This window comes from Saccopteryx leptura, chromosome 1 (genome assembly GCF_036850995.1).
Source record: "Saccopteryx leptura isolate mSacLep1 chromosome 1, mSacLep1_pri_phased_curated, whole genome shotgun sequence".
NCBI lineage: Eukaryota > Metazoa > Chordata > Mammalia > Chiroptera > Emballonuridae > Saccopteryx > Saccopteryx leptura.
The window spans coordinates 311,008,452-311,079,692 of record NC_089503.1 but is presented as its reverse complement, the minus strand read 5'-3'; the positions used below and the strand labels follow the sequence as shown (position 1 = coordinate 311,079,692).

At 44.9% G+C, this 71,241-nt stretch overlaps 2 protein-coding genes across 6 annotated transcripts; one reads left to right on the top strand and one right to left on the bottom strand.

The window, feature by feature from the left end:
* Positions 1 to 1,311: 1,311 nt before the first annotated feature.
* Positions 1,312 to 17,328, bottom strand: LOC136388400 (DNA dC->dU-editing enzyme APOBEC-3F-like). The gene is made up of 8 exons (XM_066360275.1): positions 17,192 to 17,328; positions 15,797 to 15,953; positions 13,695 to 13,974; positions 13,162 to 13,277; positions 12,876 to 12,884; positions 6,333 to 6,491; positions 3,051 to 3,324; positions 1,312 to 2,826 (listed from the first exon to the last, which is right to left on the bottom strand). Exons 1-8 carry the CDS (start codon positions 17,215 to 17,217, stop codon positions 2,708 to 2,710), a joined length of 1,140 nt encoding a protein of 379 aa, XP_066216372.1. The 5' UTR covers positions 17,218 to 17,328; the 3' UTR covers positions 1,312 to 2,707.
* A 12,585-nt stretch (positions 17,329 to 29,913) lies between these two features.
* LOC136389446 (DNA dC->dU-editing enzyme APOBEC-3H-like) lies at positions 29,914 to 36,710 on the top strand. 5 transcript variants are annotated; one of them, XR_010748306.1, is made up of 6 exons: positions 32,319 to 32,438; positions 34,191 to 34,347; positions 35,062 to 35,329; positions 35,598 to 35,712; positions 36,055 to 36,202; positions 36,661 to 36,710. XR_010748306.1 is itself a non-coding variant. In XM_066361270.1 (5 exons), exons 2-5 carry the CDS (start codon positions 34,150 to 34,152, stop codon positions 36,146 to 36,148), a joined length of 675 nt encoding a protein of 224 aa, XP_066217367.1. In that variant the 5' UTR covers positions 29,914 to 30,001; positions 34,039 to 34,149; the 3' UTR covers positions 36,149 to 36,348. The 5 variants fall into 5 exon arrangements, 4 of the variants coding, with proteins under 4 accessions (XP_066217367.1, XP_066217365.1, XP_066217364.1 ...); XM_066361270.1 differs by lacking the exons at positions 32,319 to 32,438; positions 36,661 to 36,710 and adding an exon at positions 29,914 to 30,001 and having other exon boundaries at positions 34,039 to 34,347; positions 36,055 to 36,348; XM_066361268.1 differs by lacking the exon at positions 36,661 to 36,710 and having other exon boundaries at positions 32,312 to 32,438; positions 34,039 to 34,347; positions 36,055 to 36,348.
* Positions 36,711 to 71,241: the final 34,531 nt, after the last annotated feature.

Here is a 71,241-nt window from a genome sequence, read left to right as displayed (position 1 = left end):
CTGCGCTGTGCACCTGGCCTGTGCCACCCATGAGACACGTCCTGTCCGCTGCCTGCGTGTCCCCACAGAACACGCTTTCTTCGCCGCCCACGCGAGTGGCCACTTGCATGTCCAAGAGGGGACCATGGCTGGGCCGCACTGGTGGCCGCTCGGACTCAAGTCGGTGGCTGCCACGGCTTCTCGCGCTTGCGCTACTGGAAACTTGGCGAAGCGCTACCGGAAACATGGCGGCGTCCGGAACCTTGTATTTGGGGCGCGCCTTCCCCGCTGCACACCATTTGTATGCAGATTCCAAGCACTGGCCAGAGCTCTTTCCCGCCCCATTTGTGTCTTTTTCGCCCCACTGACCTGAGAAAGCACCACTTCTGCCTCCACTGTCGCCTGCTCCCTTCACCTCGCGGCACAGGGCAGGGCAAGCTGCAAGGCCAGTGTGAACCCTAGTCCACGGGCGGCCTTGTCCCTGCCGCTTTACCGGCTCTCGGCTCATCGCCCCTGCCTGGGGAGGCCAGCCTTCTGCTCTTTGGAGCCGAGATTTCCAAGGGCCTGAGACAAAGGCTTTGGGAGCAGAGGGCTGCAGAGCCGCCAAGTTTAAAATGGCCACAGCCGTGATATTCCCGTCTTCCGAGTTACTCTCAGACTCCAAGCATTTACATTCCTCTGTTTCTACCTCATTTTGATCAAACAACTTATCCTCAAATAAAAACATTTGTACAAAAAGAAAAAGGTCCCTCACTTTTGAACCTAGTACTCCCATAGTAATTTACTCCCAAATTATTACTATACTCTCCCCCCATACTGTACTTAAAAGCTTCACTCTCTAAAAGCTTTAACTTACTTCGTGTGCTCACTTTTGGGGGAGTTCCATTACCTCTCCACTTTCCCTTCTGCCACCCATGTCTGGCTGTGGGGAGAATAGGACCAAGATGAATGTAATGACAAAAACAGATAGACAAACAGCAAAAACAGATAGACAAACAGGCGCCACTCTTCCCTTGAGCTCGGAATATCTAAACTCAAACGGGGTTCCCTAAAAGCGGGCTGCTCTCCCAAATCTCCTAACCTCGCATCCGAGGGGAGACGGCCACCAGCTCCTTCCCGGCTCGTCAGCCAGGGCTCGCGTGGCAATCAAACGGTCGCAACCTTGTTTTACTTACCTGGGGTTGAACAAGAAAGCTCCGGTGTGCAGACTGACGGCGGTACCTCAATCCCGGACGAGCCCCCAAAATGTTAAGCGTAATCCAGAGGGACTCAAAACATTGAAGACACAAACAAAATCCATCGATTCCACACCAAAGCTTTACTGTCTAGCTTGGCCAAGCAGCGGCAACTCTGACAGAAATCTGAAGGAGAGCACGCCGGCCCTTTGTTTTACCTAGTTTTTATAGTTTTGCAAGCGGGAAGTACAGAAGCAAAAATTGTAGTTAGGTGTCCTTTACCACTATTGGTTATAGTCATATGTCCTTTAACATGATAGGACCATGTTCAACTTGCAAGCCATACATCATTTTGGAGAAAACAAAATTTACAAGTCAACACAATGATAGAAAGATGTCTCTTTACATATTAAGAGACATTCCTATATTTTCTAATGTTTATCCGCCATCTCTTTGTCCAGAGTCACACACATTAACTACATGCATTCACATGGGAGAGGTAGTTTCCGTGGGGACAAATGCCTGCAAATAACTCATTACTATAAGAAAAGGTTTATTTTGGCTTTTCTCTTCCTGCACCTGGCTAGCCATTCACCCCTTTCCCCACAGGTGTGGTGGAATGTCAGGAAATCCATGTTTTCCTTTCCTTTGCATTTACAATACAATGTCAAGGGCCATCCTGGTTTTATGCAAATCACACAGTACTGAGATTATTCACAAAATTTCTCTGCACACCTTAACCCAAATTAATAAAATGTTCTTTAAGCCTCCTAAAATATTAATATCGATTCTGTAGCTTTTAGTACTTTACACCTGCGGGTGAAGTGGCGCAGTGGCTCCTCAGGGCTCCTCACAGATGGGTGCTTCTGTGTGCTCTGACCACGAATCAAAACCCAGAACTACCACAGGCCAGGTCAGTGCTTTCCCACTGTGCCAACCAGCCAGGGCCCTGATGAGTTTGTTAAGAAATATATTTATGCATCTGCGAACAGATGGGCTGAGTCCAAAATGGTGTCAGCCCCAGTGTCTGGGGATTTAAGTTTTTATAGGGTTAGTGAACAAGGCTGGCTAGGAGGTTATTTTTGGCAAGGACTTTTGAGGCAGGGTAAGGGAATTTGCTCAAGTGGGAGGTTGAGTGAGGGCATCTGCTTACTGAGGAAGTTGTCCCAGCAGGAGGTTGGGTGAGAGAATGCCAGATGTCAATCAGGTTTGCTCAGGTAGGGAGTTAAAGAACAATCTATCTCTTAAACTTTAACCTGAGGTTTTTTGGTAAGGGGCCCTGGACCCGAACATAGCACACACTTACACACATTCATGACCATTTATGTTCAGTTTAATAACAGATTTGGTTAATGTGGGGCGATGGGAGGACCCAAGTATGGGAAAGAGCTCCCTCCCTGCGGGAGAGGGAGACCTTGAGGGGTGGGGGGAGGATGTGTGGGTGGGCAGACCCCTGAGGGAGCAGAGAGGCCCAGAACTCAGATGAAGGTGGTGGGAGGTGAGGAGGAGGAGCAGGAGTGAGAGGGGAGGGGGAGGGGAGGCTGAGGAAACCCTCACCAGAGAATTCTATTAAGTTTATCTTGCAGAAAATAATAATGTCGACGCACATTCTTCCAATACCGGAAGTCCATTCCCTGGTTGTCCACAAAGTGATCCCAACAATATTCAAAATCTGAGGTAAAGAGGGAAGAAAGCAGTCAGGACCTGCCTGGGAGCCTTTCTGTCCTGACCCTCCTCTGGCCTCCACCCTCAGGGCCTGCTCTTGTCCTTGCCAGAGGCCATCGTTCTGCCTCAGTTTCCCAATTTCTCCTTCCACTCACTGTCCCTGGGGATTCAGGCCCCCTACCATGGTCTAGTCCCTCCGACAGCCCTGCCCCAGCCCCCATTTGCTCTCACCACATGGACACATCATGGCCACCTGGGCCCCTGCTTCAGCCAGATCTTGAAGTCCCTGCTCATCTTCATCATCCCACAAATAGAGGCGGGCGGCGAAGATGCTCAGGCTCACGTTCTCGTGGTCCCGCAGGAAGTCAGCCACTTGTGCTGCACAGTGGGAGCAGGGGCTCCAGGATATGTACCAGGACACCTGGTATCTCCCACCAAGAAGCAGAATTATGCTACGGAACCAATCAAGGAAGCAGAGTTCCGCGTGGAGAGTCTCCGGATAGAACTGGGAGAGATGGAGAAAGAAAGGAGACGCTCTGGGCTGGCAGAGCAGGCATGTGGCAGGGCCGGGGGTGGGGAGCAGGGGACAGGAAGCCATAGTCTCAGAGACAGGTTATTGCCTGGTTTGTCTCTTTTTAAACTTATTCCTTCCCCTCTGTTTTTATTCAGTCACCCCTTCCCACACTCATCCATTAACTCCAACATCCGTTCTCCCGTTCACTCATTCTACAGGGCGCTGGCTCCCGGCCGGGCCCTGGGTTACAGGCTTGTTTCCTGAGTGCTGTTTGCTGGGGAGGACCACAGAGCTGCACCATCCACAGGTCATACATGTCTGCTGAGCTTTTGAAGCGGGTGAGAAAAGTGGAAGCTGGGGCTCCCTGTATTTGTGATAAGGTGCCAAAGAACTGTAAAACTTAGTATTGGCAAGGCCATTTTAAAGAGGAAAAGTCAGGCTTCTTGCCCCCTCCTTTCTGTGGAAAATGGAGGGAGAAGAATGCAGAAGCTTTCTGGCTTACAAGGACAAATGGATCATTTAGTTTAACTATACTTCTCTGAAAGAATAAAGGTTATCTAAAGAACTCCCTTTCCCTTTTAATAAGAGACAATGTTTGCATATCCTACACTGATTTTAACTCTTCCTCCCATCCTGGAGTCCTGAGAGTAACATATACCTCTAGACCAGTGGTAGTCAACCTGGTCCCTACTGCCCACTAGTGGGCGTTCCAGCTTTCATGGTGGGTGGTAGGGAAGCAACCAAAGCATAAATAAAAAGATAGATTTAACTATAGTAAGTTGTTTTATAAAGATTTATTTTGCCAAATTTAGCAAAAATTCGACAAAGTACTTGGTAAGTAATTATTATTATATGCTTTAACTTGCTGTAACTCTGCTTTATAAATTTTATAAAGTAAAGTTATTTCCCCACTTTATAATTACTGTGGAACCAGTGGGCGGTTAGAAAATTTTACTACTAACAGAGATACAAAAGTGGGCGATAGGTATAAAAAGGTTGACTACCCCAGCTCTAGACAAAGGGATGGGAGGTAGACACTAAAAGATTTATGAATGTGTTTAATATGTAAAACGACATTTACCGCTACTGTATTGATATGTAAAACGACATCATTATTGTGTTACCTTGTAAATTTTAATATGTAGGAATGTTTTTTACAGATCCTATGGATGAATAATGATTGATTATTGTGTCATGCTCCCCCTCCTTTTCTCCCAACCTATATGTGATCAAGTCTATATAACTAGCTTCGGGGCTATTTTGGACACACACAATTTGGGTTAGCTATACCCCATGTAAGTCATATGCAGCCAGCTTATTAATAAATCTCCTCCTAAAAATTCTTCTGTATCCTGCCTTAGTGTCTCTCCATAACCCGCAGAATGAAGCTACGATACTTTATAACATATTGGGATGTGCAGCAAGTGTGAAATACACACCTTATCTCAATGACTTAGTATGGAAAAAGAATGTAATCTGTCTCATAAAGAACTTTTGTATTAAGTATAAGATGAAATAAATCTTACATATATTACAAAGTACATTATCAACATCAATTCATCAATTTCTTTTAACATTTGAACACTGGGTACTAGAAAAGGTAAATGACATAAGTGACCCCGATTATGCTTCCCTGGGTAGTACTGCTACAGGGACACCACACCCATCCCACAATAAGTTTCTCCCCCAACAGATTCTGAATAGTCTGCAGTCCGGTGAAGAAGAGAGGGCTGGCATGTGGTGCACGGGGAGGTTAGTGGTCAGGTGCAGGGTGGTGGGTTTGCTCTGCCTGCTGAGCTGCAGTCCTCACCCAGGGAGACCTGGGCCATGGCTCAGAGCAGGCTGGGGGCAGGCAGGATGTGGGTGTGGGTTCTCCCCTGAGGAATCACACATGCTGGGCCTGGAAGAGTCATGGGTGTGGCTGGGGAAGGGTCCAGCCAGCAAAGCACTTCCTGGGACCAGATAGAACTCTGGTGCTCGGCAGGCCCTGACTTTCTAAGACACTGTTTCCTCCAAGATTGTTAGATGAGATGGAGGCAGATAGCCAGCAGATCCCTAAGAGAGGCCTCGGGGATAAGTCAAACTGAGACAGGATAGTAAGAAGCTAGGAAGATTCTTTGGCAAGTAAAATGGGGAAACTGAGACAGAGAGCAATTTATACCACAGGCAGAGTGTCACCTCCTTAGAGATAACATCTAGGCTTCAGTTGTGTTTTGGCTCCTGGCCTTGGTGAGTGACTCCTTGACCAGTTGGGAAGGCTGATGGCTCCGGGCTCTGGGGCTGGCCCATCAGTAGAGAGCTAGGCATGTGGGGTGGGTGCACATTTGAAAGAGCTGATGAATATTTTGTTGAGATCCTCCCTAAACTTCCAGTCTTTCAAAATAAAGGGCCCAGCGCACTCTCCTTCCACTTTCCCTCCTCTTCCCCCACAGGCATGCATCTCCTAAACTTTAAGCGTCCTCAGGAGACTTGTAACCAGGGGAACAGTGGGCAGTGGTGGTCATCTGGACTAATCCTCTGAAAGTACCCTCAAGGCCCTGTTTTCAGCGACTTCCCAGTGTAGGCTCATTTCTTTCCCATAAGGTTTACAGAGAGCTGAGGCAGCCCAGCCTAATTTATCTTCTGTTGCTTCTTCTATTCCAGGCCCTTCCTTGTTTCACTGTCCCCAGCTTTAATAAACTTACTCTCAAAAGCACCTGGAAGTAGACTCATGGGGTCAATAGTGGACTCATGTTGTGAAATTTTTCCTGCATGAAATTAAGAACCCACATATTACCGGCTGGCCTTAGGCAAACTTGAGGGGCCAGGTCCCCTCTCTGGTAAAAAAAAAAAAAATAGCACAGTGCATTGGGATTCAAGGGGGGACATCAGGGACATCAAGGGCTAAATCTTAAGACAATGTTGTGGGAAGAAGCCTCTGACATTTTTCATACTAAAATTTTCTCACATCCTTCCCTGGCTTAGCTTGGCCTTTGATGACAGTATCCTGGGGCACATACCTGGTTTCGAAAAATCCACTTGTAAAAGGGCCTAAATGAGCCTCGCTTCCATTTTTCCACTCGGACGCAGAGGTAAGTGGCATTCCGCCCAGGGGCATCAAGCAGGTTACGGAAGTGAAAGGTGAAGGTTCTGGGAGATAACCTCTCCATTGGGTTTTGCTGGGTGCAAGAGAGAAAACAGAAAATGCAGTGTTCCCTGGAGTTTCTTCCATCTGGTATCTACTGAACACAGCACCCTGGATGCCCGCGTACTCCTCTGAACCTCTTCCCCAGCATTTCCTGCTGTCTCCTAGGCAGGAAGACCAGGGGAGAGGAAGAGGAGGGGGCTGCAGGGTCAGCAGGGAACCGTGTCCTCTCCCATGGGACCCTGGCTCTGCTGCTTCCAACAGCACACACTCAACCCCACCCCTGATTCCTGCCCACCCATCACCAAGCCATTTGAAAAATAGAATTGAGTAATAAAACACCCTCCACCCGCAAATTATAGATTTTAATGTTAAGGTTCAATGCATGTCTTACTTTTCACCTATGCATGTTTATCAGGCTAACACCTAAAACTGCCACCTCCGGCTACCGTTCAAATCCTGGAGGAGCCACCCCATTTTATAGAAGACACAGAGAAGGTTGTGGCCTGCCCAAGTCACAGGGCTGCTAAGTGACAGAGCTGGTCCCTTGCCCAGACAAAGCCATGTCCAGACATTACATGACACGAGCTAGCAATGGTGTGCATACTGGGTGAGGCACTCGCCTACCTAATGGCAAACTCTGAGCATTCTTCCTGACATTGTTCTCCATGTCCAGGATGGTGGATCACTTATAAATGTGAAGTGTGGGATGTGTCTGGGAACAGCCTGACTTTATCTTCTGCTCACAGTGAGATACCTTGGAAGAGATGATTTGTCTTCTTGCCCAGAGAGCTATTCTCACACTGGGTGTTTATGGGGTCAATAGTAGAGAAAATGCATCAAAGTGCTCAAAACTGCTTCACTCATCCTTCAGTGCAATTCTAATTGTTAAGAGGGCACAGGAAAGACCACAGAGCAGGCAGCCCCCACAGGTAGGGAGGGGACAGCCCAGCCCCACGGACATGCGACTGAGAGGTGGACAAAGAGGTCCTCTCATGGGGGCCCTGCTTCAGGAAAGTCCCTTGTCTGAGGACCTCCCCACCTTCTCAACTGAGGCCCCACTTCCCTCCTCTTTTGGTGGCAAGGGGTGGGGGGCCCTGGGGTGGGAGCCTCCTCAGGATCAGACCCACCCTCTCTCCTTCACTGGAGCCCTCATTCCTGACAGTAGTGGGGGCATCCCCAGAACAAGGCAAAGACCCCAATGTAGTGAGACCAGCAGAGAAGGAGCCCAGAGAGGGACAGAAGCCAGGCTAGATTGTGAGGAGGACGAGACTGAGTACAGACTCCTCAGGGCTCACTACGTAGAAAGGGCTACAGAGAGCGACAGCGTGGGTAGCAGTACCTGCGCCAGGCTCCAGATGGTCTTCTCACTTGCCCTCTGCTGCCAGCTCGGGCAGTGGACTCCCTCTCACAGGGCCTCTGCTTTAGGAAAGTCCCTAGTCTGAGGACCTCCCAGCCTCCTCAGCTGAGGCCCCACCCCCTTTCCGTTTTGGCGGCAAGGGTGGAAGGGCCCTGGGGTGGGAGCCTCCTCAGGCTCAGACCCACCCTCTCTCCTTCTCTGGGGCCCTCCCTCTTGACAGAGCTCAACCTCTGCTGGAGACAGGCCCCTCTGTTATTGCAGAGGGAAAGAGAAAGTGAAACCTGAGAAATAGCAGGCTTTCCATTCTTGGAGCATTGAAGTATAGATGCCATTTCATTTGTGGTTCTCCTGGGCCTGGGCACAGGGTGGATTGCTTGCAGCCTCATGAAGCTATACATAGGCCCATTCATGTATCCAGCTCCTGAAAGCATTTTACCTACATTCATCATTAATCCTATTCATTCTAAAAGATACTATTACTAAAGCTAAATTTCTATTACTTGAATTCCCCTATCATTCTCTACTGTTAGTTTTAACCATATTATTAAGGTGACCAACTTTTTTACAGTGAAAAGGAGGACAAAAATAAATTGAAGAAAACAATATTGTAAATAAAAGAAACATTTTATTCATTGCAACAATAATACACTATAATATGATAAATGCAAAACATTTGTAATATTTTATATTGTAATTATGCTTACATGCCTATTAATTTCTAATAATAATTGTAAGAAAAAAGTACTCATTTAGATACAAATACATCCCATCACACTCAATAGATTGACTCTGAATCGATTTAATATGGACATGTACAGATTAGTCTTCCAATATCAAAAAGGAGAACATGTAGGAGGACACTTTTCGAGGGAGGACAGAACTTACAAAAGAAGGACTGTCCTCCCTAAAGGAGGATGATTGGTCACCTTAATATTATCGCTATGAGATTAGTTTCATATGGAAATAATCATTTTGCTGTTGAGCATGTATCTTAGCATTATAGAGTCTTGTAAGGGGTCATTAGTCAATGCGGTTGGTCCTGCTTTGAGTTCCTAGTTTTGTGCTTGGTCCTCTGCAGAGCTCCCCTCAGCATTCAATGGAAGGGGGGGGGGGGGTTGCATGCTCTGATCCCTCTTGCCTTATACCAGTTTACAGACATTCTGGGCAGTCATTTTTTGTCAGTTAAATTGCAAATGCTTTCTTTCAGTGTGTGGCTAGGCTCTCAGTTTCTGAAGGCTTTCCATATACAGACGATTCATTCTTAATGTTTTCAAATGTCATGAATGATATATGATATAAATATCTAATTTTACATTTTGTATTGTATAGCCAATACAAGAACATTTAATAAATTTCCTCCCATGTCATGTTGTCTTGCTGATGTGTTCATCATGCCATAAACTCATTTAATGTATGTATGTGTGTGCGTGGGTGATCTCTGAACTCTCCCATCTGCTCCACTACTTCATTTGTCTATGCCTAAGCTACTACTCTGCTATGTCTTAGATGAGGTCCAATAACTGGTATACAGATCCACTGTATTGTCTTATCCTTTGAAGTTGTATTGGCTCTTCACAGATCAAGATGAATCTATGGACAAATGTTTTCATGGTCCATGAGAAACCTATTATCTATGTTTAGATCAGTGTTTGCAATCATAGACATTGTTGGGGCACTGAGTCACTTCATCCATGAACATGGTATATGTCTCCATTTCTATAGGCCTTCTTTGTGTTCTCAGTGAATCTGATATCAAGTGGGGAAGGGAACAGGCAGCCATGAGGGCTAAGAGAAGGAAAGTGAGTATGGGGAGAAGGAACAGGATCTGAAAGGAAGATGAACCACTCTGGGCAGATGGAGGGAAGCAAAGCAGCCTGGAGGGAGGAAAGAATGGAGGGAGGAAAGGGTGGGGGAAGGGAAAAAAGACTTTGCCTCAGAGCAATATGGCAATAAGTAGTCATTCCCTGTTCTGAGAATTAGGGAAGACTAGATAAGCTTGGAGACAAAAGGGGCTTACCCAGTTCCAGAGACAAGGCAAGTCTGCACCAAAAGGCAGAGACTAATTTAAAGACAAGTAAATAGAGTTCTCTCTCAAGAGCCACCCCCCACACACACACTTGGGCATGGTGCCATCACCTCTGGAATACGCAGTCTCCTTGAGACACCTTCAGCAAGGGCAGGAGAAGACACAGAAATGAAGGTATCAGCCTAGAGGACATACTGGGACTCCTAGGGAGGGGCCAGGCCAGACACTGGGCCAGGAGACAGAAGTAGCACCCAGGGGTCAGAGGAGGAGCCCACAAAGGGGAGGAGAGAAGTCCCCAACAGGGAAGCCAGAAGTGAAGCTCAGACGAAAGAATGGGCCCTGTCTTGGGTCTCAGCCATGACAACCTGCTGAGGTCCCTGATGCTGCCTGTCATCACTTTTCCCAGCACCAGACTGCAAGTGGTGTGAACAAAACCTGGACATGTGTCCGGCAGCATAACTGAGCAACTGAGCCAGGCCCACAGCCTCCCACCTTCCCACAGGTCCTGTTCTGTAAAACAAGCTGTCAGCCATCCAGACAGCTTTCTGTCACTGGCAGCTACAGTCTCCTGACAACATCCCTCTATCCCAGTGTTCTGTCCTCAGGTTCCTGTTGCCCCTTGGCCCTCAGCCGTGCCTTGCCCCTCCCCTGCCTTCTCTTCTCCATTTCTTTCATCTCTCCACTTTGTCTATCAGTTCTTTCCTCTGGCTGCCTGTCCTCCTACTTTGGCCATAGTCGTTGTGACATATACTCTATCCTTCCAATGTCTCAAACTAAATGTTTCAGCCACCAACACCTTACAGTCATTATGTGAGGTTGTGACACAGGTTGGCCCCAACATGTGAGCAGAAGTCTGTGAGGAGAGACCTGGGGGTCTCTGCTGCCCAGAGCGCCTTGTGCAGGACGCCCAGCTGCCAGGGGCTCACTCAGCACGATTCAGGCTCCACAGAGACCTGGTGGGACAGATATCTGGTGCTTGCGATGGGTTCTGCTTGGGCCCAGGTCCTGTAAAGGCCAGAGGTGGTCCTCTGGCAGGGGAACCCCTCCCTCTGGCTTCCTGTCCAGGGCAGTGGATGAGGAATGGCCTGAGGACTGGAGTGATTCCCAGCCCGTCTTCTAACTGCCGATTTGAATGTTTCTTCCCAAGAGTTACACTCGGTCTTTCATGTCTCTTACTGTGTGGGCTGTTGTTTCAAAAACAGCACTGCTATACTTGTGATAGTTTGTTAATCAGTTTAGGTTTCTGAATTGCAGGTTCTGTTCCTTTCAACATTGATTTTTATTTGACCAGTGGGAATTAGTTTGACTACTGCCCTTCCATGATGGTACCTACAATAGAGAAAGTCATTTGCCCATTTGCAAGTATTTATTGAACTGTTTGGACTTCATGATACATTTATAGAGGTGAAAACATTATGTGAAAGATTCTTAATCTTTCATATTTTGCCTGGTATTTATAATCAATAAAAATATTTGTTTCTCTAAAAACCAAAAGTAGCCTGACCAGAGAGTGGCACAGTGGATGGAGAATCGACCTGGATGCAGAGGACTCAGGTTTGAAACCCCAAGGTTGCCAGCTTGAATACAGACTCACCAGCTTGAACATGGGGTTGCAAGCTAAAGCACAGATTCACTGGCTTGAATGTTAAATCATAGATATGACCCCACGGTCGCTGGCTTGAGCCCAAAGGTCACTCACTGGCTTGGAGCCCAAGGTCACTGGCTTGGTCAAGGGGTCACTGGTTCGGTTGCAGGACCCCCCAGTCAAGCACATATGAGAAAGCAATCAGTGAACAACTAAGGAGTCACAACAAAGAATTGATGCTTTTCATCTCTCTCCCTTCCTGTCTGTCTGTTCCTATCTGTTCCTCTTTCTGTCTCGGTCTCTCTCGCTAAAAAAAAAAAAAAAGATTCTGATAGTATTGAGTGGAATTTTACTGGTGTATATTTGTAACATAACATATATTTTAAATAAAAAGTAAATCAGCCTTACCAGGCGATGATGCAGTGGCTAGAGCGTCAGACTGGGATGCGGAAGACCCAGGTTCAAGACGCCGAGGTCACCAGCTTGAGCGCGGGCTCATCTGGTTTGAGCAAAGCTTGGACCCAAGGTCTCTGGCTTAAACAAGGGGTTATTTGGTCTGCTGTAGCCCCCTGGTCAAGGCACATATGAGAAAGCAATCAATGAACAACTAAAGAGCCACAAAGAAAAACTGATGATTGATGCTTCTCATCTCTCTCCGTTCCTGTCTGTCTGTCTCTATCTATCCCTCTCTCTGACTCTCACTCTGTCTCTGTAAAAAAAAAAAAAAAAGTAAATCAATCTGATTTTTTTTTTTTTTTACAGAGGCAGAGATAGACAGGGACAGACAGACAGGAACGGAGAGAGATGAGAAGCATCAATTATCAGTTTCTCGTTGTGTGTTGCGACTTCTTAGTTGTTCATTGATTGCTCTCTCACATGTGCCTTGACCGCAGGCCTTCAGCAGACTGAGTAACCCCCTGCTGGAGCCAGCGACCTTGGGTCCAAGCTGGTGAGCACTTTGCTCAAGCCAGATGAGCCCGCGCTCAAGCTGGCAACCTCGGGGTCTTGAACCTGGTTCCTTCCGCATCCCAGTCCAACGCTCTATCCACTGCGCCACCACCTGGTCAGGCTAAATCAATCTGATTTTTAATAAAATTTCTTATGAGTTCATTGTCTTTTGCTGGTTTCTTTGGATCAGATTGGACTTGGTGGCAAATGGTGAGTTCTCATTTCTTTTTCTTTTTTTAATTTTAGATATTTTTATTTATTCATTTTTAGAGAGAGAGAGAGAGAAGGGGGAAGGAGCAGGAAGCACCAACTCCCATATGTACCCCGACCAGGCAAGCCTAGGGTTTCGAACCTGCGACTTAAGCATTCCGGGTTGACGCTTTATCCACTGTGCCACCACAGGTCAAGAGAGTTTTCATTTCTTGAAGAAAGCATTTTATTTGTCATTCACCAGAAGACTCCTGACTTCTTTCAAGAGATTGAAGTCCATCCTTCAGTTTCTCTGGGTCTAGATGGAGAAGGAAGAGCTGAAGGAAGCAGTGAGCAAGGCAGGTGGAGATGTGAACAGAGAAGCGGTCTGGGCAGTTACCAAGATGGGGAAGTCAGGAGGGCCACAGGGAGTGAGACAGCAGAGGGACCTTGTGAGCAGGGAAAGCAGGGATGGAGCTGGTACCCCAGGAGGGAGCAGGTCACCGGAGGAGGCCCTGAGCAGAGAGAAAGGAAGGCAGGGAGAGATAGTGAGGAGGGAGGAGGGCAGGGGAGCAGCAAGGAGGGAGGAACCTCACATTGAGAATGCTCTTCAGCCTCTGGGTTAGAATTTGATAGTTTTGATCGATGTTAAACTGGGGCTGGAATGGTTGTCCCTGGTGGTCCACGAAGGTTTCCCAGCAGTGCTTAAACTCTGGTAAGGACACGGGGAAGTAAAGGTGAACTCCAGCTCTAGAGAGTGGGGAGGGTCACATGCTCTCTGTCTCTAAAGGACACAGTCTCCCCATCATCACTTTATTGTCTCCTTTCTCTTTCCTCCCAAGCTGCTCAGCATATCTTTCAAATTCTTTCTACCAGCTGTAATCTGAGGCACGGCATTACTTTCCTCCGGGAAGTCCCTTCTTGCTCATATACCGCCCCCCCCCACACACACACACACATCCCTTCCCCAAGACCACCTCTCTCCCCAAATCTTTCTCCTCCAGGAGATACCTTAGGGTCCTCTACAGGCAGGTAACTGAGGTTCCCCCTGCCACTCAAGGGATTCTAGGTCCCTCTTACCTGGTCCTAGTCCCTCCCACAGCCCTGACCTAGCTCCCACTGCTCTCACCATCTGGAGACATTATGGCCAGTGTAGCCCCAGCGGCACACAAACTGAGAAGCCCCTGCTGGCATTCTGGCTTCTTGGAATAGTAGAGGCGGGCAGCGACAATCCTCAGGCTCATGTTCGTGTGCTTCCCCAAGAAGTCAGCCACGGTCTCTGCACACTGGAAGCAAGGGCTCCACGATATGTACCAGGTGACACGGTAACGCCCACCAAGAGGCAGAATTGTGTCACGGTACCATTTAAGGAAGCAGAGTTCCACATGGAGAGGCTGCTTTGGATAGAACTGGGAGAGATGGGGGAAAAAAAGGGAGGCTCTGGGTTGGCAAAGCAGGCATGTGGCAGGGCCGGGGGTGGGGAGCAGGGGACAGGAAGCCATAGTCTCAGAGACAATTTATTGCCTCATTTGTCCCTTTTCAAACTTATTTCTTCCCCTCGGTTTTTATTCAGTCATCCCTTCCCACACTCATCCATTAATTCCAACATCCGTTCTCCCGTTCACTCATTCTACAAGCATTCTGCACGCTGGCTCCCGGCCAGGCCCTGGGGTGCAGGCTTGTTCCCTGAGTGCTGTTTGCTGGGGAGGACCACAGAGCTGCACCGTCCACAGGTCATACGTGTCTGCTGAGCTCTTGAAGTGTGGTTCCCTGTATTGAGATGTGCGGCAAGTGTGAAATACACACCTTATCTCAATGACTTAGTATGGAAAAAGAATGTAATCTATCTCATAAAGAACTTTTGTATTAAGTATATGCTGAAATAAATCTTACATATACAGTGTGTTCATAAAGTCATGGTGCCCTTTTGATCGGTCACAGGAAAGCAACAAAAGATGATAGAAATGTGAAATCTGCACCAAATAAAAGGAAAACCCTCCCAGTTTCATACCTATTCAGTGCAGTTCGATGTGGGCTCATGCACAGATTTTTTAGGGCTCCTTAGGTAGCTATCCCGTATTGCCTCTACAGACTCGTCACTGACTGATGGCCTACCAGAATGGGGTTTCTCCACCAAACTGCCGGTTTCCTCCAACTGCTTATCCCACCGAGTAATGTTATTCCTATGTGGTGGCGCTTCGTTATAAACGCACCGATATTCATGTTGCACTTTGGTCACGGATTCGAATTTAGCGAGCTACAGAACACACTGAACTTTCCTCTGTACCATCCACATCTCGACTGGCATGGCCGTGGGCTAATCCGCTGTATACACGGTGTTATGTCATCATCTGCACATGCGCACATGCTGCCACATCATCCTACAGAAACTAGGAGGGTTTTCCTTTTATTTGGTGCAGATTTCACATTTCTATCATCTTTTGTTGCTTTCCTGTGACCGGTCAAAAGTGCACCATGACTTTACGGACACACTGTATTACAAAGTACATTATCAACATCAATTCATCAATTTCTTTTAACATTTGAACACGGGGTACTAGAAAAGGTAAATGACATAAGTGACCCCGATTATGCTTCCCTGGGTAGTACTGCTACAGGGACACCACACCCATCCCACAATAAGTTTCTCCCCCAACAGGTTCTGAATAGTCTGCAGTCCGGGTGGAGAAGGGAGGACTGGCGTGTGGTGCATATTTCACAGGGAGGTTAGTGGTCAGGTGCAGGGTGGTGGTCTTGCTCTGCCTGCTGAGCTGCAGTCCTCACCCAGGGAGACCTGGGCCATGGCTCAGAGCAGGCTGGGGGCAGGCAGGATGTGGGTGTGGGTTCTTCCCTAGGGGATCACACATGCTGGGCCTGGAGGAGTCAGGGGTGTGGCTGGGGGAGGGTCCAGCCAGCAAAGCACTTCCTAGGACAAGACAGGACTCTGGTGCTCAGCAGGCCTTGACTTTCTAAGACACTGTTTCCTCCAAGACTGTTAGAGGGCAAGCTGGCTGAGATGGAGACTGATAGCCAGCGGATTCCTAAGAGAGGCCTCGGGGATAAGTCAAATGCCATCGTTTAGCTGGATTCAGGGGGTCAGCGGGGACAATAACGGCTAAAATTTAGGAAATGTTATGAGAAGAAGCCTCTGGCATTTAAAATATTATAATTTTTTCACATCCTTTCCTGGCTTAGCTCTTGCCTTTGATGACAGTATCCTGGGGCACATACCTGGTTTTCAAAGACCCCGCGGTAACAGATCATAGGTGGGCCGGGCTGGGTTCTCTCTACTTGGAAACAGATGTAGCAGCCATTTCGATATTTTGGGGTAGGCAGGTTGGTAAAATGAAAGTAGAAATAACCATGAGGAAATTTCTTTTTTGGGTTGCTGGGGGCAAGAGAAAAAACAGAAAATGCAGTGTTCACTGGAGTTTCTTCCATCTGGTGACTACTAAACACAGCACCCTGGAATTCTGTGCACTGTGCCTCCTCTTAACTTCTTCCCCAGCATTTCCTGCTGTCTCCCAGGCAGGAAGACCAGGGAGAGGAAGAGGAGGGGGCTTCAGGGTCAGCAGGGAACCGTGTCCTCTCCCATGGGACCCTGGCTCTGCTGCTTCCAACAGCACACACTCAACCCCACCCCTGATTCCTGCCCACCCATCACCAAGCCATTTGAAAAATGGAAATGAGTAATAAAACACCCTCTACCTGCAAATTATAAATTTTAATGTTAAGGTTCAATGCATCCCTGACTTTTCACATATTCATGTTTATTTCTTAAAAAATACCAGGCTAACAGCAAAGAGCTGTATATATCTGAATTCTTCTATTCTTCCCCCAAACTTGGGGGAGCCACCCCATTTTATAGAGGAGAAAGCAGGGCACAGAGAAGGTTGTGTCCTGCTCAAGTCACAGGGCTGCTAAGTAACAGAGCTGGTCCCTTGCCCAGGCAAAGCCATGTCCAGCCATTACACGACATGAGCTAGCAGCAGCGTGCGTGCTGGGTAAGGCACTCTTGTCTGCCTAATGGCAAATTGTGGGCGTTCCTCCGGACCATGACATTGTTCTCCACATCTGGGCTGGTGGATCATTTATAAATGTGAAGTGTGGGGATGTGTCTGGGAACAGCCTGACTTTATCTTCTGCTCACAGTGAGATACCTTGGAAGAGATGATTTATCTTCTTGCCCAGAGAGCTTTTCTCACACTGTGTGTATAATGGGGTCAATAGTGTAGAAAATGGATCAAAGTGCTTAAAACTAAATTCACCAAGGGTTTCACTCATCCTTCAGTGCCATTCAAATTGTTAAGAGGGTAAGGAAAGACCACAGAGCAGGTAGTCCCCACAGGCAGGGAGGGGACAGCCCAGCCCCATGGACTTGCAGACAGAGAGGCGGACCAGGAGGACAGCAGAGCTGGGGGTGGACCAGGAGGGGCCATTCGGAAGCAATAACGGGGGCATCCCCAGAACAAGCCAAAGACCCCAATGGAGAGGGACCTGCAGAGAAGGAGCCCAGAGAGGGACAGAAGCCAGGCTAGATAGTGGGGAGGACAAGACTGAGTACAGACACCTCAGGGCCCACTACATAGAAAAGGCTACAGAGAGCGACAGCGTGGGCAGCAGTACCTGTACCAGGGCTTCCTCCTTGCCATTTCTGTCCAATGCTGGAGCTGCCTTTCTGCTCACGGCAGACTCTGCTTTTGGAGAGTCTTTTGTTTGAGGACCTCTCAGTCTCCTCGGCTGGTGCCCCACCTCCTTCCTCCTTAGGCAGCAGGGGTGGGAGGGCCCTGGATGTGAGCTTCCTCAGGCTCAGGAGGCAGGCCCTTCTGAGCAGCAGAAAAGAGAAAGTGAAACTGGAGAAATATCTGCCTTGAAGCCGCCTGTCATCACTCAGCCAAATAAGTGGAGACAAGGATTGCATGTTTATGGGCGCTTAATTCAGATGGCCGTTGATCTGAGAAGACAAGGGATCTGTATCCCAGAAAACCATCTCAGCCAACCATTTTTATAAGGGGAAGAAAGGGATAGGTAAGGGGTTTGGAATTTAGGGAAAAGTTAATTAGATAAAAGTTTCAGCCCTGGCCGGTTGGCTTAGTGGTAGAGCGTCAGCCCAGAGTGTGGATGTCCTGGGTTCAATATCTGGTCAAGGCACACAGGAGAAGCAACCATCTGCTTCTCTACTTCTCCCCCTCCCTTTCTCTCTTTCTCTCTTTCTCTCCCCCTGCTGCAGCCATGGCTTGATTGGAGAGAGTTGGCCCCAGATGCTAAGGATGGCTCCATGGCTTCCACCTCAGATGCTAAGAAAGATCTTGGTTGCTGAGCAACAGAGAACACCCTAGATGGGCAAAGCATTGCCCCCCAGTGGGCTTGCCAGGTGGATCCAGGTCAGGGGTGTATGTAGGAGTTTGTCTCTGCCTCACTTCTTCTCGCTGAATTAAAAAAAGAAAAGTTGCAGTTCAGGTATTCTCCTTTATGTGTGTCCTGGTCAGCAGGTGTTCCATTCTTGGAGCATTGAAGCTTAGACACCATTTTGTTTGTGGATCTCCTGGGCCTGGGGCACAAGGGTGAATTGCTTGTAGCCTCATGAAGCCTTGTGTATTCAGCTCCTGAAAGCATTTTACTTGCATTCATCATTAATCTTATTAATTATAACTAAAAGATACTAAACTCACCAGTTTAAAAGTGCTTTCTCATACCTTTGCTGCCCAAAAAAACCCCACAAGGTCAGTATGTTATCCCTTTTTTACAGATAGAGAAGCCAAGGTGCAGAGAGGAAGAGGCCTTGTCCGACACCCAGCCAGATGTTCACTAAAATACCTACTGGGCTCATACTCTCACTTAATTCAGGTCTCTGATCAAACACCACCAGCTAACTACCCAGGAAAACTGGCACCCCCTCCCCTCTCCCTGTCCCCTGCTCTACCTCTGTAGCAGCGATCCCACCTGATATCGTACACATTTATCAGTGTACTTTTTATTGCGTGTCTCCACACTGAGATTGTGAGTCACATGGGGGCAGGGATGTGTGTTGTTTTGTGCCTTGCGGTGACCTCAGCATCCGGAACAGTGCCTGGCACACACCAGGACCACAATCAAGACTTGCTGAACAAATCCAGGAATGACTAGCTGACCACTAATTGCCATCAGAAGACATTCACATGTGTGTGCCCACACTCACCAGCTTGCAAAGTACTTTCAAATACTTCTGCATCCCAAGAAAGCCCCACAAGGACATGGTATCCCCATTTTACAGCTGGGGAAGCAGAGGCTCAGAGAGGGAAAGGCCTTGCCCGACACCTCACAGCTGGGGGAGTGGCAGAGCCAGCATTCTAACCAGCCTTTGATGCCTGCCCAACACTCTTCGAGCCACATTCCAGGGTATTCCACAGGATGCTCCCAGGGTCACAACCACTTTGGTCAAGGCCCCACAAACACTTGGGAACCAGAAGGAAGTTGTGGGACAGGGGCACTCGCATTTTCAAAGGCAGCAACAGTGAGAACTGGTCCTTTGAATGGGCAGCAGGAGTCCTCCTGGGGCAGAAGCAATGAGAAAGGGGCCTGAGGGGCAGAGCAAGGGCATTGGACATGCAGTCAGGAGCCCAGGCTGAGTTCTTGTTGGGCTATTTCCCAGCTGTGAGGCTGCTGAAGAAATCCCACAGCTCCTGAGTACCTCAGTTTCCCCATCTGTCTGATGAGACCCTCGGCCTGTCTCAGGAGGTTACTGGAATGGGGGTGACTGTAGGAAATGGTCTACACTGTACAGGGCAGTGGTTGGGGAGAGGCTGCAGGACGTGGGCTGCCTGCTGGCAGGAGGTCGGTAACTGGATTCACACAGCAGAAGGGAAGGGCTAGAATCTGCTCAAAGGGCCCTGCACCAGGAGAAAGGACATGCTGTCAAAGGCTCTGTGCTGGCCCTGGCCGGTTGGCTCAGCGGTAGAGCGTCGGCCTAGCGTGCGGAGGACCCGGGTTCGATTCCCGGCCAGGGCACACAGGAGAAGCGTCCATTTGCTTCTCCACCCCTCCGCTGCGCTTTCCTCTCTGTCTCTCTCTTCCCCTCCCGCAGCCAAGGCTCCATTGGAGCAAAGATGGCCCGGGCGCTGGGGATGGCTCTGTGGCCTCTGCCTCAGGCGCTAGAGTGGCTCTGGTCGCAACATGGCGACGCCCAGGATGGGCAGAGCATCGCCCCCTGGTGGGCAGAGCGTCGCCCCTGGTGGGCAGAGCATCGCCCCCTGGTGGGCAGAGCGTCGCCCCTGGTGGGCGTGCCGGGTGGATCCCGGTCGGGCGCATGCGGGAGTCTGTCTGACTGTCTCTCCCTGTTTCCAGCTTCAGAAAAATGAAAGGAAAAAAAAAAAAAAAAAAAAAAAGGCTCTGTGCTGACATGTGCCCTCATGGCCATTGGAGGAGCTGCCAATCACTAACCAGCCTGTGAATCTCAGCAGAGCGCTGGCAGATGAGGGAGACTGAGACCCAAGTGGCTTTGGCCAGGGCCACTCAGCCAGAAGGGGACAAAGTGGGGTGGACCAGAACTCAGCTCTACTTGCTCCAAAGTCACACCACCAGGCCCAGCCTGAACAATGTTTCATAAACTGGGAGGCTTTAAGCTACAAAAATGTATCTTCTCTCAGCTCTGGAAGACAGAAGCCTGAAGTGATGGTGTGTCTGCAAACTGCGCTTTCTCTGAAGGCTTTGTGGCCGGGTGTGTGAGGGTAGAGGTGAGAGAGTAGCAGTCTTTCCTGTGTCTGCCCCAGGTGGGGCCTCTCCCCTCTGGTTACCAAAATACTTGGCTTGTAGAACATCCCTTCAACCTTTGTCTTCCTGTGGCCTTTCCCCTGTGAGTCTGTGTCCGTGTCTCCTCTTCTTATAAGGACACCAGTCATATTAGAATAAGGGCCTACACTACTTCACTATGGCCTCATTTTAAGTAATCACTTCTGCAAGGACCCTATTTTTAAATAAGGTCACATTCTGAGGTTCTGGAAAGGACATGAATGTTCGGGATTATTCTCTAACCCAGAACATACATATTTCACATCCATTATTGAAAACTTTCTCACATGTGTGGTAGAGACTACTAATTGTCCCACTGTATTAATGCATTATTTCAGAATGTGTAAACCCTGATTCTTTTCAAGTTATCCAAAATAAAGACTCCATTTCCCAGATGTTGTTGTGAGTCGGGAGCGCAGCGAGAGAGATCAGCAGATGAAATCATCAAGGACTAGCAAAGAACCACTGCTCGCTCAGGCAAAAGGCCCTGAGTTCATGCAGTGTCCTAATTTTATTCACAAGACTTCAAAAAGCTTGTTTACTGAGAAATTGGCATAACATCAAGAGTAACTTTTACTTAAAGATACATAGAGTGCACCTGCAAGATAGCTTAGTAACAACAAAATATCAGAAGGCATTAATTGCTATTGCTTCTATGGATCCCACAACATTCCTCTCCTTATCTTAAGGGATAAGGAAAGTACAGAAATCTTATGAGAATGTTTTACTGAGAAAAGCCCTTCAGTCACATAGACTTGTTTCAGTGACCAGCCTTCAAGTCACAAAACAACTTTCTTGGCAAAACATTCATTTCTTGTTGGCTGTGTTCCCATCCAAGGCCATGCAGAAGGTTATTCCACTATATTTCCTTCTTTTTGTTTATGCTGAATGTTATGAAGCACCACAGAAAACACAGCCTTCTGTCATTCATTCCTTATTTCTCTTGCTTTGATTTGTTGACAGACTATATATAAAAGAAAACATAGAATTAATATTATTATAAAAAGTCCTACAGTGGATCCCCAAAATCCTTTAATATATTTAATAGGATTTAATTGCTATAAATTATCCATTAATCCCTTCAATATAGGTTGACATGTTAGAATTTCTAATTTTCTTTAAAAAGCTTCATGAATATTTTTGTAATTTAATGATTTCTTTAGTTACATTATCATGATTTAACAAATGCTTTTTAACATTTTCCTAATGGAAATAAGTACGATTTTAAGAAATAGGGGTAACACAAAAAGTAGTTACATTCTAATTATATTTTAGCTTAATTTGTCTTTGCAGGCTAACAATTTGATCTCTTAACACAATCATAGTCTGTTCTAAATCATTAACTTTAGTATTAATGTTACTATTTATATGTTATTTAAAAGTCCACAGTTGTTCAGAATTTTTATGCCATTTTTGCACAAAGTCCACAGTCTGTATACTTTGATGTAATCCAACTCCAGATATAGCAGCTACGGTGGTTACTGCTATTAGTCCTATAATGATGGTGATGATTAGTCCAACCAGTCTCTTAGTTCACTTCAAGGATTTAATAAGATGTTGTAACAGCATCATGGAAGGGGAACCCTGCTACATCCAATGCATCTGTACTGGAATCTAGACTCCTGTTCAGGTTCTTAAAATATAAAGACTTTGACTATTTTATTAAAAAGAATAGAAGAGTTAATACATGTATAAAAAGCACACTTATTGCAAATTATTGAATAATTTTCAGCTATTTGGTTTCACCTATAACAAATATATAAAGCAATCTAACATAAGCAGATATGAAATGTGTTTCATTCTTTTTAAAGATTAACATAATATGATTAGAAGGATAATTTTTCTAGATTTTTCCTTTCTACACTGACATATGTTTAAGTGCCATGGCTACTTTTCACAAATGATATTGTATAGGACCAAATTTTATATGAGGAGTTTGAGGTGACATCCCTCCTCTATGCTATATGATTACTTTGACCACCAGCTGTAATTAAACCATTGTTCTTATGCCACCTTAAATCAGCACCCTGCCCTTTAACTTGGGCAGAGCTATGAGGGCTTTAATTTATAACATTTTATGTATAGATGTATTACTTTAAAATCTATATCTTGTAACAAACGTTTGGTTTTTTTTTCTTTTACTGTTATTTTTGACAATAGAGAGCCAAGCTTGAGCTTCTATGTTTAAATAATGTGGCTCATGTCCTATACATATAGGTAATTCCTCAACTCCTGTTGTATGATTTTCTAATTTTATGCCTTCTTTTGAAGGTGCTAAGGAACCTCTATTATTTAAAGGTCCTAGAAGCCAATTAGAGTCATTAACAAAAATAGGAAAGGCACTATTTTCCTAATGAATAGCTCTACTTAATGGAGGATTAGAAACATATGCCTAATAACTAAAATTTTCAGCTCTACTTACTGGAATTGTTACCAAAGTAATCATTGCTAAAAACAGGTTAGTAGCATGTTCTTCTTTTTTAGTAGCTTGTAGCATATTTTTACCATTAAAGATCAGCTTTTTAAGTTAACCCCAACTTGGTATTTTAGCCTTTTCAATACCAAGCAGCAGCACCTTTAAGATTCTTCTTTTGAAATTCATTTTTTCCATCTCAGCAATGGGTGGATATGGAAAGAATCTATTGTTCTTATTCATGTTGTTAGTTTAATTCTGTGAGCAGGACGCCAAAGGACTTCACCAGATTCTGCAATGACACAAGCAAACCCTCTTCCCCAATGTTGCACTACACTAGGTACCTATTGATTTAACTCACTTTTATAATGTATATGTTGATTAATCTTAGAATTGTTACTTTTCGTCTAATGTCTGCAGCAGTCAAATTATCTTCTCCTGTATGTAAGAAATTTAAAGTAAATAAAGCTTTGTGTAACATAATTCTAGGGAATAATCTCCTTTCTTCTCCCTCCTTTTGTTTAAGTAACATATTTTTCAGACTGCAATTACTGCATTCAATAATTGCTTGTTCTTGTGGATTATATGGAATTCTAGTAGTATGTTTAATATTCTAAAATGCTAAGAATTGTTGAAATTTAGTAGATGTATAGATAGGACTATTGTCAGTTTTAATTGCTTTAGGAATGCCTATAACATTAAAAACTTCAATAAGATGTTGAATGACATAATTAGCCTTTTCTTTAGGCAAAGGTGTGGCCTATCAAAAGGAAGAATAAATATTAATAAAACCATACATAAGATAGTTTTTTAAAAAGAAGAAATATGAGCAATATTTATTTGCTACAGGTTATTACTGTGTTGCCCTCTAGGATTCATTCCTCTCGGTAATGGAGAAGCATTTATAATAGTATATTGAGGACAGTTTCTAACAATATTCCGAGCTTCTCACCAGGTTATTTTAAATTTTTGCATTAAATCTTTTTTATTTGTATGAGTTTTTGTATAAAACTTAGTAGCTATTTTTACTGATCTAATGAGTAATTGATTAACTTCATTATTTGTAGTAGACATAGATCCTGGTAAAGCTGTATAAGAATGAATGTGAGTTATATAGATAGGCAAATTTCATTCCTATAATAAAAGTTGTAACTTTTGAAACAATTTGTGTAATTCAGAACTATTATTTGAAATGTAAACAGTTTTTATAAGTTTAACTCTATGTTTTACATATTATGAATCAGTAACAATGTTAATAGGATAGGATGTTTGAATTTTGTCTTTAGCAACAATTAAATTACACTGATTTAAGGTTTTAGAAGTATTTTTAAGGATGACTGAAAGTTCAGTATTATTTTTATAAGCTATTAATATGTCATTTATATAATGGATTATTAAAGATTGAGGATATTTTTAACAAATTTTTTTAAAGGTTGATTTACATAATGTTGATATAGTGTCTGACTATTCAATATTGCTTATTTAAGTAATATAAATTTAGTAAGAATAGTTAGTTATGCTTATTGTTATAGACACAACAGCTAGCATTGCTAGAAACAGAGTCAATGATGTTTTTTGAAGTCTTAGTCTTAATTAAAAATTTTTTTTGTCTCCTGGGTAAGTTTATTTAATTGTCAAATTTTCCTTTTTTCTATTTCCAACTTATGCCGAGGCTTCAATTTTATGGAAGGTATTTACTAGTCCTGTATCTGTGGAGATCAGAGTAAATCCTCACCCCTACATTTTGTCTACATTGCTGTTGTAAATTAGAAAACTGTCTATTTAAAAAGTTCATTTTATGTAATATTAATAAGACGGTTAGCATTAGTATTTTGATTAGCTTGAATACAAGCTTGATTTTCCTAAGTTATAAATTATAACTCTCGCTTTTGAAAGAACAGTCCAAGCTAACATTTCTAAATTTTTTGAAATAAAACATTCAGAGTCTATGAAGGAGGATAGTAGTTCCTGCGTATAAAGACAGTTAGTTTTATACTGGGAGCAAGCCGATTTTAACTCTTTAAGAGCTCTGACAGAAATTTGGTCATAGTGAGTATAAAAAACTCCTTGTCAGAAAGTTTAGACTGTAATTTAAAAAGTTGCTCTTTTAATTATTTATAAGATAAATGTTTTTCTTTATCAGAGGCTAAATGACCCTTGTTATTTTCCTATTGTAAAAGAAATTTTAGAGCTTTAGGGACTTCTCCTAAGCCATGCAGCTTAGTGACTACTGCCTAAGTGGGCTAAAAAGAAAACTAATGTTGCTTAGTAATAAGAGATGCATCAGCTTCTATATCTAAAAGTCTTTTGTATTGTTAAGTCTATTATAGGGCATCAGAGGAACTAAATTCCCATTTTCCTCGGTGCCTCCTTTTTCAGGATGTTGCCTTAGAAGCAGCCAACTGTCTGAAGCAGCTTGAGATAAATTCTTAAAATGACTTAATTTTGTTTAATTCCTTAGTTTTACAAATTTGAGCATATTTTACACACAAACAAGACAATTTTCAACACAGAAACACAAGTATAACATATAACTTTAATCCTAATACTTGAATTCTTATTTGATTTCAAACTTTGAATATTTTATAATGTATTAACCAAATTAGCAAATCTTAAGGATCCATATTCTATTTAATTTAAATTTACATGAGCACTCCTTATAATTTCTCATTTTAAAGCAAAAAATATATGGATGAAACTATTTTTTCAATATAAAAGAAAGCCGGCATTTTTAATCTTTGTATGTAAACACAATTCAGGCCTTAAAAATCACATTTTAGACAACACCAAACAAAAACTAAACAGAAATTAGAATTAGACAAAACAGACTAGATAAACCAAAGAGAAACCCGGGATTTCAGAGCACAGTCAGACTAGAAAGATGCCTGCCTGATTTTAATCAGGGCATTTTCTGACAGAGGGACTGATGATGGATGAGACTAAACAAAATTTCCCCAAGAAAATTCTCTTGGCAGCTGCTGGGATATTTTCTATAGTCAGATCCAACACATGTCCCCTGCCTCAGTTTCCAGGCAAAGAATAAGAAAGAAACAAAATGATAGCTCAGAGGATTGTAGCTAAAACACCAAAGAAAATTAGTATTTATTTATTTTATTATTACAAAAACTAGAGAATTCTAAGGACTTCATGATTCTTCTATATGTCCTAATTCTAATTGAATTTGTACCAACTGATGTAAAGCTTTAAGCTTCCTTGTCTCCAACTCTAGTGATTTGCATCCAGGCTTTAAGACAAACGATCTAATCTGAGCTATAACAGCATCAGTATAACCAGTTTGTTGTCCCACAGCTGCATAAGCGCCAACTCTGATGAGCATTTCAAAAGTAACTAGGGGTGATTATTTCTGGCGTTCATGTGAGATATTCGAAAAGCCTCCTCTCTCCACCAAGATTTTAATTGTAAATATTGTCCTGGTTCCAAAACCGTACTAGCAAGTAAATCCCAATCCAAAGGAATGATTAAATGATTATTACAATAGGAAGAGATTAGACCTTGAACATATGAGGACTGAGGTCCATACGTAGCAACAGATTGTTTGACTAGCTTTAAGAAAGTAAATTCAAATTGGTCAAATTGGATATTATGCCCTCCCCCAGGATTTGGAGTATTAAGAGGAAAAGGCTGTCGAATAATTGGAAAAATAGATGTAGAAAAATTACTAGAATTAGATTCTAAACCATTGTGATGTATAAGCACCTGTTGCATTTCAGAGATTTCAGGGAATTGAAAAATCCTTCCCCTGCCAGTACCAATTAACTTTTGACCTTGAATTGGAGGAGCCGTAGACTCACATATATCTTGCTTTTGAACAGGACAAGCAGTATACTGATTTCCATTCTCCTGTTGTTCCAGTGTAAATTGTAGTTTACTTAATAAATGTTTTAGACAGGCAACATCATCCATAGGGGCTCCCTCATTTTTTAAGAAAGAGGGATGAAAGCCTGTGGATGGCTGAATTTCATTAACATTATCAGTAACTTCAGAAGCAGAGACAGTATTGTCCAAGTCATTATTCTGTTCATTCTGTGCTGAATCAAATTCTTTAGGCTCATTAAAAATAACCTTACTCAAGTCTTTAACAGCATCTCCATCTGATTGCAAAGGTCCAAGGGCTGTAGCAATAAGATTATAAGCAGCCCACATTTCAGCATCAAGTGGATCTCCGTGCTGATGAACATAGCATAAAGATTTTCCTACTTGTTGCCAAACATTCAAATTCAATTGATTACAATGTTCAGGAGTATACCAATAACAGTGTTTCTGAATAGCATTTAAAAACATAACAAAGCCTTGTCTTTTATCTGAGTCCCAGACCCTTTTAAAAGGGATGTCAAAACCTGTACATAATTGTCACGTAATGAATGGGAATTTCCCATGACTTTGCTAGTTACCCGAAAGTATCGCGTACACAGCGCATCCAACTTACCCTTTTGGGGTTCCATTTGTTCCCAACCTCTTCTTAAGGCCCCACGTTGGGCACCAAATGTTGTTGTGAGTCGGGGGCACAGAGAGAGAGATCAGCAGATGAAATCATCAAGGACTAGCAAAGGACCACCGCTCGCTCAGGCAAAAGGCCCTGAGTTCATGCAGTGTCCTAATTTTATTCACAAGACTTCAAAAAGCTTGTTTACTGAGAAATTGGCATAACATCAAGAGTAACTTTTACTTAAAAATACATAGAGTGCACCTGCAAGGTAGCTTAGTAACAACATAATATCAGAAGGCATTAATTGCTATTGCTTCTATGGATCCCACAACATTCCTCTCCTTATCTTAAGGGATAAGGAAAGTACAGAAATCTTATGAGAATGTTTTACTGAGAAAAGCCCAGCAATTGCCTTCAGTCACATAGACCTGTTTCAGTGACGTGCCTTCAAGTCACAAAACAACTTTCTTGGCAAAACATTCATTTCTTGTTGGCTGTGTTTCCATCCAAGGCCATGCAGTGGGTTATTCCACTACACCCAGACTCCTTTGCTGCTAGGTATGCCCGAATGACTTTTAGACAGGGAGAAGTGAAAAGAAACTCTTTCGGAAGCCGATCAACAACTACTGGCTGACAAGGTCACAGCAGAAGAAGATCAAAAACTACTGATTGACAAAGTCACAGCAGAGAAGACCAATGGCTGCTGGTTGACAAAGTCACGCAGTGAAGATCAATGGCTGCTGGCTGACAAAGTCACCGCAGAGAAAAGGCACAACGATACTTCCCCCTTTGACCTTTTGAATTAATTTGTCCTTATATCCTCCCTTTTTCTGGGTGTGTGCTATCATTTATGGCATAGGGATAATAGTACCGTGCTTTCCCTGTAGATTCGTAGTAATTTCTTTGGAAGTGAGACAGAGGGTGTGAGTTCCACAGAAAAGCCTGTAAGCTCCTTTGCCTGGGCTCATAGAAATAAGAGGCTGGCTATGATATCCCTCGAAAAGGGTTAAGTTTGTAGGAGAATTTCTCCTTATTAATCATGTTAGAAAAAATAGATTGTGACTTATGAATAGGTAGGAAATAGTAACTATACACAGAAGCACATTTCAGCCTTCACTTAATTCATCACTTTACCTCCCTAGCCTTTTTATGTGGTAGAGTAGAGAAACTTTCCTTTCTTCTTGCATACCTGGCCTGCAGGTGGTGGAACACTCTGAGAAGAATAAAGTTAGAACTTAACTAGTGTGTGAATATAGTAGATAAATAAAATTTGACTAGACAATATGATCTTAGGTAAGGTAGAGTTATTAATCAGTACTGACCTTTTAGAAGTTTGTACCAATATTGTTATTGCTATTCAAGTTATCGCATATTCAAGTACTTTGAATGACTTACCACCTGATTTTCATTTTTTTTTTTTTTTTTTTTCATTTTTCTGAAGCTGGAAACAGGGAGAGATAGTCAGACAGACTCCCGCATGCGCCCGACCGGGATCCACCCGGCACGCCCACCATGGGGCGACGCTCTGCCCACCAGGGGGCGATGCTCTGCCCATCCTGGGCGTCGCCATATTGCGACCAGAGCCACTCTAGCGCCTGAGGCAGAGGCCACAGAGCCATCCCCAGCGCCCGGGCCATCTTTGCTCCAATGGAGCCTTGGCTGTGGGAGGGGAAGAGAGAGACAGAGAGGAAAGCGCAGCAGAGGGGTGGAGAAGCAAATGGGCGCTTCTCCTGTGTGCCCTGGCCGGGAATCGAACCCGGGTCCTCCGCACGCTAGGCCGACGCTCTACCACTGAGCCAACCGGCCAGGGCCTTACCACCTGATTTATAGCTTATAGAAATGAATTAACTGTTGCCTAGAAATATGTAACCATAATGAAACAAAAACAATGATTAATCAATGTATTCTGAATACCATGTGATTTGTAACTTAGTGTGTGTATATAAAAATAAAGCTAGACCAGTCATTGGCAGAGATGCCTGGCAGTAAATGATAAAGAGAAAAAGGAATCCAGCTCTCTCACTCGATTCGCACCGACGCCGTCTCTTCCTGTGGGACCCCTGAATTCCCCCCAGGGCTGGACCCCGGCAAAACTCCATATGGCAGCTTCTGGGACTCTTCCTTAGGAGCAGCTAGCTTGGTCGTCTGTCCCTTTCTTCTGCTATTCCCCATCTAGCTGACAGAACACAGGTGTAATAAGTGGCTATAGTTTGGGTCATGAGGACCAGGTCCCCACACATATCGAGAGCGGCATAGCAGGAATCTGGAAGCGGCGTGTGTCCTGAATGACTGGGGAGTTCTTGTCCCAGCTCTGCAGCTAACACCTGGACTTCCCTGTTTGAGGTCAGCACTCACCCAGGGCTGATGGGCTGTGCGAGTCCACAGACACTGTCATCGTGAAGAAATATGAAACTGAAACTGGTAGATAAGTATATATAGTAGATAAAACCCAACCTACGAGCAACCAGAGGCTAACAGACTCCAATCCTTTCTCCACCAAAACAATGGTTGAGTTTCCTCAGCTAGAAGTACATAGTTACCAGAAAGGGGGGTTTTGTGTTCCTGCTGTGGGCTGCCTCACCCTCTTTTTCTAGCTGGTGAAATGTCTCCACATTGCTCTAGTTCTCTCTGCCCTACCCACTTCTCCACTGCCCTGCCCATATTTTGTTGATGTCACTGATCTGTGGCTCCTGGCAAGTCCCTGATCTCCCTGGACCTCAGTTTCCTCATCTTAGAGTCACCAGCACCTCCAGGAGTGAGAGTAGGATATCACCAGGGACCCACCTATTGCTCCTAACACCCATATGAGGTAGGTGACCCCATTTTACAGATGAAGACACAGGCTCAGAGGGCAAGCATTTTGCCAAGGCCACTGAGACAGTGAGTGGGCAGTCTGTGGTTGGCACTCAATTGAATATTGGCCACCCTCTCTCTACCTTTAGGTACCTTACATATGACCATATGTGGCTCCCCATGGAGCTGGGATGTCCTTGGGAGAGGGGCACTGCCTTGACTGACCAAGTCCTCAGTGTCTGACCTCGGGGCCTGGCAGTCTGTGCACAGTCTGGCAGATTCAAAGGAAACCGCTACTGGCCTGGACATCCATCCGTGGCTTCTGAGGCAATAGCACAGGGTCAGACTTGGCAGCAGAGGTCTGGCTCTGCTCTCTGCTGGGGATGTGGTTTACTCCACTGTCTCTGGACACTCTCTGTCTCTTGAAAGCCCCTCTGCAGAATTGGGAGTCAGAGGCCTCAGCAAGGGCAAACCCACACTGTGTACAGCTGGGCACAAGCTGGGCAGAAGCCAGAAGTGCATCGCAAGTGGGGCTCTCAGCCTGGGCGATGTTGCAGCTCTTTGATGTATGCGAAGGGATGGGGCTCTGATATGCAGGAACCCTTAGGGGGTGGTGGGCCCCTTTTATTCCCCTGCATCCTGCCCAGATCACCCTGTCCCACCCACTGTAGCCCTGCCTGCCTCAGGCTGCACACAGAGGAAATGTGTATGCACCAGTTACTCCACCAAAGAATGAGGGTATGGTGGGGGCAGGGACAGAGAGGGATGGATTGTGGTAAATTCCGCCACATGACCAAACTGCCTGCCTTTTGGGAGGAAGGAAATCATAGAATATTCTGATGTAGAAACCGAGAATGGTGGTTTTCAGGGACTGTGATGGGTCTGAGGGAGGAAATGAGGAGACGTTGGTCAAAGAATATAAACTTACATAATATCAATAAGTTCTGAGAACCCAAAATATGGCTTGATCACTACAGTTAGTAATACTGTATTTGCAGCCTTGAAATTTGCTAACAGTAGAACTTAAGTGTTCTCATCACACAGAAGATAACAATGTGAGGTACATTCAAAAAAATGAAACTAGACCACCAACTTACACCATTCACAAAAATAAACTCAAAATGGATAAAAGACTTAAATGTAAGTTGCAAAACCATAAAAATCTTGGAAGAATACATAGACAAGTAAAGTCTCTGATATCTCACGTAGCAATATTTTTGCCAATATATCTCCACAGGCAAGTGAAATAAGGACAAAATAAACAAATGGGACTATATCAAACTAAAAAGCTTTTGCACAGCAAAAGATACCATTAACAAAATAAATAGACAACCCACACAATGGAGAACATATTTGCTGATATGTTTGATAAGGGGTTAACAAGCAAAATTGATAAAGAACTTCTAAAACTCAACACCAGGAAGGTAAACAATCCAATTAAAAAATGGGCAAAGGACCTGAATAGATACTTCTCTAAAGAGGACATACAGATGGCCAATAGGCATATGAAAAAATGCTCAACATCACTAAGCATCAGAGAAATGCAAATTAAAACCATAACGAGATACCACTTCACACCTGTCAGAATGGCTCTCATTAACAAATCAACCTACAAGTGCTGGCGAGGATGTGGAGAAAAGGGAACCCTGCTGCACTGCTGGTGGGAACGCAGACTGGTGCAGCCACTGTGGAGAACTGTATGGAGATTCCTCAAAAAATTAGAAATGAAACTGCCTTTTGACCCAGCTATCCCACGTTTAGGAATATATCCTAAGAATCTCAAAACACTGATTCAGAAGAAGATATACACCCCCATGTTTGTTGCAGCATTGTTTACAATAGCTAAGATCTAGAAACAGCCCAAGTGTCCATCAGTAGATGAATGGATAAAAAAGCCATGGTACATATACACAGTGGAATACTACAAGGCCAGGAAAAAGAAGGAAATCTTATCTTTTGCAATGGCATGGAGGGACCTGAAGATTATTATGCTAAGTAAAATAAGCCAGGCAGAGAAAGACAAATATCATATGATCTCACTTATATGTGCTGTCTTCAGCAGGGCCTGTCCCGTTCCCTCTCTCTGCCATCATTACTTTCTCTTTCCCTCTGCAATAAGGTGGGTCCTGCTGCACAGAGGGGCCTGTCTCCAGCAGAGATCGAGCTCTGTCAAGAGGGAGGGTCCCAGAGAAGGAGAGAAGGTGGGCCTGAGCCTGAAGAGGCTCCCACCCCAGGGCCCTTCCACACTTGCCACAAAAACGGAAAGGGGGTGGGGCCTCAGCTGAGGAGGCTGGGAGGTCCTCAGAGAAGGGACTTTCTTAAAGCTGGGGCCCTGTGAGAGGAAATGGAACCAGAATGCCCATGACAAAAGGCAGGGCTGGGACAATCCTGCTGAGGAGGGACAATCAGATGCCTGGCATCAGGTTACATCAAGGAGCAGGCAAGGGAAGAAGGTACGTGTGAGGGCTCAGAGAAGCATCATCTCCCTAGGGCCTCCCACCCTGGTTACCTTGGCTGGAGGGGTGGGTTCTACCACTTAGACCACTGGGACAAGCCTGGCAAGGCGGCTGGGGCTGGGCTGCAAGGACCAGGCACCATGCCTACCCAGCTGTCTGACTTGGGCTCTGCTCCTGCCTGCTCTTCACCCCCAGCCCTGGGTTCCTTCTCTCTGGTGCCATCTCTGCAGGATCTGCTCCTATCTCAGGCCCCCCTTCCTGCCTCGCAGATGCCCCAGTGCCACCTATGGCAGCCTGTCTCTCTATGTTACTGAGGGCCCATATCCCTTAGGCATGGCCATGGGGACTTCCTAAAGCCCTTTGTTCAAGCTTAACTGTCCACTTTAGGGTTAAGGACGAGTGAAACAATGGTTAGAGGCAGCTAGAAAGCATACTGACAAATTTTATTTCAAAAACTTAGACAATTATGCAAGGAATGTTCTAATTTCTGCTCCACAGAAGGAAAATTCCTCTCCAAGAAAAGAAAATAACTTGTTTTTTCATGAAGACACTGCTAAGTGTGAAAAATTAAATTTGTCTGCAAGTACTTCTTCCAAGTTGTTTTCCTCATAACTACAATTTTAGCTATTCAAGGCCAAGGGTCAACATTTGTGCTATTAAGATAGTGCAGTTGTCTAAAATTTGAAATAGTATTTTAGCCCTGAGTGTCTGGGTTTGCCTGACATTAGGGAGTTTCCCACAATGTGAGAACTTCAGCGCTGAAATCAGGAAGATTTTTGTCCTAATTGTGCTATGAATGAGTGTCTTCTTTCTAATGCTCACTCTGAGGGTAACCAGTGACCCTAACAGGGTGTACGAACTGAAAGGCAGAAACCACAGGCCAAACCGAAAACACAAGGCTGCTGTGCTAACAAAGAAAAATTTATTATAAAAATGCCTGGGTGCAAGTGGACTGAGACCAGCAAAGGGGGGAATAGGGCAGGTTTATGTGTACTAGTCACGGGGCCTGGGGCAAAAGCATCTGCAGGTGCAAGACAGCCTCCTCTGTTGGTGGTTGAGTGGCGTCACAGTTCCTCAAAATTGTTTGTTGCCTGATTCAACTGTCCCTTTATCAGCATCTGGCTACAAGAGAGTTCTGAGCTAGGTTACTGAATAAGCAAGTACTTCTTCCTCCTTCAGGCCTGCATCGTTCTTAAGATGGTGGCTGAGTAGCCATTTTATCTATCACCTTAGTGACAACAATTTTTCACATTCACCTGCCTCTGTGCTCTTTGTACAGAAAAAAATTGTGATGCATATGCCTAAGCAAAGAGCACAGAGTTAGAGGAAGCATCAACTTCCTCCCTTTACTCCCCAAAGAGAAGGTTCTGGCATTGGACACATCAGGGTTGAGATCCTGTGGAATCTGGGGTTCAGGCAAAGGCATATGAGCCGAGGAAGGACATGCAATTTCCAGTTCTCAGCGTGTGGCCCCCACCAAGCCCAGTCATCTGCCTGCAATGGCCTCCATGATGGGTGCTGGTGGGGCTTCAGCCAGGCTGGAGGTTGGAGGCAGCATGCAAGGTAGTAGATCTCTCTTTTTCTTCTCCCTTCCCAGACCTCCTGGCCAACAGAGGAGGAGGAGACACTTCCTTCCCACTCTCAGAGGCCCAAATGAACCCAAGGAGTTGGGTTCAGAAGGTGACAGAGCCTTGGGTGATGCAAGAGGATGCTCTCTGCAACTTCAATTTTCTCCTTCCCATTGTACAGAAACACAATGAATCTACTATCAGAAGATAAATTCCGCTATCAGTTTGGCAACGAGTCCAAAGTCCCAAAGCCACAAGGCAGAAGAAAGACCTACTTGTGCTACCAGCTGAAGCATCCCGATGGCTCTACACTTGACCAAGGCTGTGTTAAAAACAAGGTGCCAAGCAGGCTTTCTGGGCACAGGGCAGGAGGGTCTAACCCCATCCACCATGCAGGGAAAGTACTGAGACATGGCTAGGTCTGAATCAGCTCAGCTTCCTTAGACTCCTTACAGTCCTTCCATCCTGGATGTTAGCAGAAGCCCTTCCCTCCGACAGAATGCTCTTCCTGCCCCTCTTTGACAAGTTCATGTTTACTGATCCTCCAGATCTCAGCTTCGGAAAGCCAGTGCTCTTCCCAGGACCGAGCACTTAACTCCACCTGCAAGATCTCTACAACATTCCTGTTTTTCCACCTGCTCCCTAATCTGGCTGTCCGTCCTCCTTCCTGCTTTGATCTGTTCCTTGGGATCCCCAGGTTCAAACATCTCCAGACAACTTCTTGGACAAGTGTCAAAATAGGTCCCTAGAGCATTCAGGACTGTGCTGTGGAGGTATCTCTTTGCTAAACTATCACTTACTCTGGCCCCTGGGACTCTGGTCCAATTCGATCAAGCTGCGGGAGTCTTGAGTTAATAAATAAGTGAGCTAGCTAAAGAAGGACTGAATAATGAAGGAAGGAAGGAGGTTCTTGCCTGTCTTAGGCAAGTTTACATCTTCAAAAGTTCATAAGGCAGAGGTCATGAACCTCTGGACCTTGCTTTTTTTTTTTTTTTTTACCTTGCTTTTTAAGCAACCTATTCTTTTCTCTCTTTGTCTGGGACCTTCCCCAGAAAAAGGACCATGCAGAAATTCGCTTTATTAAAAAGATCAGCTCACTGGACTTGGATCAAACCCAGAGCTACAAAATCACCTGCTACATCACGTGGAGCCCCTGCCTCAGCTGTGCTGAGGCACTGGTTGCTTTCATCAAAGACTGCCCCCACCTGAGCCTGCTAATCTTCGCCTCCCGCCTGTTCTGTCACTGGTTGAGGAAATGTAATATGGCGCTGCTACATCTGTGGACATCTAACATCCTACTGTTGGTCATGGGAGAACCAGGTGAGAAGAGAGACAGAGCTGTCAGCAGATGGGAGACTTTGCAGTTTCAAGAGGGAAAAGCCCCTGGGGGATGGGGTAGGGAACAGCTGGACAAGAAGGATGGTGGCCCAGCTGAGGCCCAAGATGTGATAGCACCTGGGAGGGACAACTCCAGGGAGAGGAGGGGAGGGGAAGGAAAAGGAAGGAGGAGACCGTGACCCAGCAGATGAGGCTTGCCGCTTCCCTGCCCCCCACCCCAGGCCCGACTGGAATCCTCTTTTCATCTCAGAGTTTGCTGACTGCTGGGAACACTTTGTGGACAACCAAGGAAAACATTTCGAGCCCTGGGAGAAGCTGACTCAAATCAGTGAGAAGTCAAAGCGGCGGCTCCTGAGGATCTTGGGGTGAGGAGCTGTCCCGCTGTGGGTCCGGTCACCCGCGCCACCCTCCCAGCCTCATCTGTCTCTTCTCCATGTCTCTCTCCCCTTGACCTCTCTCCCACTGTCTCCACTCCTTTCTCTTTTCCCACCACGCCCTTTTTTACTCTTCTCTCCCTCCATGGCTCCCAGTTCCTTCCTTCTCTTTCTTTCCTAAGACTTTTGCCAGCTTCCTGTTTCTCTCCAGGCCTCAGTGGCCCTCCTTGACTTGGCTCACACCTTGTCCAGGGGTTCTCAGCACCTCCTATCCTTCCCTTCCTCCCTGCACAGCTTCCTGACGATGACACTTACTAATTTCTCTCTCGACAGATCAACAGAACAATTATGTCCTCAGAATGACTTGGTGGATATCATCAGAAATTTGAACTTGGATGCCCATGACCCTCACAGTGGCTCAAGCTGACTGTTCCTGAAGCATCTCCATGCTAAAGAAACTGCTGCACCTGACGAGCAAGGGGTGAGGTCCGCAGGCATAGGTGACCCTCACCCAAGTCCAGAGGACCTTTCTTTCCTCCTTCTTTCTTTTCTTTTTTTTTTTTCTTGTGAGTGGCTGTGTATTTTTGTAATTGAAAAAAATAAAAGATGAGTTTTAAGTCTATAAAATGTGGGTTGCTTTCTCAAAAGGTAATCATGTCTTTCCCTTATAAAAATGAGTATGAAAGGCTTTTAATTTACAGCACCAAGAAAAAAATTTATTTGAGAATTCCTTGTGTAATCTTGAATAGTTGGGTCATTTTGTGGTTCAAGTATCCTCTGTTCCTTCTCAGTCTCTAGTTTGTCTAATAAATAAGGTAAAACCCCATTGAGTGCAGCTGTCCCATAGACTTGATTGAGGGGAAAAATAACAGTTGGCACTGTTATTTGGTGTTCTTAGTTGAAGAAGCAAGCACAAACTCTGGCTCACTGAATCTCTAGGAAAAAATGGAAGACTAGATTTGGAGGCATCAAAGCCAAGAAGAAGCCCTCAAACTGTGAAATCTTGTCTAGTGTGAACAGCAATGCTGGCGGCAGTGTGCCCCACCCACACCAACCGCACCTAGAAGCTAGATGCTGACACAGAATGCTGCTTTGACTGCCACCACTGCCACTGCCCCCACCAGTATGGAGGAAAGGAAATGGGGCAGGAAACAAGGTATAATAAATAAATAATGAACACAGCATAAGATGAAAGAGTAAAATCAAATGTATCCCCCTTAGGGGAACAGAACAAATCCTTCCCTACATTAAAAAAAAAAATTACCTGTCTTTTTTAAATTAGTTTTGTTTGTTTGTTTGTTTTTCAGAGGGGGGGAGGGAGGAAGGGGGAGAAGGGAGAGCAAGAAAGAGAAGCATCAACTTGTTCCACTTAGTGTGTACCCATTGATTGCTCCTCATACATGCCATGACCAGGTCTGGAACCGGCATTCTCTGGTCAAGCTGGAGCCCCCAGGATCAAACCAGTGACTTTGGCACTCCAGGAGAAGGCTCTGCATCACCAGCCATGGCAATCCTTCCATACATTCTTACAAGAACAACTTTAAGCCTGACCAGGCAGTGGCGCAGTGGATAGAGTGTCATGACGACTGGAATGTGAGGACCCAGGTTCGAAACCCCGAGGTTGCCAGCTTGAGCGTGGGCTTATCTGGTTTGAGCAAGGCTCTCCAGCTTGAGCCCAAGATCACTGGCTTGAGCAGAGGGTCACTTGGTCTACTGTAATATCCTGGCCAAGGCACATATGAGAAAGCAATCAATGAGCAACTAAGGTGCCGCAGCAAAGAATTGATGCTATTCATCTCTCTCCCTTCCTGTCTGTCTGTTTCTATCTGTCCCTCTCTGTCTCTCTCTGTCTCTGTCACACACACACACACAAAAAAACCCCACAAAACTTTAAAAAGTAGATATTGAAAAGGCACCTTCTGGGGAGGTACTCCTTTTTCCCCCTTGCCGGGGTTCCACCCTGGGGGGAATCCAGGGGTCCCACAGGAATGGATGGCGTCGGCAAGAAACGAGTTGAGAGAGCTGAATTCTTTAGTTGATCTGCCAGGCATCTCTGCCAATTGCTAGTACAGCTTTATTTTTATACAGTAAGTTACAATTACACGATATACAAAATACATTGATTAATAGTTATTTTTGCTTTAATGTGGATAAATATTCCAGGAAGAGGTTAGTACATTTCTTTAAGCTATAAATCAAGTAGTAAGCCATACTAAGTACAGTTATACAATAACTTGAGCAGCAACAAAAATATTGCCTCAAGCTTCTAAAAGGTCAGTATTGATTCTGTTTTACTTAGTGCCCTATTATCTAGTAAAGTTATGTTTGTCTACTATTTTCATCTACTAGTTAAGTTCTAACTTTATTTTTCTCAGAACGTTCCATGACCTGAAGGTCAGATATGTAAGAGGAACGGAAAGTTTTTTTATTCTTCTATAATATGTAAAGGTTAGGGGGTTGAAGCAATGGATTGGGTAAAGGCTGAAAGGTGCTTTTGTGTTTAGCCTCTATTTCTTACCTATTCATAAGTCACAATCTATTTTTTACTAATATGATTTATAGGAGGGAATTTTTCTACAGACCTAGCCCCTTTTGGGGATATCATAGCCAGCCTCCTATGTCTATGGGCCTAGGCAAGGGGGTTTGTAGGCTTTTCTGTGGAATTCACACCCTCTGTCTCATTTCCAGAGAAATTACTGTGATGCTGCAGGAAAAGCATGGTGTGACTATTAACCCTGTGCCATAAGTGACAGCACACACACACCCAGAAAAAGGGGGAAAGAAAAATCAAATAGACCCAAGAAGTTAGGGGGAAAGTATCACTGTGCCTCTTCTTCTTTGCTGTGACTGTGTCAACCAGCAGCTGTTGATTGGCTCCCGACACCCCCTCATTTTGATAGTGGTTCTCTGTGGCTTCTCATGAGCTATGCCCCCCTTTCCACTCAACCACCCTCTCCAGATGGGGTCCACTAGCCTTAAATCCTTCCTCTCTCATCCATCTTTTCTCTCACGACTACTTTCCCCCTCCCTCCCTTCAAAATTTTCCTTCACTTTCTCATGTTTCAGCTTTTTCTTCTAGAAGGCAGCAGAGTGAAGCTGGGACATTGATAACTGACGTCGATAAAAACTACTTGCAATGAGCTCTCTTAAGGCCCTAACCAGGAGAAACAAGGGTTTATTTTCAACGTGCCCTCTGGAAAGAGTCGGAATCATATCTACTGGGGCTCAGTCTAGCTGTCTACCACAGAGCTCGCAAGGGGAAAGCAGAGGCTCTCAAACATGGTCCGAGGCGTCCTGGGGCCCCCAACCCCTCTCAGATATCTGCCAGGTCAGATGGTTTTCATAATAATGCATAAGACGTGGTTAGGCTTTCCCCTGCTTATGCTCTCCCAGTGTACACTGGCATTCTACATGTAGCAGGAAGCGACCCGATGGAGGTAAGACACTTAGATAACTTAATCAGTGAAGGAAGGAGAATTTATTAAAGCCCACAGAGCACATGGGCTCCAAAACACAGGCTCCCCAAAGTTGATTTTCTTACAGGTTATATACCTTTACAGTTTTAGCTTTCATGTGACAAATGCCTGATTTCTAGGACTTCTTTGTTTGTAGGCCTACGTGACTTTCATGTCTTAGGAAGGGGAAAGGGAGAAGAAGCCAGAAGGTCTGTCCTTGATAGTTCTTTTTTTTTTTTCTTTTACAGGGACAAAGAAAGTCAGAGAGAGGGATAGACAGAGACAGACAGACAAGAACGGAGAGAGATGAGAAGCATCAATCACCAGTTTTTCATTGCGACACCTTAGTTGTTCATTGATTGCTTTCTCATATGTGCCTTGACCGCGGGCCTTCAGCAGACTGAGTAACCCCTTGCTCAAGCCAGCAACCTTGGGTCCAAGCTGGTGAGCTTTTAGCTTAAGCCAGATGAGCCTGCACTCAAGCTGGTGACTTCAGGGTCTCAAGCCTGTGTCCTCCGCATCCTAGTCCAACACTCTATCCACTGCGCCACTGCCTGGTCAGGTTGTCCTTGATAGTTCTATTACTCATTCTTCTTGCTGGAGCTGCAAGTTCATTTCAAGGAACTGATAACAAGCAGGGTTTACACCTGTGGTTTGTTATTTTTCAAACTTTTTTATCTGCCCTTGTTCCCTCTGACCTGAACACTGAGGTCACAGGCTAAGACCCCAGACATTGCAGGCCCCTTTCTCCTCTGCATTCTTCTGGTTTCTCCTCCCTCATACAGAGGCTACATGCGGTGGCAATGCCAGCAGACAATGTAGAGGCTGGTCTGAGAATCTAGTTATCGTCTGTTAAGCCAGGCACCAAAGATATTTGCACAACTTAATTAATTGATTAATTGGTTTTTGAAACAATTAATCAATTAATTATTTCAAAACAAGAGCCAGCTCTTCTCACTATTTTTTTTTGTTTTGGAAAATATGGTGATTAATTCATAAAATATTATTAATGTTAACATGTAATGAGTTGTTATTATATTAAAATGAATTAATAAGTGTTTCAAATTTTTCTCCATTTTAATTTCTAATGTGGTAAATATTAATACATAGAACCCACATACACAAAAGCTCTTTGTGGTTCTCAATAAATTTTTTTTTTTTGTATTTTTCTGAAGTTGGAAAGCCCTACCGGGATCTACCCGGCATGCCCACTGGGGGGCGATGCTTGGCCCCTCTGGGGCATTGCTCTGTTGCAGCCAGAGCCATTCTAGCACCTGAGGCAGAGGCCACAGAGCCATCCTCAGCGCCCGGGCCAACTTTGCTCCAATGGAGCCCTGGCTGCAGGAGGGGAAGAGAAAGACAGAGAGGAAGGAGAGGGGGAGGGGTGGAGAAGCAGATGGGCGCTTCTCCTGTGTGCCCTGGCCGGGAATCGAACCCGGGACTCCTGCACACCAGGCTGACGCTCTACCACTGAGCCAACCGGCCAGGGCCCTCAATAATTTTTAAGAATGTAGATGAGTCCTGAAACCAAAGTGTTTGAGAACTGCTGTAGAGAAATTAGTCCATAGTCCCTCCTTATGTCTGGGGACACATTCCAATACCTCCTGTGGATGTCTGAAACTTCGATAGCACCAAATCCTATATACATTAGTTTTCCCCTATATATACCTATGATAAAGTTTAATTTATAAATAAGGCACATAAACAAATGAACAATAGCTAATAATAAAATAGAACAATTGTCACAAAATGCTGTAATAAAAGTTATGTGCATGTGGTCTCTCTCTCAAAATATGTACTTGTACTGTACTCACCATTTTTCATAATTATTTTCTTCTTCACATTTCATGGATAGAAGATTCTTTCTCACCAATCTTATGCAATCTGAGCATAAGATTTTTTTTTTCTTTCCTTATAAGCGGAGAACTTTTACTTTTTCACTTAAAGGAAGCACTCTTTGGAATATCTGATGGTGGGAATCACAACTCTTGTGCATTGGGCCCATTATTAAGTGAAATAAGGGAGACTTGAACATAAGCACTTCTATACATGGACAGTCGAGTTGATAACCGAGGGGGTTGCTGGTGACTAAGAGGCAGGAGTGTATACTGGGTGGAGATGCTGGACCAAGGATGATTCACCTCTCAGGCAGGAAAGAAAGGGATGGGATGAGATTTCATCATGCTGCTCAGAACAGCCCAACTTAAAACATACAAATTGTTTATTTCTAGATCACGCATTTGATATTTTCGAACTGTAGTTGACCATGAGGAACTCAAACCACAGAAAGCAAAGCCTCGGATAAGGAAAAACTCCTGTAGTTTCCTAGGACGCCATAATCAAGTACCAGAACTGGATGGCTTCAAGCTACAAAAACATACCCTCCCACAGTTCTAGAGGACCGAAGCCTGAAGGGAAGGTGTACGCAGACTGTGCTTTCTCAGACGGCTCCTGTGTCTGCCTCAGGTGGGGCCTTTCCCCTCTGGTTGCCCGAAATCCTTGGCATGTAGAATATCCTTCCAACCTCTGCCTTTCCGTGGCCTTCCTCCTGTGAATCTATGTCTGTGTCTCCTCTTCTTATAAGGACACCAGGTGTATTAGATTAAGGGCCCACCCAACATCAGTGTGGCCTCACCATAAATAATTACCTTCGCAAGGACCCTATTTCCAAATAAGGTCACATTCTGAAGTTCTGAAAAAGGCATGAATATTGGGGGTCTATTCCTTAACCTAGGACATACATATTTCGTATTTATTGTTGTAAACTGTCTCACGTATGTGACAGAGACTACTTATTGGCTCATTGTATTAATGCTCTTTGTTTCAGAATGTGTAAGCCATGATTTTGCAAGTTATCCAAAATAAAGGCTCCATTTCCCAAACTCCTTTGCTGCTAGATATGGCCGAATGACTCCTAGACAGGGAGAAGTGAAAAGAAACTCCATATGGCAGCTTCCGGGACTCTTCCTTAGGAGCAGCTAGCTTGGTCGTCTGTTCCTTTCTTCTGCTATTCCCCATCTAGTTGACAGAACACAGGTGTAATAAGTGGCTACAGTTTGGGCCATGAGGACCATGTCCCCACACATGTCGAGGGTGGCATAGCAGGAATCTGGAAGCGTCGTGGGTCCTGAATGGCTCTGGAATCCTTGCCCCAGCTCTGCAGCTAACACCTGGCCTTTCCTATTTGAGGTAAGTGCTCACCCAGGGCTGCCGGGATGTGTGAACCCAGGGACACTGTCCCCATGGTGGACAGCACTCTTGCTCTGGCCTGGAGAATTCCTGCGAGCCGTCTGAGATGGCAGAGAATGGACATGTGCCAGGAGCAGGACAGTGACTGTCTTGGAGGAAATGACCTGGAGGTCCCCTGGATCTCTGAGACTGACCTCTGCTTTGCTCTTTTCCTCCAGGAGGAGGAGATGTTTTCAGGTGACCACTTTGTCTGGGTTTCATGCACCAGATAGTCAAGACTGTGTGTGGTCCTCATCTGTGCCGCTCTGCGCCGCCCTCCTCAGAGGAAACACGGAGAGGGGAGCATCTAAATAGATGGGCTGAAGCAGCCAGAGACCCCTGGATTCTGCCCTACACTGCCAGGCAACAGTGCGGATGGAGGGGTGTGATGGGGCAGGTGTCTGCCAACTTCCACCAGGATGGCCAAGATCAGGGGAGAAACAGCTGGTCTGTGGAAGACCAAAGACCTTCTCCGAAATTGTTCTATGGACGTATTCCCAATGCACACCTTCGCTCTTGCTTTTCCTTCCTGCCTTGAATCCCACCATATCAGGCTCATCATTCCTCCCTTTGGCTGCACCATGGCCCAGTCCATACTGTCTGGACTGTCACTCAGTTCCTCCCCGGGACGGTCACATGGTCATCGGCTCTGTGGTCAAAGGACCAGACCTTCACTTTGTGATCAGTCTTGAGCACCTGAACTGCCCTGTCTCTGACCTGATTCTCAGCTGGACTTCTGCTTTCTATGCTGCTTCTTAAAAAGCTCTGATATTCTCACGTATCTAATTCTACTAATACTCTAAAATTTTATTTATTTAAATACAAATTAACCATTAATTATTTTTCTTGTTCACTCTCCATCACCATGCCACCAGACCTTCCCCTCTGGCAGTGACTGGGAATGGATAAGGGAGGAGCAGGTGAGGGTGGGGTGTGATGCTGGCCAGGTGAGAGGGGGCGGGGCTCCTGGGGCAGCAAAGTCTGGGATGGAAGCAGGTGAGTCAGGGTCAAGTTGGACATGACCTGGGAGACGGTTCACAAGACAAGGCTCATGCCCTTACCACACCCACTCACTCAGAAGGTCTTTGGTTATTGCCTGAGCTGAACTGTGTCCCCACCCCAAATCAGTATGCTGAAGTCCTAACCCCAGGTTCTCAGAATGTAACTATATTTGAGATAGGGCTTTACGGAGGTGATTACATTTAAAGGAGACATTAGGGTGAACTCTGACCCAATATGACTGATGTCCTGACAAGAAGATGTGAGGACACTAAGAGGGACACCAGGGACTCACCACATGTCATGCACAGAAGAAAGAACATGTGAAGGCAGATCAAGAAGGCAGCCTTCTGCAAGCCAAAGAGAGAGACCTCAGGAGCAATCAACTTTCTGACAACTCGATCTTGGACTTCCAGCCTCCAGGACTGCGAAGGTATAAATGTCTATTGCTAAGTCAGCTGGTCTATGGAGGTGTCAAGGAATTACCTGCCAGAATTCAGGTTTCTGTGCCCAGTGTGCTACTAGAAAGCCAAAAACACTGAGACACTGGTGCTTGGAGATAGAGAAAAGTTTATTCGATGTGGCCAAAGTGAAGGGTGGAGAGCAAGATCTCTCAAATTTTCCTCTCCAAAAAGCAAAAGTAAGGTTTTTATGCAGCTAGGGAGTTGGGGGAGGGGAACATCAGAGAACTAAAGAGAAGCCTGTGCGTCTTCAGTCTTAGATAACCTCTGTCTTGTCAGATTCCTGGGAGCCTGCAGGTGGTCATAGCTACCTGGGAGGCATTCTTCTCTTCTGCAAAATAAACTCATGAATTCTCTTCCAGACCCTGAAGTTATCCCTTGCTTGACCAAGACACACCACATCAGCAACTTTTGACTTCTTTCTGAGAACAAAGGGAGTTGAGCCAGAAGAGTTTTATCATGTGAACAAAGGCTTAATTAAGAATTAGGTTGTTTATATGACAGGGGAGGTAAGAGTATACAATAGAGCAAAGACAGTCTCTTTAACAAATGGTGTTGGGAAAATTGGACAGCTACCTGCAAAAAAATAAAACTAGACCACCAACTTACACCATTCACAAAAATAAACTCAAAATGGATAAAAGACTTAATGTAAGTCGTGAAACCATAAGCATCTTAGAAGAAAACATAGGCAGTAAGCTCTCTGACATCTCTCACAGCAATATATTTGCCAATTTATCTCCACGGGCAAGTGAAATAAAAGACAGGATAAATAAATGGGACTATATCAAACTAAAAAGCTTTTGCACAGCCAAAGACAATAAGAACAGAATAAAAAGACAAACTACACAACGGGAGAACATATTCGACAATACGTCTGATAAGGGGTTAATAACCAAAATTTATAAAGAACTTGTAAAATTCAATACCAGGAAGGCAAACAATCCAATCAAAAAACAGGCAAAAGAAATGAATAGACACTTCTCCAAAGAGGACATACAGATGGCCAATAGGCATATGAAAAAATGTTCAACATCACTAATCATTAGAGAAATGCAAATTAAAACCACAATGAGATACCACCTCACACCAGTCAGATGGCACTCATTAACAAAACAACACATGATAGGTGCTGGCGAGGATGTTGAGAAAGGAGAACCCTCCTGCACTGCTGATGGGAATGCAGACTGGTGCAGCCACTGTGGAAAACAGTATGAAGATTCCTCAAAAAATTAAAAATGGGACTGCCTTTTGACCCAGTCTTTTAGGAATATATCCCAAGAACACCATATCACTGATTCAAAAAAAGAAATGCACCACCATGTTTATGGCAGCATTGTTCACAATAGCAAAGATCTGGAAACAGCCCAAGTGTCCATCAGTGGACGAGTGGATTAAAATGCTGTGGTACATATATATTGATACAATGGAATATTATGGGGCCATGAAAAAAAGGAAATATTACCTTTTGCAACAACATGGATGGACCTGGAAACTATTATTGTGGTAAGGTGACAAAGAATAGAAAAATTGATATGAATATTAATTTTGAGAGAAAAAGTCAGGTTTCTTGTCCTCTCCTTTCTATAGGGAGAGAAGGAAAAGGAATGTGGGAATTTCCTGGCTTGCAGAGATGTACTGTGTAGAAAACTTCCTTTTACTACGAAGCTTAAAGGACATTTTATAATTTCGGCTAAGCATACAGAGAGGTTTTATAAGTATAATTTTTATACTTGTGTGTAATTAATACCAGGTCAGGATGGCCGATGGCATTGTATTGTAGATGAAGAGGAGAAAGAGAGGATTAGGCAGGCCTTCCCTTTTCCTCTCCTTTCTTTAATGGGCCATTCACAAACGCTTATCCCCTGGCGCCGTGTAGGCTCCTCCTCACTCTCCCGAAGGCATATAGTTAATGTATATATATATACCTCTAGACCAGGGGTAGTCAACCTTTTTATACCTACTGCCCACTTTTGTATCTCTGTTGGTAGTAAAATTTTCTAACCACCCACCAGTTCCACAGTAATGGTGATTTATAAAGTAGGGAAGTAACTTTACTTTATAAAACTTATAAAGCAGAGTTACAGCAAGTTAAAGCATATAATAATAATTACTTACCAAGTACTTTATGTTGGATTTTTGCTAAGTTTGGCAGAATAAATCTTTATAAAACAACTTACTATAGTTAAATTTATCTTTTTATTTATACTTTGGTTGCTCTGCTACAGCCCACCATGAAAGCTGGAACGCCCACTAGTGGGCGTTAGGGACCAGGTTGACTACCACTGCTCTAGACAAAGGAATAGCAGATAAACACTGAAAGATTTGGAAATGTCTTTTAATATGAAAAACAACATTTTCGCTATTGTATTACCTTATAAGTTTTAACATGTAGAAATATTTTTTATGAATCCTATAGACGAATGTTATAAGCTTGCTAATGATTTGTGTCATCTTCCCCTCCTCCTCCTTTTCCCGCCGATCTGTGTGTGATCAAAGGTATAACCTGCCTCAGGGCTATATGCTGGATGGCACGATTTGGGTCAGCTATGCCCCATGTTAGTCATATGTGGCTGGCATATTATTAAATCTCCTCCTTTTAATAAAACTCCTTAAAATTCATTTGGACTTGGTGTCTCTACGTAAACCTGGCGTAATGTTACATTACATTATGTTAAGTGAAATAAGCCAGGCAGAAAAAGAAAAATATCATATGACCTCACTAATTTGAGGAATCAAAGAAACAGTGTGAACTGAGGAATGGAATTGGGACAGAGGAGAAATCAAAGGGACCAGAAAAAAAGAGGACAGAGGGAAAGGGGATGAGAGGACGGGATACACCTAAAGGGAAGGGGGGAAGGCGATGTTGGGAAGGGGGCAAGGGAGATGTTGAGGGGAATATGGAAGGGGCGATGCATTCGAGGTGACACTAGAATCTATGTAAACACAATAAATTTAAACTCCCCCAAAAAGAATTAGGTTGTTTAATACTAGGAGCCCAAAAGACTAGAGGCATTAACGTGAGGAGGAGCTGGGCTGCAGAGTTCATTATAGCCATTGAATGCAGTCATTTTCTGCTGAGTCAGGTCTGTACTGAAGGATGTTTCCCAAGTCTTGTGATTTTTGCACTTACACACATTCATGACCATTTATGTTCAGTTTAATAACAGGATTTGGTTAATGTGGGGAGATGGGAGGACCCAAATAAGGGGGGCTTCCTCCTTGGGGAAGAGAGACCTTGAGGGGTGGGGGAGGATGTGTGGGTGGGCAGACCCCTGAGGGAGCAGAGAGGCCCAGAACTCAGATGAAGGTGGTGGGAGATGAGGGGGAGGAGCAGGAGTGAGAAGAGAGAGGAGGGGAGGTTGAGGAAAGCCTCACCTGATTTTCTTAAGTGTCTAGTGCAGAATATAATAATGTCAATGCACATTCTTCCAATACAGGAAATACATTCCCTGGTTGTCCAAAAAGAAATCCCAACAATATTCAAAATCTGAGGTAAAGAGGGGAGAAAGCATTCAGATCTGGCCTGGGAGCCTTTCTGTCCTGACCCTCCCCTGGCCTCTATCCTCAGGGCCTGCTCTTGTCCCTGCCAGGGGCCATCATCCTGCCTCAGTTTCCCAATTTCTCCTTCCACTCACTGTCCCTGGGGATTCAGGCCCCCCTACCATGGTCTAGTCCAGCGGTTCTCAACCTGTGGGTCGCGACCCCGAAGGAGGTCGAACAACTAAAACACAGGGGTCGCCTAAAGCCATCGGAAATACATATTTTAAAATGTATTGTATAATAAATATGTATTTTCTGATGGCTTTAGGCGACCCCTGTGTTTTGGCCGTTCGATCCCCGCTGGGGTCGCGACCCACAGGTTGAGAACCGCTGGTCTAGTCCCTCAGACAGCCCTGCCCCAGTCCCTATTGCTCTCACCACATGGACAGATCTTGAAGTGTCTTCATCGTCTCGCAAATAGAGGCAGATGGTGAAGATGCTCAGGCTCACGTTCTCGTGGTCCCGCAGGAAGTCAGCCACTTCTGCTGCGCAGTGGGAGCAGGGGCTCCAGGATATGTACCAGAACACCTGGTATCTCCCACCAAGAGGCAGAATTGTGTTACAGAACCAATCAAGGAAGCAGAGTTCCGCGTGGAGAGTCTCTGGATAGAACTGGGAGAAATGGAGAAAGAAAGGAGACGCTCTGGGCTGGCAGAGCAGGCATGTGGCAGGGCCGGGGGTGGGGAGCAGCGGACAGGAAGCCATAGTCTCAGAGACAGGTTATTGCCTGGTTTGTCCCTTTTTAAACTTATTCCTTCCCCTCTGTTTTTATTCAGTCACCCCTTCCCACACCACTCATCCATTAATTCCAAGATTCGTTCTCCCGTTCACTCATTCTACAAGCATTCTGCGTGCTGGCTCCCGGCTGGGCCCTGGGGTGCAGGCTTGTTCCCTGAGTGCTGTTTGCTGGGGAGGACCACAGAGCTGCACCGTCCACAGGTCATACGTGTCTGCTGAGCTCTTGAAGTGTGGTTCTCTGTATTGGGATGTGCAGCAAGTGTGAAATACACACCTTATCTCGATGACTTAGTATGGAAAAAAATGTACTCTATCTCATGAAGAACATTTGTATTAAGTATATGTTGAAATAAATCTTATATATATTACAAAGTACATTATCAACATAAATTCATCAATTCATCAATTTCCTTTAACATTTGAACAGTAGGTACTAGTAATGACAAATCACATAAGTGACCCCAATTATGCTTACCCAGGGTGATACTGCTACAGGGACACCCCACTCATCCCACAATAAGTTTCTCCCCCAACAAGTTCTGAATAGTCTTCAGTCTGGGTGGAGAAAGGAGGCTGGTGTGTGGTGGCACATTTTGTAATGGTTTAAATTACAATAATTTTTTGTAAGGGCTGAGTCACGGAATTTCCTGCTTGGAGTCAAGGGACTGTGGATAACTAGAAGCTGAGTTCACAAAACTTAATCTTTATTTTGTTGCCTATGAAATAGAAGGAGTTCTCTTGCAGAAGTTCCCAGAGCCATCACAACTCCAGTTGTTCCCGGGGGCCACCTAACCCCACTGCCTGGAAGATTTACCAAGAACACCAGATAGGACTGTGCTGATTAGGCCTGTGCTACATCAGAAGAACTTGCAGAGGAGATGTTCCTGCAAACTGGACTCCCACCTCCTGCACACTGCTACATGACTAACTACATGGACTTTTTTATTTTCTTTTGCCTTTTATACCATTACTAATAGCCCCTGAACCCTATTAAAACCGCAGATCCAGGCCCTGGCCGGTTGGCTCAGCGGTAGAGCATCGGCCTAGCGTGCAGGGGACCCGGGTTCGATTCCCGGCCAGGGCACATAGGAGAAGCGCCCATTTGCTTCTCCACCCCCCCTTCCTCTCTGTCTCTCTCTTCCCCTCCCGCAGCCAAGGCTCCATTGGAGCAAAGATGGCCTGGGCGCTGGGGATGGCTCTTTGGCCTCTGCCCCAGGCGCTGGAGTGGCTCTGGTCGTGGCAGAGCGACGCCCCGGAGGGGCAGAGCATCGCCCCCTGGTGGGCAGAGCGTAGCCCCTGGTGGGCGTGCCGGGTGAATCCCGGTCGGGCGCATGCGGGAGTCTGTCTGACTGTCTCTCCCCGTTTCCAGCTTCAGAAAAATACAAAAAAAAAAACACAAAAAACCACAGATCCAGGAAAGTGGGAGGCAGTCGTTTTGGACAGGAGTTACCTGCCTTTTCAAGTTGCTGCAATTTGAAATGAAAGACACACTTTATATCCACTCAGTCCTTGTCTCTATTTATTGGCATTGGGGATGATGGGTAACCCCAAGTCTGGCTTTGTTTTTCTAGTTTCAATTTCACAGGGAGGTTAGTGGTCAGGTGCTGGGTGGTGGTTTTGCTCTGCCTGCTGAGCTGCAGTCCTCACCCAGGGAGACCTGGGCCATGGCTCAGAGCAGGCTGGGGGCAGGCAGGATGTGGGTGTGGGTTCTTCCCTAGGGGATCACACATGCTAGGCCTGGAGGTGTCAGGGGTGTGGCTGGGGGAGGGTCCAGCCAGCAAAGCACTTCCTAGGACAAGACAGGACTCTGGTGCTCAGCAGGCCTTGACTTTCTAAGACACTGTTTCCTCCAAGACTGTTAGAGGGCAAGCTGGCTGAGACGGAGACTAATAGCCAGCGGATTCCTAAGAGAGGCCTCAGGGATAAGTTAAATGCCATCGTGTAACTGGATTCAGTGGGTCAGCGGGGACAATAAGGGCTAAAATTTAGGAAATGTTATGAGAAGAAGCCTCTGGCATTTAAAATATTATAATTTTTTCACATCCTTTCCTGGCTTAGCTCTGCCTTTGATGACAGTATCCTGGGGCACATACCGGGTTTGGAAAGATCCCCTTGTGAAAGAGCCTAAATAAACCTCGCTGCCATTTTTCCACTGGGAAGCAGAGGTAGGTGGCGTTCTGCCCAGGGGCATCAAGCAGGTTACGGAAGTGAAAGGTGAGGTTCTGGGAGATAACCTCTCCACTGGGTTTTGCTGGGTGCAAGAGAGAAAACAGAAAATTCAGTGTTCCCTGGAGTTTCTTCCATCTGGTGTCTACTGAACACAGCACCCTGGAATCCTGCACACTGTGCCTCCCCTGAACCTCTTCCCAGCATTTTCTGCTGTCTCCCAGGCAGGAAGACCAGGGAGAGGAAGAGGGTGGGGGCTACAGGGTCAGCAGCGACCCGTGTCCTCTCCCATGGGACGCTAGCTCTGCTGCTTCCAACAGCACACACTCAACCCCACCCCTGATTCCTGCCCACCCATAACCAACTCATTTGAAAAATAGAAATGAGTAATAAAACACCCTCCACCCACAAATTATAGATTTTAATGTTAAGGTTCAATTTGTGCCTGACTTTTCAGCTATTTATGTTTATCAGTCTAATACCTAAATTCCCAACTTTGGCTACTGTTCAAAGAGGTCCTTGTATCTGAATTTTTCTATTCCTCCCCAAATCCTGGGGGAACCACCATATTTTACAGAGGAGAAAGCAAGACACAGAGAAGGTTGTTGCCTGCCCAAGTCACAGGGCTGCTAAGTAACAGAGCTGGTCCCTTGCCCAGACAAAGCCATGTCCAGCCATTACACGACATGAGCTAGCATGCATGCTGGGTGAGGTACTCTTATCTACCTAATGGCAAACTGTGGGCGTTCCTCCTGACCATGACATTGTTCTCCACATCTGGGCTGGTGGATCACTTATAAATGTGAAGTGTGGGATGTGTCTGGGAACAGCCTGACTTTATCTTCTGCTCACAGTGAGATACCTTGGAAGAGATGATTTATCTTCTTGCCCAGAGAGCTTTTCTCACACTGTGTGTATAATGGGGTCAATAGTGTAGAAAATGGATCAAAGTGCTTAAAACTAAATTCACCAAGGGCTTCACTCATCTTTCAGTGCAATTCTAATTGTTAAGAGGGTACAGGAAAGACTACAGAGCAGGCAGCTCCCACAGGCAGGGAGGGGGCAGCCCAGCCCTATGGACTTGCAGACAGAGAGGTGGACCAGTAGGACAGCAGGGCTGGGGGGCGGGGGAGTAGGAGGAGGAGCCATTCAGAAGCTATAATGGGGGCATCCCCAGAACATGGCAAAGACCCTGACGGAGAAAGACCTGCAGAGAAGGAAGCCAGAGAGGGACAGAGACAGGCTAAATAGTGGGGAGGACAAGACTGAGTACAGACACCTCAGGGCTCACTATGTAGAAAGAGCTACAGAGAGGGACCTTGTGGGCAGCAGTGCCTGTGCCAGCACTGTGGGATGCAGTCTTTTTGCTGGACTTGTTTCTTCCTTGCCATTTCTGTCCAGTGCTGGGGCTGCCTTTTTGCTCACAGGGCTTCTGTTTTGAAAGTTCCATGTCTAAGGACCTCCCAGCCTCCTTAGCTGAGCCCCACCTTCTTCTTGCTTTGCATCAAGGATGAGAGGGCCCTGGGGTGGGAGCCTCGTCAGACTCAGATCCACCTTCTTTCCTTCTCTGGGGCCCTTCCTTTTGACAGAGCTCAACTTCTGCTGGAGAAAGACCCCTCTGTGCAGCAGGACTCACATTATTGCAGAGGAAAAGAGAAAGTAATGATGGCAGAAAGAGGGAATGGGACAGGCCCTGCTAAATAGAGTAGGACAGAGGCCCCTCCCCGGGGGGCCAGGCTGGAGCCCTCTGCACTGCACCCCTGCACCCAACCCAAGTCTATGCCCAGCACTTGCTCTCCACCTGCCTGTTGAATGATGGAAGTAATGAGAAAGTGTGGACCTTGGATCAGGGACAGATGTACTTTGACTTCCTAGTTCTGTGCTTGGTCCTCTGCATAGGTCCCTCAGCTTTCATATGGAGAGGAGAGCAAAGATTTCATGCTCTTGTTCCTCTTGCTTTATAACAGTTTTTAGACAGCCTCACCAGTGGTGGTGGTGGCACAGTCAATAAAGCATCTACCTGGAACACTGAGGTCACCAGTTCAAAACCCCAAGGTCTCTCTGATTCTTAGCTTGGGCTCATCAGTGTGGGGTCATTAGCTTGAGCAGGGGAATTGCTCACATGATCTCAAAACTTGCCAACATGAGCCCAAAAGTTGCTGGCATGAAAAAACCAAAGTCCCTGACTTGATTAAGGGGACACTGGCTCAACCCTAGTCAAGGCATGAATGAGAAGCAATCAATGCACAACTAAAGTGAAAGAGACTACAACGTGATTCTTCTCATCCTCCTTTCCTGTCTCTCTCTCACACACATACTATTTTGGATAGTAATTCTTTGTCAGTTACATTGCAAATACTTTATTTTTAAAGAAAGATTTTATTTATTGAGGGATGACATCAGAGTAATGGTTGTGTGAGAGATATCTTAATTTCTCCCCTTGAAATTTCAACAAATTAAACAGCTATAACTCAATTAAGGAACCCTCAGCTAGGCTCACAGGCTTGTCTAAAAGATCTGCACACCAAATTGACTAAAAGTAGGAAGGGTTGAGAAGGAAAGCAGAAGATAAGATGAACTCTCAGTTGGCTTTGGAGAGAAGAGAAACCCGGACTATCTGGGTTTTTGTCTTCCAGGACTCCGGAAAGGGGAGAAACCTGGAGTGACTGGGTCTCCTTCTGCTGGGAGGAGCAGAGAGATTGGTAAAAATTTGGGGAGATACTAAACTAAAGTGGTGGCAGAACAAGCGGTCATTGCCAGTGTTCTCATGGTCTGTTGACAGTCCACACTAAGACAGAGACCCAAAAATACAAAGTGCAGTCCCCCAAACTTCCATATCCCACCTCCCTCCCCTTCCAGGTACAAAGAATAACAGATATATACCCACAACTAGTTCTCCAAAGCTATTCTTTCCCCTGAGGAACAGAGGAGCTCTGTGTCTAGTCCCCTGGTCTGTTGAGACACAAGAAAGAGCACCCAGAGGCCTGAAATCACCATTGTTAAAGTCCTAAAGCCCATACAACATGCCCCATCCATCATTCCAACAGCAGCTTCTCAGTGAATGGCAGCCTAAGAATTTCACAGAGCTAAACTAAAACTTGTAGTCTAGTGCTACCTATTGGAAAAAATAAAAAAACCTCTTTTTGCCTGGGAATTTGGGTAAGATTTTTTTTCTTCTAATTTTTTCTTTTTTCCTAGTTTTTTTTTTTTAAATTTTTTGGTTTTTGTTCTTTGTTTATTTTGTGAATTTTCTCTTTTGTTTTTATCATATTTTCAGTTTTATCTTATTAATTTATTTTTATTTTTTTATTGTTGTTTTTTTTGCTTGATTTCTTATCAATACCACTCTCAAATGCCCTCAAGGCAAAGAAAACGAATACCATGGTTATGCAAGAAAAACTTGCAGTTCAGGTCCTGGCCGATTGGCTCAGTGGATAGAGCATTGGCTTGGCATATGGCTGTCCCACATTCAATTCTCAGTCAGGGCACACAAAAGAAGTGATCATCTGCTTCTCTCCTCTTCTCCCCCCACCCCCACCGCCAATAACTCAATTGGTTTGAGCATCAGCCCCAGGCTCTGAGGATAGCTTGGTTGGCCTGAGTGTGATTAGAACATCAGTCCTAGACAAAGGTTGCTGAGTGGATCTCTGTTGGAGTGCATGCAGGAGTCTGTCTCACTATCTTCCCTTCTCTCACATTAAAAGAGAGAGAGATACAGTTCAGAAAGAACATGAAAAATCTCCCGAAATCAATCTCAATCCCATGGAAAGCTTGGAGTTAAATGACAGAGAATTCAAAATTGAAGTTCTGAAAATACTCAAAGAGATGCAAGAAAACACTAATAGGCAACTTAATGAGCTCAGAAACCAAAAAAAGTACTTCACCAAGCAGATTGAAACTTTAAAAACAGAGATGAAAAACTCAATATATGAATTTAAAAATGAGCTAGCAAGTTTAGCTAATAGAACAGGCCAGATAGAGGAGATAGTCAGTGACATCTAAGACAGACATCTAGAGATGATACAGATAAGAAAAGAGAGAGACTCAAGAATTTTTAAAAAATGAGAGGACTATACCAGAATTATCTGACTTCATCAGAAAGAGTAATATGAGAATAATAGATATATCAGAAGAAGAAGAGAGGGAGAAGGGAATGGAGAGCCTATCAAACAAATAATTGATGAGAACTTCCCAAGCCTATAAAGAGTTAGATCCTTAAATACAAGAAGCAAATAGAATGCCTAGTTACCTCAACCCAAACAGACCTACTCCAAGGCACATTGTAATAAAACTATCAAAAATCAATGACAAAGAAAGAATCTTTAAGGCAACTAGGGAAAAGAAGAACATCACATATAAAGGAAAACCCATCAGATTATCATCAGACTTTTCAGCAGAAATTCTACAAGCCAAAAGAGAGTGGACCCAAACACTCAAAGTACAGAAAGAGAGGAATTAGCAGCCAAGAATATGATATCTATCAAAGTTATCCTTTAAATATAAAAGAGAAATAAAAACTTTTGCAGACATACAGAAGCTGAGGAAATTTATCACCAGAAAATCCCCACTGCAAGAAATACTCAAGGAGGATACTCTACTGGATTTGAAGAACAAAACAACACAAAACTATAAGTAAAAGCCTGTAGGAGATGACCCTGCACCAATATAAACAGCAGTTAACTTCAGAGCAGGGGTTACTTGGAGACAAGAGATCTTGGAGTATATTAGCCATAACAGGAAACTGGCCTGGGTTACATGAATGCAAGTATGCAGGATTCTTGGAAGAATGCCTTCAAGAACCAGATGTCCTTTATGATTGATAAGCTCTAAGACTCTGACTCTTCTTGTGTCCTTGCTCATAAAAGAAACAATAGACGTGCAGGGTTGGGGATGAAATGTATGGGAAAAAAGGCTTGTGTAGCTTTCTAGTTTTATCTGCTGAGCTGTGGCTTTTGGAACTCAATAAATATGCAGTGGTACAGTTTTTCAGGGCTGATTCCACCTAAGAGTTTCAGCCCTCTGCCCATTTACTTGCATCTGGTGTATCTTTTGCTTTGTGAGCCCGAACTGTGAAGAAGAAATTTGTAACAAAGCCCCAGTAAGGTTATAATATAAACAAGGATAATCTGAGACAACAAAAGCATAAAAAGGGAGGAGATAAAGATCTGAAGTAGCAAAGGAGGATGGAGTGTAGAAGCACTCATAAGACAAAGAACTTTTGTATATATGAAACTTTTATTCTCGATAACCTAATGGTAACCACCCATGAAACACCCAAAACTGAAAGACATAGCTTCAAAAAAGAAGAAATAGATGAAAGAATCATGGTATGCCACCAAACAAAAATAACTGACAACACACACACACACACACACACACACAAACCCAAAGGAGACACAGAGCTACCAGAAAACAAAACAAAAAATAGCTATAGGAAATCCTAATGTGTCAATAATTACCCTGAATGTAAATGAACTGAACTTACCAGTAAAGAAGCACAGAATAACAGATTGAATAAGCAAATCCCAACCATATGCTGCCTTCAGGAGACACATCTAAGCTACAGGGACAAAAGTAGACTCAAAGTGAGGGGTTGGAAAACGATCCTCCAAGCAAATAATACCCAAAGAATAGCAAGTGTCGCCATACTCATATCTGACAATACCAACTTCAAGACAACAAAGGTAATGAGACAAAGATGGACATTTCATAATGGTAAAGGGAATACTATATCAAGAAGACACCACACTTCTTAATATATATGCACTGAATCATTTTTTATCGCTTCATATTCATTTTGAAATATCCCCTAATTTTTGTGAGCAGTATATATAAGAAATCTAACAAAACAAAAAAGATAGACTAAACCGCAATCATATTTGGAGATGTCAACACACCATTGACCAGTTTAGATAATTTATCCAAACAGAAAATCAATAAAGAAGTATCAGCCTTAAATGACACACTAGACCAAACGGATATAATAGACATTTAGAGAACATTTTATTGTAGAATATCAGTTTATCCATTATTTTCCAGTGTACATGAATCATTCTCAAGGATAGACCATATGTTGGGTCACAAAGTTAACTTCAACAAATTCAAGAAGATTAAAATTATACCAATCATATTCTCTGACCATAAGGCTTTGAAATTAGAATTCAACTACAGAAAGGAAGAAAAGAAACCCATAAAAATGTGGAAATTAAAAAACATACTTCTAATAAATGACTGTGTCAAAGAAGAAATAAAGACAGAAATCAAAACATATGTACAGACAAATGACAATAACAGCACAACATATCAAAATTTCTGGGATGCAGAGAAAGCAGTAATAAGAGGGAAGTTTATATTATTACAGGCTTATATCAAGAAACAAAAGAGATCCCAAGTAAACAACCTAACACCACATTTTAAAGAACTAGAAAAAGGCAACCTAAAGTCAACAGAAAAAAGGAAAGAGTAAAAATTAGAGCAGAGCTAAATGAAATAGAAAATAAAAATACTATAGAAAAATTAATAGAACAGCTAGTTATCTGGGAAAAATCAATAAAATTGACAAACACCTGGCTAGATTCACTAAGGAAATAAGAGAAATGATTCATATAAATAAAATCCTAAATGAAAAAAGAAAAAGTACCAAGACATCATAGATATATAAAAGATCATACTAGAGTACTATGAAAGATTATATGCCATGAAATTCAACAATCTAGAAGAAATGAATAGTTCCTAGAACTGTACAATCTTCCTAGCCTGAGTCACGAAGAAGTGGAAAATCTAAATAGACCCAGAAGCAGAGAGGAAATAGAAACAACTATCAAAAACCTCCCTAAAAAGAAAAGTCCGGGACCAGATGGCTACACTAGTGAATTCTACCAAACATTCAAAGAATATTTGAATATCCTTCTCAAAGTTTCCAAAAACTAGAAGAAGAAGCAATACTGCCGAACACATTTTATGAGGCCAACATAACCCTGAAACCAAAACCTGGCAAGGGCAACACAAAAAAAGAAAATTACAGACCAATATCTCTAATGCATTTGGATGCAAAAATCCTAAACAAAATACTAGCAAATCAAATACAATACATTATAAAAATTATATATCATGATCAAGTGGGATTTATTCCAGGAGCACAAAAATGGCTCGACATATGTAAATCAATCAATATAATACATCACATCAACTAAATAAAGGACAAAAGTCATATGATCCTATTAATAATGCAGAAAAGGCATTTGATAAGATACAATATTCATTTATGTTTAAAACATTCAATAAAATGGGTATAGAAAGAAAGTACCTCAACATAATAAAGACCATTTATGACAAACCATCAGCCAATTTCATACTAAATGTTGAAAAACTGAAAGCTTTTCCCCTAAAACCAGGAGCAAGACCAGGATGCCCACTCTCTCCATTCTTATTCAACATAGTTTTGGAAGTCTTAGCCAGAGCAATCAGGCAAAGAAATAAAAGGCATCTATATTGAGAAAGAAGAAGTAAAGGTAACACTTTTTATAGATTATATAATCCTGTCTATAGAAAACCCCAAAGAGTCCACTGAAAAACTATTAGAAACAATAAACAAATACAATAAACAAATACAGTGAAGTTACAAAATCAATATACAAAAGTCTACTGTTTTCCTATATACCAACAATGAAACTTCAAAAAAATGAATTGAAAAAAAGTTTCTTTTACAATTGCAGCCAAAAAAAAAAATACCCAGTAATAAACTAATAAATAAAGGATGTGAAGGACCTATATACTGAAAACTACAAAGCATTATTGAAAGAAATTGAGAAAGACACAATGAAATGGAAACATATCTATGGTCATAGTTTGGATGAATCAACATAGTTAAAATGGCCCGATTACCTGAAGCAATATACAAATTTAATGCAGTCCCTATTAGAATACCAATGTCATTTTTTAAAAAAGAAATAGAACAAAAAATCAGCAGATTTGTATGGAACCATAAAAGACCTGGAATGGCCATCACTATCCTGAGAGAAAAGAGTAAAGCAGGAGCTATCACACTATCTTATTTCAAATTACACTATAGAGCCACAATAATCAAAACAGCATGGTACTGGCAGAAAAACAGACATACAGACAAAGGAACAGAATCAAGAGCCCAGAAATAAAACCACATACATATGGAAAAATAATCTTTGATAAAGGAACCAAAAACACACAATAGGAAAAAAAAAAGCCTCTTTAATAAATGGTGCTGGGGAAATTGGAAAGCCACAGGCAAAAGAATGAATCTTGACTACAGTTTGTCCCCATGCACAAAAATTAATTCAAAATGGATTAAAGACCTAAATATAAGATCTGAAACAATAAATTACATAGAAGAAAACATAGGTTCTAAACTTTATGGATCTTAGCTGTAGAGAACAATTTATGAATTTGACCCCAAAGGCAAGGAAAGTAAAGGCAAAATAAATGAATGGGACTATATCGAACTAAAAAGCTTCTGCACAGCAAAAGTAACCAACAGCAAAACAAAAAGACAGCCAACCAAGTGGGAGATGATATTTACAAACAACTCTAATAAAGAGTTGATATCCAAAATATATCATATAAAGAACTCACAAAGTTCAGCAAAAAACAAGCAAACAATCCAAATAAAAAATGGGGTGAAGACCTGAACAGACACTTCTCCCAAGAAGACATATTAGAAAAATGCAAATCAAAACTACAATGAGATTCTACTCCACACCTGCTAGACTAGCTGTTATCAACAAGACAGGTAGTAAAAGTGTTGGAGAGGCTGTGGAGAAAAAGGAACCTTCATTCACTACTGGTGGGAATGTAAACTGGCACAGCCATTATGGAAGAAATTATGATCATTTCTCAAAAATTGAGAATAGAACTACTATATGACCCAGCAATCCTTCTACTAGGTATCTACCCAAAAAACTAAAAAACATTGGTATATAAAGGTACATACACACCTATGTTCGTCTCAGCATTATTCACAGTAGCCAAAACAAGGAAACAACCAAAGTGTCCCTCATTAGAGGACTGGATAAAATATGATACATATATACAATGGAATACTACTAAGCCATAAGAAATGATATATAGTGCCATTTACAACAACATGGATGGAACTTAAGAACATTATACTAAGTGAAATAAGTAAATCAGAAAAGGCTAAGAACTATATGATTTCACACATAGGTGGGATATAAAATTGAGACTCATGAGCATAGAAAAGAGTAAAGTTGTTACCAGAGGAAGGGGAGTAAAAGGGACAAATATATAGTGACAGAAAGTGATTTGACTCTGGGTGATGGACACGCAATGCAAACAGTTAAAATGCTATAGAGATGTTCACCTGAGGCCTATGTACTCTTATTGATCAATGTCACCTCATTAAATTTAATATCTAAATAAAAAATAAAATAAAGGAAAAAAGATTGTATTTATGATTTTAGAGAGAGAAGAGGGGAGTGGAACAAGAAGTATCAACTCATAGTTGCTTCACTTTAGTTGTTCATTGATTGCTTGTCATATCAGTGACCTCAGCATTCCAGGTCAAAGCTTTATCCACTGAGTCACAACAGGCCAGATGCAAATGCTTTCTTTCCATGTGTGGCTAGGCTCTCCATTTATGACATCTTTACATATGTAGGTGTTTTAATTTTTAATGTTTTCAAGTGTTTTCCTTTTTATGTATATATATAAATATGTACATATATATACATATATATGTGATATGACATAAATAATTAATTTTTAATTTTGTATTGTATAGTCAATGCAAGAATATTTAATAAATTTCCTTCATGTCATTTGATCCTACAGATACCACACACTCATTTGCCTCATTTGTCTATGCCTAGGCTACTACTCTGCTATGTCTTAGATGAGGTCCAATATCTGGTATGCAGATCCACCATATCTTCTTATCCTTTAAAGTTGTCTTGGCTCTTCACAAATCAAGATGAATTTATGGACAAACATTTTCATGGTCTATGAAAAACTTATTATCCATGTGTAGATCAATGTTTGCAATCACAGACATTGTTGGGGCACTGAGTCACTTCATCCATGAACATGGTATATGTCTCCATTTCTATAGGCCTTTGCATTCTCAGTGAGTCTGATAATCCCGTGGGGAAGGGAAGAGGCAACCATAAGGTAAAAAGAAGGGAAGTGAATATGGGGGAAAAGAACAGTATCTGAAAGGAAGATTAACTACTCTGGACAGATGGAGGGAAGCAAAGCAGCCCAGAGGGAGGAAGGAATGGAGGGGAGAGAGGGGAAAAAGAGAAGGTATAAGGCTGGACTCTACCTTGTCTACCTATGACCTTGGGAAAAGGGATAAAAGACTCTGCCTCAGAGCAATATGGTGATAAGCAATCATTCCCTACTCTGAGAATTGTTAAGTCTGAATAAGTTTGGAGATGAAAAGAGCTTAGCCCATGTCCAAAGACAAGGTAAGTCTGCACCAAAAGACACAGACTAATTTAAATACAAGTGAATGGAGTCCGCTTTCAAGTGATCCCCCCTTCCTTGGGCACGGCACTCTCACCTCTGGGACTCGCAGTCTGCTTTGGCACACCTGCAGCAGGGGCAGTAGGAGACACAGAAACAAGGGCATCAGCCTAGAAGACATGCTTGGACTACTAGAGAGAGGTGAGGCCAGGTCAGAAGCCAGGAGGAGAGACAGGAGGAGCACCCGGGTTCAAAGGAGGACTCCTCAGAGGGGAGGAGAGAAGTTCCCAACAGGGAAGCTAGAAGAGAAGCTCAGGAGCAGAGACTGGCCCTGTCCTGTGTCTCAGCCATGATCACATGCTGAGGCCCCCAATGCTGCTTGTTACCACATCTTACCAGCACCAGGCTGCATGTGGTATGAGCAGAACCTGTTGGAGGACTAAGAGATTATGTGGAACTGGAATAATTTATTAAACCAGAGGTTTCCCCTCTGTTTTGTAATAACTAAATTCTTTGTTGAGGATCAACTATATCAGCCATTGTACCAAGTACCAGACACATAACTGTCATGACAGTCCACAAGGTCAGTCACTGTTACTCTCCACATGTTACCTGTAGGAACAAAATAGCTAGTCCTGATCCCTCACAGCACCCAAGGGTCTCCAAAGCAAACACCATTGGGAGTTGTGATGTCCAGGGTATCCCACCAGCCACCCCTCATGGAAGGTCACTGTTGCCCATCAAAAGGATATATGGACTTGAATGCTCTGGGGTTGGCCCTGTCTCTTTCTTCCCCCTTGGAAAAAGGCATGACATCTGGAGGTGGGCAGCCATCGGAGGCTTGGAGGAGACCAGCAGGAGGAGACAAAGCCCAAGAGTGGAGCTGGGGGACAGGGCAGTGGCCAGGTGCCCGGCAGCATCACTGGGCAACTGAGCCAGGCCCATAGCCTTCCACCCTTCCCACAGGTCCTGTTCTGTGAAGCAAGAACTGTCGGCCCATCTAGGCAGCTTTCTGTCACTCGGAGCCTCAGTCCCCTGACAACATCCCTCTATCCCAGTGTCCTGTCCTCAGGCTCCTGTTGCCCCTTGGACCCATTGGCCCTCAGCCGTGCCTTGCCCCTCCCCTGCTTTCTCTTCTCCATTTCTTCCATGTCTCCAGGTCACTTTGTCTATCAGTTCTTTCCTCTGGCTGCCCGTCCTCCTACTTTGGCCATAGTCATTGTGACTTATTCTCTATCCTTCCAATGTCTCAAACTAAATGTTTCAGCCACCAATATCTTACAGTTATTGTGTGAGGTTGTGACACAGGTTGACCCCGACATGTGAGCAGAAGTCTGTGAGGAGAGACCTGGGGGCCTCCGCTGCCCAGAATGCCTTGTGCAGGACGCCCAGCTGCCAGGGGCTCACTCAGCACGATTCAGGCTCCACAGAGACCTGGTGGGACAGATATCTGGTGCCTGCGATGGGTCCTGCTTGGGCCCAGGTCCTGTAAAGGCCAGAGGTGGCCCTCTGTTAGGGGAGCCCCTCCCTCTGGCTTCCTGTCCAGGGCAGTGGATGAGGAATGGCCTGAGGACTGGAGTGATTCCCAGTCTACCTTCTAACAGCCAATTTGAATGTTTCTTCCCTAGAGTTACACTCATTATTTCTCTTTTCTTACTGCGTGGACTGTTGTTTCAAAAACAGCACTGCTCAGTATAATTTTTCAATGAGCATAGATTTTTGAATTCCAGATTCTGTTCCTTTACACATTACTAATTTTTACTAGACCCATGGCTTCATGTGACCACTGCCCTCACATGAGGAACTTATTTCTCTAAAAGCCAAAAGTGATTCTGATAGTACTGAGTAGAATCTTACTGGTGTATATTTGGAACATATCATATATTTTAAATGAGAAGTAGATCGATTGAATTTTTAAAAAACAAATTTCTATAAGATCATTGTCTTTTGCTAGTTTCTTTGGATCAGATTGGACTTGATGGCAATGGTGAGTTTTTATCTCTTGAAGAAAGTGTTTTATTTGTCATTCACCAGAAGACTTCTGGCTTCTTTCAAGAGCTTGAAGTGCATCCTTCAGTTTCCCTGGGTCTAGATGGAGAAGGCAGAGCTGAAGGAAGCAGTGAGCGAGGCAGGTAGAGATGTGAACAGAGAAACAGAGAAACGGTCTGGGGCAGTTACCAAGATGGGGAAGCAAGGAGGGCCACAGGGAGGTGAGACAGCAGACGGACCTTGTAAGAAGGAACGGGGATGGAGCCAGTGCCCCAGGAGGAAGCAGGTAACCCAAGGAGGCCCTGAGCAGAGGGAAAGAAAGGCAGGGAGAGATAGTGAGGAGGGAGGAGGGCAGGGGAGCAGCAGGGAAGGAGGAATCTCACATTGAAGATGCTCTCCAGCCTCTGGGTTAGGCTTTGATAGTTTTGATCGATGTTAAACCAGGGCTGGAATGGTTGTCCCTGGTGGTCCACGAAGGTTTCCCAGCAGTGCTTAAGCTCTGGTAAGGACACAGGGAAGTAAAGGTGAACTCCAGCTCTAGAGAGCGGGGAGGGTCACATGCTCTCTGACTCTAAAGGACACAGTCTCCCCATCATCATTTTATTGTCTCCTTTCTCTTTCCTCCCAAGCTGCTCAGCATATCTTTCAAATTCTTTCTTCTAGCTGCAATCTGAGGTGTCCTGTCACTCTCCTCCAGTAAGTCCTGGGTCCTCATTGCACATGTACCCTCCCCAGGACCACTTCTTCCACCTGATCTCTCTCCTCCAGGGGAAACCCCAGACCCTCCAGTTCTAGCTCCACCTCTGCAAACAAGCTTCTCCACCAGGGATTCTCATCCCACCCGCCTCTAGCAACTTCTCCCAGGCTTCGCCCTGCCCACATTCCACCCCCATGAGTCCCATGCCTGCCGTTGGAAGTCATGATGGATATTTGGGCCCCACTCCTATCCAGTTCGTGCAGCCCTTCATTATGATTCTTTGTGTTGGAATAATAGATGCGGATAGCACCATACGCAGGGTCACATGGGGGTTCCTGCCCAGGAACTGCGCCAGTCTCTGGCACACTTAGAGCAGGGGCTCCAGGAGATGTACAAGATCACCATGTAGCGCTTCTCCTTGACCAGTCCCAAAGAAGAGATCTGATTCAGGAAGCAAATCTCAGCATGGCAACCTGGCCAGGGTATACTCTGAGCACAGAAGAGAGAGTAAAGTGTTCTGTCACTTGCTGTGAACAGGGGAACAGCAGGAGCAGGGTGAGACTGGTAAGGCACAGGCCTCCAGCACAGAATTAAAGGGGCAGAGTACAGCTCTGATTCAAGATGAATAATATTTCAATGCAGGATTTACATGGTCAAATATAAGGCAAAAGTCATGATACACATGATGTCAGCATTTGATAAAGGGCAGCTCAGCAGTGATAACTCGTTATTTTACATCAACAAAGTATGGCCTAACATGGCACTGTAATCTCAGCCTACATTTAAATTACTGATATTTTGTTCATCATGAAATTTGCATTAATTTTGATTTTTAAAATGTTGCATTAAATACGATTCATGTTGATTACTGAGTTTCTGGAGCGCCTCTACTTTGTGCCCACAGTCTGTGTCTTCAGGAGCCTCACTGAGCCGGGCTCTGCAGGCAGGAGAGGAACAGTTGAGGACAGAGGGAGGAGGCAGGTGAGCTCCAAGGTCAAGGCCTGATGCCATGGAGATGGGAGCTTCCTCCAGGGAGGGGTTTACCCTGCTCTCCATCTACTCCCCTACCTCGCCCTCCCTCCTGTGCACCAACACTTCTACAAGCTTCTACTCTAGGCTCCCCACCCTATGGTCAGCCCATGAGTGATATAATTCTGCCCAAAGGGCTCACTGTGCAGGGAGGAATGTGGTGAAGGACACTGAGGTAGAGGTGGCTGAGAAACAGAATGAATGACATCGTTGACACTGATCGGATTACAGAGAGTTTTCCAACTGCAGAGGAAAGGACTTTCAACCAGGATCTTGGTGAAGAGAAACAAGTCGGGCCAACTGTGTTGGAGCCGAGCCCTGAGGCACTGGGTCTGAGGGGGGCATGACCATCCTGCCTTGGTCCTGATGACACACCTCCCGGCTTGATGTGGGCCTGGTGGTGCTTTTTCCTCTTGTCTCCGGTTTCACCTGAGCCACACGGGGCACTGGCTAAGCACATTCCTCAGTGGGACCAGAGGGAAAAAGAGAATGCCCAACTATTGTTCTCAAATAACTCAATGACATTTTCTTTATAATTAAGAAAGCAATAATGCCCTTTATAAAAACAAAAACATAAATCTGAACATGACCTCCTAACTATACTTCAGAGTAGAAAGAAAAATTTTCACAGGGGATTAGAGGAAACAGAAGAACTTGGACCATCCAGGAGAAGCCCAGGGCCTATGGGAGGTGGTTAGGACAAGCAAGCAGGGCATCAACTGAGGCTCCTGGCTGGACATAGATGGACTATCAAGATGGAGGTGGAGAAGCAGAGGAGTCCCCAGGGGAGAAGGTGAGTCCCATCGGGGAGCCTGGAGGAGGGGCTCAGAGCAGGGGTGCTTCAAGGCATGAGTGGTACCTGTCTTTGGGTGCTGGGCCGGCCTCCATGTCTCAGTTCCGTCACTGTCCCTGGCTCTGCGACCTTTGCTTCCTTGCCTGCTCACAGCCTGTGTCCTCTGTCTGGGATGTTTCCAGGGACCAGATGGCTTATATACCTGGAAACTGCTGAATTGGCAATACTGGGCCCCACCCTTTTCCTGAACTCTGGTCACTCATGCCACCCACAAGGAGTCATGGATGAAGGAACTTCTCTGCCTAACTGTCATATCCTATGCCCTCAAGGACAAGTTAGGTTTTGAATTATCTGTTCTGTCAAAGGCCCTACCTGGATGTGATGAGGATTGATGTTGGGTCAATGAGGTCTCTGGAGGTTATGGTCACTCTGAGCAGCATGGCACAGCGAGACAGGAGGTGAGAGGGCAGGTGAGAGGACAGGTGTTCATACTCTTACGAAGGCCCTGGCACAGGGCACAGAGCCCGTAGAGGCCTGGCCCACAGCAGTCAGTGCAGGGCACCGTCTGGTCCAGACTCCCCGGGGCCTGCTGGATAGAGGGACCTGGGGGCTGTGAGCAAGGAGGGAGCCTGCCTGAGAGGCAGCAGACGGCTTCATCTCCGTCTAGGAAGGGAAGGGGGGACAAACATGTGCTGAGCTCTCCTTCAGAGCCACCATGATCGGTTGAGAAACTGGACAAGAGGCACTTTTACCCCCATTACTCGGAGAGAAAAGAAAGGATCCGAAGTGACAGGGCTCGGCCAGGACGGCACTGGGAACTGAAGGACGCAGGATGTGCACCGTCTCGGGAAGAGGCCCCACATTCTTTCTCTCCACCTCCAGGTCATGATGGACGTGGTGGACTTTGTATTCCAGGCTCATGTGTGACCCCAAGCTCTAGCTGGCCATGTTTGTTTCTGACAGGGCTGCCCCTCTGTCCCACTGACTGTCCACACTGGCTTCTCCTAAACCACCCTGTGCTGACCCAGCACTCCCTCCCAGGGATGTGCCCAACTTGGGTAGAGCCGGGCCTGTGCCACTGAGTCCCACCCTGACCCCTGTGCTGAGAACCAGGCTGTTCTTCATTCAGGCTGGCAATCACATCCTTAGGGTGGAAGTCTTAATACAGTGTCCTCTTGTAATCGGGTGGGCTCCCCTCCACATGCACAAACAGATGCCCTCTGCACTGAGATTCTCCTCATCTCCTCTGTCCTGTCGACCTTTACTCCCCTCAGAGCAGACAGTGTTCCCCCGGTTGGTGGCTGAGGTGGTTTCCAGATGACACTATCTGAGTGCATTGTGTGTTCTGCTAGTGTTCCAACTTCCCAGCTCATGACCTCCACCCACAACACACCCTCCACATGCAGGAGTTTCTAGCTCTCCTTAGCTGCAGATGGCCTCTCTACAAGGTCCAGGGCTGGAGAGACCAGGGCTGAGTTCCCTGAGAATTTCCCCAGCACTGTCCCCAGGTCTTGCCTTCCAGAAAGGGAGAATGGCATTCTGGTCCAGGCCAGCCCTCCTCCCGCACAACCAAAGTCTCCTCCAGTCACTCAAGCCACAAAGTGCTTCTCAATTTCCCGCACCAAAGGTCAGAGGGTGGGTCTCTGTGCCTGAACCCTGTGCTGGGGGTAGAGGGTTATCTGAGGGGTGTGAGGTCCTAGTACAGAAGCCCCTGTGCCCTGGGAGACCCTCAGAGGTGGAGCCCCAACACATACCCTCCCTCCCAGGCAGCTCCTGCAGCCAGAGGGACAGCTTCCTGCCAGGTCAGCCTTCCATCACTTGCCCTCCCAAGCAAATGTGTCCTTGAAGGCTCTTCTGGAGTCTGAGGAGACCACGAAGGGGACATCACTGCAAGGAGAGCGCTCTGCTCCCCAGGCCCAAGGGAGAGCACCAGTCTAGCTGTTCAGCCAGCAGCTCTGAGGTTTTCTCTTCTGAATGGTTCCCCAGGACCTCCTCCCTCCTCACTCCGTGTGCCCCAACGTGGCCAGTCACTCTGATCAGCTCCCTGCTGATGCCTGGCCAAGCTTGTCTGCACATCTGGGAAGTCAGTTTTGCAGTGAGTGACGAGTACATGGGTGGCTAAAAGAGTCCTGTGAGGACTAGAGGTGATGCCATATGTGACCATGTGTGGACCATCTCCCAAAAGTTTCCTGTCTTGAGTAACCTGCATGAGTCACATCAAGCAGAGGCAGGAGGATAAGGATTGACAACTCAGGCCTGAATGGGCCCCTTCTCTGTTTCTGGCCCCTTCCCCTTCCTGAGACTGAGGTCCTCGTGAGATGTGGGACCTGATGCTGGGACAGAGGGCAGCACAGATTGGGGGAGCCCTTCACCCAAATTAAGACCACCTGTCCTGTATTAGGGTAGCCCTCTTCCAGGGAGACATCACACCTTGTGGATTATTTTTCACTTGTCCCAGAGATGGAGATGCAGCTGTTGTCCCAGTCCTGAAATCAAAACTGAAGGAGCAGACTCGATGCTGAGGTCCTTCCCATAAACCCCACTTACGAAGTGTAGACATCTTCTGTTTTGGTCAGAGGGGTGGCAGGCATCTGGTTGTGTCTGAGGAATCCTGAGGGGTTCCTTTTGTTCAGGTCCCTGAGGGAGCCTGTGTAATTCCTGTCTAGGCCAGGGGATTGGCTGGGCCTATTTGTCATGTGTGAAACCACTTTTTTTTTTTTTTTTTTGCCATATCTGTGGCTTTTAAGGTCCTGAGGCTATCTAGAAGAGGAGCCGGCTGATGGGATCCACCCTGAGTGGTCACCGCCTGAAGATGGAGGCAAGACATCGAGCCTCGCCACAGCCCAGCAGGAAAGGGTGCCAGCTGCACCTTCTCCCTGCTCAGAACCCTCCCGCTTCTGCTCCTGTCTACCAGCCAGCCCCAGGCCTCCCCGCTGCTGGGTTTGAATCCTGACTCTGCCACATGCCAGTGAGGTAACCCTCAGCACAGAATAAACACTCCACATTGACTCCTATTGTTCATATTATTCACTTTCCCAATGTACATCGGATCCACAGACACAGACAGATAGGGAGAGAGAACCTGTAATCCATCCAACATAACCATTTTGGCTTTTTTCCCAAGACAAGACTGAACCACCTCGGGCCTCCCGTGCCCACCTGAGACCCCTGAGGAAAGAGACTAGAGGCTCTCTCTGTCCTTCAGGTTCTGACAACCTGACATTCTTCTGCAACCTGCGGTTGTCACCTGTCACTGAGTTGTGGGCCGGTAAGGATGTGGCTCTGTTCTTAGAGGGTCCCACCTCCTGGGGGTGAGATAGAGGTCTCAGGTCTGTGAGCTCCTGGATCCATTTCTGATTTATCTCAGCACCAACTGTGGTGTATAGAGTAGGTGCTCAGTGTGTATATGTGTGTGTGTACAAATTCAATGACTTTCAAAAACTTTTGGGGTGATGGAAGGACTTTGGGGAAGCAGGAGTCCAGCTTCCATCCAGGCTCTCAGGAGAGGATGCAGCTCACCGTGATAGCTGCATCCGTCCTGGGCATTCGCCGCTGGGCAGAAGTTTTCTCTCATGATCCTTGTTTTTCTTTTATCTATGGGGTCTTCTGCCGCACGAAAATCCCATTTTATAAAGTCAGAGGTGCTGTCAGGGCCAGCTCTGGACAATTATCTTCTCCCACGGGTGTCTTCAGTCTCCTAGATGGCTGCCCACCTCTCGGCATTGGGTCTCATCTCAGGGAATAAGAAGAGACAGGGCAAAGCCCAGACCTTCTTAATCTGTACACCCTGTTGATGACGGGGGTTGTTGTCTACCGTGAGGGTGACAGAGAACAAACCCACGAATTTACAGTTTCTATTGGTGGTTCCAGCTGAGGCCCCATTTGTCCTCCTCCCCCTTAGAGGCCCTTCCACCTTCTGTCCAAAAGCCCCGAGCCCAGCCCCCACTGTCTCCTCTATCCAGGCCTTTCTCTCCTGGTCTGGTGGGCCCGCTTTCCTCTCAGGCCCCATCCGGACTCCTCATCCCTGTTTCCTGGTGGAGCCCCCTTCCCACAGCCCCTCTTTCTGCTCCTCCTGCTTCCCAGTGTCTGAGCAGGTGCATTCATATTTCCTGTGACAAGTCTCTACAGCGATGCTTTAGAGTCAGACAGACATGGACTTTACTCTGGGCCCAGCCTCCTCCATGCCGGAGGAACCTGGACCTGACTTTTCCTTCAGGCCTCGGGCTCTTCCTTTAAAACATTCCCGTTGCGTGGCCTTGGATGGGAGCGCAGCTGGCAAGAAAAGAATGTTTTGTTAACATTCGTCACTGAGGTAACGACAGTGACTGACCATGGGGCTGCAGAGACAATTGAATGACGGTGTAAATGTTAAGTACTTAGGACCATGTCTGAGATAGCTATTCCTCAACAGATGATGATTTTTCTTTTTAAAAAAGGAGAAATTCCTTGTTTGATAAATCACTCCACCTGTCGGGAGCCGATCAACGACTGCTGGCTGACAAGGTCATAGCAGGAGAAGACCCACAACTACTGGCTGACAAGGTCACAGCAGAAGAAGATCAAAAACTGCTGATTGACAAAGTCACAGCAGAGAAGACCAATGGCTGCTGGTTGACAAAGTCACCACAGTGAAGATCAATGGCTGCGGGTTGACAAAGTCACCGCAAAGGAAAGGCACAATGATACTTCACCCTTTGACCTTTTGAATTAATCTGACCTTATATCCCCCCTTTCCTGGGTGTGTGCTATTATTTATGGCACAGGGATAATAGTACCATGCTTTCCCTGTAGATTCGTAGTAATTTCTTTGGAAATGAGACAGAGGATGTGAGTTCCACAGAAAAGCCTGTAAGCCCCTTGAACTGGGCTCATACACACAAGAGGCTGGCTATGATATCCCTCGTAAAGGGTTAAGTTTGTGGGAGAATTTCTTCTTATTAATCATGTTAGAAAGAAAAAAGTTAGAACTTAACTAGTGTATGAATATAGTATATAAATAAAGTGACTAGACAATAGAATCTTAGGTAAGGTGTAGTGGAGTGGCCCGTTGCATGGCCTTGGATGGGAGCGCAGCTGGCAAGAAAAGAATGTTTTGTTAAGAGACTTGTTTTTTGACTGAAGACAGTTGCTGGGCTTTTCTCAGTAAAACATTCTCATGAGATTTTTGTATTTTCCAAGAATAAGGAGAGGAATGTGGTGGGATCCATAGCAGCAATAGCAATTAATGCCTTCTGATATTATGTTGCTACTAGCTATCTTGCAGGTGCACTCTATGTATCTTTAAGTAAAAGTTGCTCTTGATGCTATGTCAGTTTCTTAAATAGCAAGCCTTTTGTAGTCTTGTGAAAAAAGAATTAGGACACTGCATGAACTCAAGGCTATTTGCCTGAGCAAGCGGTGGTCCTTTGCTAGTCCTTGATGATTTCGTCTGCTATCTCTCTCTGCACCCTTGACTCACAACAACAGTAAAATAGTTATTAATTAGTACTAATCTTTTAGAAGTTTGTACCAATATTGTTATTACTATTCAAGTTATTGTATAACTGTACTTTGAATGACTTACCACCTGATTTGTAGCTTATAGATATGAATTAACTGTTATCTGGAAATATGTAACCATGGTGAAACTAAAACAATAATGTATTCAAAATACCATGTGATTGTAACTTAGTGTGTGTCCATAAAAAAAAAGCTAGACCAGCATTTGGCAGAGATGCCTGGCAGTAAATGCTAACTAGAGAATAAAGAGAAAGAAAAGAATTCGGCTCTCTCACTCGATTTCGCCAACGCCGTCTCTCCCTGTGGGACCCCTGGATCCCCCCCGGGGCTGGACCCCGGCATCCACCCACAAAGAATCGACCAATGCTCTGAATATTCTGCTGTGGCTTCTGCTCTATGTCTGTCCCTGGGCATCATCCTGCACTGCACTGGCATGTGGCTATGACTAATTTGCTTGATTAAAGT

Excerpts from the sequence above, each read along its gene's own strand:
- LOC136388400 (XM_066360275.1), bottom strand. The coding sequence starts at position 17,217 with ATGGCAAGGAGGAAGCCCTGGTACAG. Across the intron at positions 13,975-15,796 it reads GCGGGGTCTTTGAAAACCAG|TTCTATCCAAAGCAGCCTCT; the intron begins GTATGTGCCCCA and ends CATCTCTCCCAG. Across the intron at positions 13,278-13,694 it reads GGCCATAATGTCTCCAGATG|AGTTTAAGCACTGCTGGGAA; the intron begins GTGAGAGCAGTG and ends TGTCCTTACCAG.
- LOC136389446 (XM_066361267.1), top strand. The coding sequence starts at position 32,341 with ATGCCCATGACAAAAGGCAGGGCTGGGACAATCCTGCTGAGGAGGGAC. Across the intron at positions 32,439-34,190 it reads GGAGCAGGCAAGGGAAGAAG|AAACACAATGAATCTACTAT; the intron begins GTACGTGTGAGG and ends CCCATTGTACAG. Across the intron at positions 35,713-36,054 it reads CGGCTCCTGAGGATCTTGGG|ATCAACAGAACAATTATGTC; the intron begins GTGAGGAGCTGT and ends CTCTCTCGACAG.